General features: G+C 49.4%; 1 protein-coding gene and 1 pseudogene across 1 annotated transcript; one reads left to right on the top strand and one right to left on the bottom strand.

Moving 5' to 3' along the window:
• The first annotated feature begins 46,311 nt into the window (after positions 1 to 46,311).
• LOC142363059 (uncharacterized) lies at positions 46,312 to 47,208 on the top strand (annotated as a pseudogene).
• A 9,104-nt stretch (positions 47,209 to 56,312) lies between these two features.
• On the bottom strand, positions 56,313 to 57,251 carry LOC142363024 (olfactory receptor 14J1-like). Its single transcript, XM_075434820.1, has one exon. The coding sequence runs from the start codon at positions 57,246 to 57,248 to the stop codon at positions 56,313 to 56,315; it is 936 nt and encodes a 311-aa protein (XP_075290935.1). The 5' UTR covers positions 57,249 to 57,251.
• Between the last annotated feature and the right edge of the window lie 14,314 nt (positions 57,252 to 71,565).

Here is a 71,565-nt window from a genome sequence, read left to right as displayed (position 1 = left end):
TGGCGCCAAGCTCTTTTCAGTGGTGCCCAGTGACAGGACAAGGGGCAATGGGCACAAACTGAAGCATAGGAAGTTCTGTCTGAACATGAGGAAGAACTTCTTCCCTCTGAGGGTGACGGAGCACTGGAACAGGCTGCCCAGGGAGGTTGTGGAGTCTCCTTCTCTGGAGATATTCCAGCCCCGCCTGGACGCGGTGCTGTGCAGCCTGCTCTAGGTGACCCTGCTTCGGCAAGAGGGTTGGACTGGGTGACCCACAGAGGTCCCTTCCAACCCCAAGCATTCTGTGATTCTGTGATTCTCTGATTCTGTCTTCCAAGAGCTCTCCAAGGAAAATATTAATTGAATCACGGAATAACACAGGCTGGAAAAGACCCCTGAGCACCACGGTACTGGGTCTGGCTGGTACTGGGTCACTTTTGCCAGAGCAGCCCACATGCTGCTGTGCTTCGGACTCATGGCTGGAACGGTGTTGATCACGCACCAGTGTTTTGGCTATTACTGAGCAGTGCTCAGACCACATGAAGGCTGTCTCTCCAACCACCCCAAAGCTGGCTGGCTCTGGGTGGTCCAGTGGTTGGGAGGTGACATAGACGTGACAGCTTACCTGAATTGAACAATGGGATATTCCGTACGTTATGACATCATGCTCAGCATTGATACTGAGGTAAAGGAGGGATGCAAAGAGATGATATTTCTTAGTCAGACATTTGTCTTCCTAAGGAACCACTACATGTCCTTAATCCTTGCTTCCCAGGATGTGGGTTGGTGTGACAGGACTTCCTAGTGTCTGCCCAGCAGCCACTGGAACAACATCAGCCCCCACAACTCTGGGAAACTCAATAGAATTTATGTATTTTGCATTATTGCTCTATTTTTGGTGTTATTAGTAAAGTTATTTTAATTTTCAGTTTGTAAGTCCCTCTCCCTTTTCCTCCTTTTTCCCTTCCCCTAGTAGGAGGTGGGGGGGGGGGGGGTGCTAATATCACGCATCTGCCACTCATTTATTGCTGCCCTGCTCTAAACAGTGACAAACAGACAGAAGAAACTGCCCCAGAAACATCATCCCAGACCCCATTACCCCATACGAGCCCCAGCCCTAAGTCAGGTAGGGCTCTGCCCTTGTCACTGCAATGGCTCCAGGGACTCAAGAGACACGTGGGAATACATCTATGTTTTAGTTACAGCTGAGCAGTGTTTGTGCAGCATCAAGGACTTTTTGGCTCCTAATGCTGCCCTATGAGCAAGTAGGCTGGGGGTGCCCCAGAAGTTAGGCGGGAACAAATCTTGGACAGCTGAGTGCAGATGACCAAAGGGACATTTCCATTTCTAAGAAAGGACTCCAGCGATTCAGCTGATGTTAATGTGCTTGTAGATTTTTCTAAAATATAGGAAGTAGTGCTGGGCACTACTGAAAAGAGCTTGGCCCCATCCTCCTGACACCCACCCTGTAGAAATTATAGGCATTTATTAGGTCCCCTCTCAGCCTTCCCTTCTCCAGACTGAACAAGCCCAGCTCCCTCAGCCTCTCCTCACAGGCCAAGTGCTCCAGTCCCTTGCTGTCCTGCGGCCCTTTGCTAAACCCACGACAGCTTGCCAATATCATTCCTAAATTGGGCATCTGAATTTTGGATCCCTTCTCTTTACTCTTAACTTTTCTTGCCGCCACCAAATCCAGGTGGTCACCCCATGGCAGTTCCTTTGTGACTGCTGCCAGTGCCCCGGCCTGTGCCCAGCCCAGCCACACTGTCCCACAGATCATCCCATGGACCCACTCTTCCGGCTCAGCACTGGAAAGGGTGTATGTGGTGTGAGGAACAGTTTCTCGTAGGTGATCCCCAAGACATTCCTTTGTGCCCTGTCCCCCTTCAGTTTCTTGTACCTGAGACAGCCTCCCATAAGTCCTGATAACTACGCAGTCTTATCCACACCCCATGTGGTGTTTCACAGATGTCCTCGCTCTGGGTTTTGCCAGGGTTTGGACAAGGAGAGAAGTGGAGCAGGGCTTCCCTTTCCACCTGTGCAGTCACTGAGCCCAGCAGGAAGAGGGAAGTGGCCATGCAACAAAGTTCACACATAAACCTGTGGTGAGAGGTCAGTGCTGGAAGAGACCAAAAAGCGAGGCCACCAGTGAAAGTTCACTGGAGTCCCATTCCCTAATACATCACCCCATGTCTTCCTCCCCCCATTCCATGGAGAACCGCAGCACAGCAAACTGTACTCACAGGGTCAATTTCTTCAGCCTGCTCCTGACCTCAGCCATGCAAGGAAAGCCCAACCTCTAGCCAATGCCACTGAGGAAATCCACTTTTATTAGAGAGATTTTACAGTGGAGGCCAGCTGTAACCTTGTGACAGACACATGTGTAAAGACCTCAGGGTTAGACAGGCTCAATTTATGACTCTGGAGAAGTGGAGTTCATGCAGACATTCCTGGAGAAACAGAATTATCACAGATAAAATGACCAGAGCACAGGAGGTTCCCCATAAGCAGTAGAAATCACTTGTGAAAAGAAATGGGCACATTATAGCTGCTGAAAGACTAATAACAGAATGAGCTTCTTCAACGCATCTTTGAGCTCCTGGTTCCTCATGCTGTAAATAAGGGGGTTCACTGCTGGAGGAACCACCGAGTAGAGAAATGACAAAACCAGATCCAGGTATGGGGAGGAGATGGAGAGGGGCTTCATATAAGAAATCATGCCAGTGCTGATAAAAACAGACAAAACAATCAGATGAGGGAGGCATGTGGAAAAGGCTTTGTGCTGTCCCTGCTCAGAGGGGATCCTCAGCACAGCCCTGAAGATCTGCACATAGGACACGACAATGAAACCAAAACACCCAAAAGCCAAAGAAACACTAACCCCAAGAAGCCCAACTTCCCTGAGGTAGGACTGTGAGCAGGAGAGCTTGAGGATCCGGGGTATTTCACAGAAGAAGTGGTCCAGGGCACTGCCTTGGCAGAGAGGAATTGAAAATGTATTGACAGTGTGCAGGAGAGAATTGAGCAAAGCACTACCCCAAGCAGCTGCTGCCATGTGGACACAAGCTCTGCTGCCCATCATCAGTTCATAGTGCAGAGGTTTGCAGATGGCCATGTAACGGTCATAGGCCATGACGATGAGAAGACAGTACTCCCCCACAATCAAGAAGAGAAAGAAAAAGAGCTGGACAGCACACCCTGCATAGGAGATGGCCCTAGTGTTCCAGAGGGAATTGGCCATGGCTTTGGGGAGAGTGGTGGAGACGGAGCCCAGGTCAAGAAAAGAGAGGTTCAGGAGGAAAAAGTACACGGGGGTGTGGAGGCGGTGGTCACAGGCTATGGCAGTGATGATGAGGCCGTTGCCCAGGAGGGCAGCCAGGTAGATGGCCAGGAAGAGGCAGAAGTGCAAGAGCTGCAGCTCCCGTGTGTCTGCAAACGCCAGGAGGAGGAAGTGGGTGATGGAGCTGCTGTTGGTCATTTGCTTCATCTGGGCATGGGATTCTGTTCTTAGAGGAAGAACCAATGAAGATTTAGGGCAGACTTCTCAGAGCAAAATCAAAGCCTTTCTCCAAGACCCTCACCCTGTTACACACATTCATCATTCGTTTTCCAGGAGCCCTTCCTTCAGCTCTGTGGCTGCAGCTCTGGTTGGTTGTTCCTGAGTGTACCGGGAGCAGCAGGACCTCTTCCTTCCGGCTGCTAAAAAGCCAGCTCTGCTCTGCGGACAGTGGGTGCATGGGCATGGTGGGGCAAGGTCCAGACCCGTTGTACAACTTTGTCAGACGAACCTCCTCCTGTCACAGTAGGAATTTTCAGCATCAAAACCGCAGAGGTCAGACTCAGAAATTTTGGGTTTTCACAGCTTCCCTGATTTCCCCTTGTGGTTGTTGTCATTAGATGATGGAAACTCTCCATGTTTCTGTTGACTGCAGGGTGAACAGGGCAAGTCCTGTGAGGCAAGAGGAATGACTGTGGTTTAATGCAGAGATATGGCAGCTGGTCTGTCCATCCTTCTATTTCTGAAATGCCCTGGGCTTACACCCTGATGGACTGATGGACTGATGAAGAGATGGAGATACTACTGACAACAGAGACCACTAAAGGTCTCACACATTCTGTGGGTCTCAGCACGCCACTTCTAGCCAAGAATACACATGGCTTATTTCACCACCCAAGAGCATGTCCTCGGTTGTAGTTTCTCTGCACTTCTCCATGCAGCTCTAAGATAAAACAGATGTGCTATGGGTCACGTTTGCTTCCTGGAGGGCAGCTGACAGCTTAGAAGGACACCCCAAGGAGCTAACCAATTGTCCTAATGATGTCATCTCATTGAGTGAAAATTCACTCAGTCCCCAGCCCCACAGGCTGCATTGCCCACAGCCCCAAAGGTTAGAGGGAAGGTGGGACACTTGTTGCCATGGTCACATCTACATGAACGGACAAACAAGATCACAGTTTGAGTCTGCAGCTCAGACTCCCATCCCCAGAGAGTGACAGCAACAAAAAGATAAATTCAAAGGAGAAAAGAGGAGAAACAAGGAAGAATATAGTGAGGATTTGGCTGAGAGAGGCAAGGGGAGAGGCAGAGAAGAGAGGAAGGGGGCTGCTCAGGGAAGGCATCTGCACTGCAGGGCGTGGCCAGGAGGTGCCCATATCTCCTCTGCAACAGGGTTTCCATGAGCACTTCCCTCCCTTCCTGCCCATCTCGACTGCCTGGAGCTGTCCCTGCCAGGAGCTCTTGCTCTGGACCCACATCTCCTCCCTGCCAGTGTTCACAGACCCCAGCCCCTGTGTGCCCAGCTCTGCCCTGCAGCCTCTCCGTGAGTGCAGGGACTAAAGGGCAGCTCACACAAACCCTGATGAAACTGGCCAGGGGATGCTGGTGCTGCCTGTAGTCCCCAGAGCTGGAAAGGGAAAATGCAGACTCAGGAAAGCTTCTCCTCTCTACAGTCATCCCTCCTTCAACTTTCCAAATGAAAAGTTCCGTTGGAAATCTCCCACTGCCCATGCAGCACACAAAGAGGAGAAACCTCAGCAGACAGTCAGCTTCCCTTTCATAAAGCTCCATCTTGAATAATTCCCTTGGAACTGCCATGGGGGTGATAGGGAGCTGTGAGCAGCCCTGACCCATGCAGCAGAAGCACCCTGTCCTGCCAAGGGTGGTTCCTTCCACCTACAGCTTCTCCCTCTAGCGTCATGGTGAGCTCCTTGGCCAGGCAGAGTGCTGACCCTGGCAGGCAGCAGAGTCCCTGCCCCAGCACACAGCCCCTGGGGTGCATAGACCCTGCTCTGAAGGACAGCTTGGGGCAGCCCGGGCTGCACATCCACCTTCCCAACCCTTCAGCCATCCCTGGGAGAAGGCAGCTGTCATGGCCTGTCCCTCTGAGGGTGCAGCAGGCAGTCCCTGCTTTGCAGCACGTCCTCACCTTCTACAAAAGAGAAACTGTGATACTGCTCATGGTCCATCCTTTAGGCTGTGCGGTGTGCCAGTTTTAGTAGATCTTTTCACAAAATTCAAAGACATTGTCCTTCATGCAGAGACTTACCGTGTCAATGGCTGAAAAGATTTCTCCCCCAGTGAGCTCTTAGCATCCTCCAACCCCAGACTGCCGTTAACCTCTCTCTGCCTCTCTCCTCTCCCCTCGCTGCCTGCAGACAGTGCCCTCAGCCCTGCTGTGCTTTGCAGAGGAGCTGCTCCTGGGCACAGCTGCCTCTCTGCAGTGCTGCCCACTTGCCAAGATGTCCATTTGTCCCAGAAGCTCAGCCTCAGCTCAGCAGCAGAGGACAAGCTCAATGTGTCTCTGGTTCTTCTCCCTCTGGGCTCCCTTAAGGTGTCTTTTTGTCTCCAGGGGAACCTGCTGTGAAACAGGATGAAGTCATCACTGATGATTCCTCCGCTGGGGAGAAACTTCTCTTTTCTTTAGTGTCATTTCTCTTCTCAGACAAAGAGTGAGAAAGAAAAAACCACTTTGCTTGTCCCATCATTAGACAGGAAAACCAGTAAGTGGCAGGGAGGCATCTCCTTTATCCCTAATGAAGGAAGGGATTCAGCCTAATCATTCGAGGCATCTCATCCTGGGTTTGAAGTCTTGGGGCTAGAAGAGGACTCAGCTCCCTCTCATGTACAGCACAAACCCACAAGAGGTGGGATTCCTCTTGCCTCAGTTCAGATGAACATTAAATAGGCTCTTGCATGGGAGCTCCTTGTCTCAGCTCCCTTGCTAATTATTGGAGGTGGAGGGCAGCAGGAAGATGTGCAGACACAGACACCTGGTGACAGGTTTGGTTCCAGAGGTGACCAAGATGTGTGCTGGTAACTGAACACTCCACTGGAGCGGTTCATAGAGACAGGACAGTGTCTGAGGGCATCTTCCTGGAGGCTGGTGGGAAATGTCTTTGGCCACCTTAAATGACAGAAGGTGCTCACATTCTAAGACAACTTAACCTGTAAATTCTCCTTATGTCCAGGACTACCCATAGATGTAATCAGCTCATGAAAAGGAGTCCTGTGGCACAGGGAGAGCTAAGTCTCTCTCTTTCTGTTCTCTATCAGCTGTATTGTCTACATGGCCTTAAGAGTAAGATTTGCATTGGTCTCATGTGCATCCCTTCATTGCCTAACCTCATTCAGGGCAGCTGAATCTTCATTTAATTTACAAATTGAGGCTTGTAGTGCTATGTGAAATGCCAGAGCTCTCAGGATAACAGTATGCACTTCACAGGGACATCACAAGTTCTGTAGAGGAACCGCAACCCCACTCAGACTCGTTGTGTGACAGGCACCACCCAGGGCATCTCACACAGATTTGGTGCCTTACAGCCAATCACTGAATCCCACCACTGCAGGGACGCAAGAGCTCTCCCTTCTCTACCCACTGGATACAGGGCAGTGCATGAACACCAAGCACATCACAGCAGGGTCTCCTCTTGAGGGCATTCCCTCTCAAACTCTGCTGGTTCTTCTATCCCCCATGATTTAACTATTTGCTTGATCTCACAGTCACGGGTCAGGCCCACAATGTACTTGGATCACAGGATGTCCACACCCAAGGACATTTTCAACATCATCTCTTCCTTCCTGAGATCAGCTTAACCTCCACCACAGGTCCTCAGGGCTGCAGAGACACAGCAGACAAAATACCACTCTCCTGGTCTTGAACAAAGTAGGTTTTGCTCTGTTTGTGGGCACCTCATTTCTTCTTTATGTTGCCATGTGCCACTCCCTCCAGCAGGTCTCTCCTCTGAAGCAAAGCCTTTGCACACACAAGGTCTTGGGCATTTGGTAGAAGGCTTCTTTTTGCAAGTATCCTCTCTGCCCAGATGAGCCACAGTTGAGGTGCTGCAACAAGATATGCACCAATGGCCTCAGCCTGGGGCACAGAGAGGAGGAGCTGAAGGCCTGCAGGACATCTCTTCATTCCACTTTGAGGTAAGAACAGTTAAACTCCCTTTGCTGACTTTCATTACCTTAGTATTCACTGGAACGGGACCACAGCAGCATGCAATTACTCCTGGAGGTATCTGGCAGGCTTTTGGCCACAGCTTGGGACATAGGTCTTTATTGCACAGCTTCCAGATTGGTCAACAGTGGTGATGCTCCTCTGAATCTGTTCCTCACAAAGAAGGAAGTGCTGATCAGGGATGTGAAAACCAGACTCAGCCTTGGCTGTTGTGACCACAAAACAGCCAATAGTGGGGTCTTACCTCCCAAAGGGAGTAAGAACGAGGAATAGAAGACTGCCAAACCCAGACCTCAAAGAAGCAGAATTTGGGTCCTGTTTTGTTGACTTTAAATAGGGGGTGATGTGTGAGCAGCACAGGAGGGCAGCAGATCTCCATAAATCTGGTCTTCAAGGACGGAGTCTTTCATGTACAAGAATGTCCATACCAACATTCAGGTAAAGAGAGCAGTCTGGAGAGCAGCTTGGGGAAACAGAAAACTCATGGGGATGCACAGAGGAAGTGGATGCAGCAACTTGAAACAAAGCGGGTGATGTCCCATCACCGCAGGGGAAGAGGGAAGGGTTTGTGAGACACACGAGAGCGCAGGGAGAGAGTGGGGGGTGCGTAGCCATCTGTGGGTTAAAGGCAGGAAGAAGACCCAAAATAGCATAGAGGGAGGGAGTCTCATGCTGAAGAGAAATAGGTTGAGCGCGTCCTTGGCTAGAAGTGAGGTGCTGAGGACCTTGAGACAGGGTGAGACATTTAGCTGTCTGCACTGGATCCCTCTGTACTCAGTAGCGTTTGGATGTTTTTCAGGGTAAGTGTGATCACCCTCGATCTCATGCAGAACTAAACGAGCGCAGCTAAGAACAAGACAGAGGGACAGACCAGCTGCCCTCTTGCTGCACTAGGCCACAAGAAATTCTTACACCTTGCAAGACTCTCTCTCTTCTCTCAGAGTGCAGCAGAAATGCTGAGGGATTCTGAAGTCCCAGGAAAATCTTCAAGTAAGATGGATGGAGATTTAAAAACCCCAAACCTTTCCAACAGCCTTCTGCTTTCCCCATTGTTTAGTGCTGGGAGTGAAGGTGCTGACAAGCCCTGCTGAGTTAGGAGCAGTTTCCTCTGACCAAGTCGAACACCAAGACTGACCAGTACCCTCATTTTTCCCATGAACCCACTGCTGCAGAGCAGGGTTGACTCTTCAGCAGCCAGTGGGTAGAGGCTCTGCTGATCACCTCAAGCTCGGCCAGCAAAGGCCAGAGCTGCAGCAACAGAGCTGAAGGAAGATCTCCTGGCAAAGGAAAGGATGAGGGAGGAGTATATGAGGGTTTAGGTCTAGGAGAAATGCTTTGCTTTTGCTTTGAGATGTCTCCCCTAATTCTTCATTGCCTCTTCCTCTAAGGATAGGACTGTGGAGGATGAAGCTTGAAAGGACTGGGGACATGTGAGCAATCCAGCATTTCTCTATAAGGCCATGAAACCTTAGCATAAGGCCGCAGAGCCTTAGCGTAAGGCCGCAAGGGCATCTAGAGGACAAACTGCAGTTGAAAACAAGGAAGTAAAACGCAGAGAAAAACAACTCCCAGATGCTGAACAGGATCTTGCCGCCTGCAAGAAGGCCACGAGCACAGCGCGTGAACAAGTAATGCACACCAATCATAGTCGTGTTACTATGTGATTTAATCTGATTATTGCCAATGGGAGATCGCCGCTTATGTAATGGGGAATTTAAATGTGAGCTATCTGGGGCTAATAAACGGCTTGTACCTGATCACATTGATCTTCGTGTCGAGTCCGGTTCATCCTCCGTGACATCTGGCGCCCAAACAGGGACCCTTGTGTGCCCCGAAGACTTCAGACGATGGAATCCGTCTGGAGGTAGAAGGAGGCGACCAAAGCTGGAGAAGCCAGCCGAAAGCAGCTGCTGCCCTGGCGGCTTCGGTTCGAAGTGCCCATCGGACCGGGAAGAAGACACGCGTGCTGATTGAGATGGGACGGTTATCCCCGTGGGGATCTCACCAGGAACAGGTGAGCGGCTGGGGAGGAGATGGGGTCCACGCTGACAAAGGAAGAAAGTGCAGTGGTGAAGCTCCTCCATCATATGCTCTCTAAGAGAGGGGTCTCTTACGATGCAAAAGTACTGAAAGAGCTACTGATGTGGGCACGAGAGCGTAACTTAATCTCCGGGGTTGGAGCCACGTTTGAGTTACCCACCTGGGAAGCCATAGGACAAAGCCTATGGGACGAGTTCAGTAGCGAGGATAAGACCGCAGGCTGTTATTCTACGCTGTGGCGGTTAGTAAAAGAGACTTTGAGAGAGATGAAAAGCGAAAGAGCTGCCGCCACGTCTGCTTTTGTTGCCCTGACCCCTGCAACGCTGCCAGCGTCGGGAAATGCTATGATGCTTTCCAACGAAGCGCAGAATTTGTTTGAGAATAGCATACGGATGCCACCTCTATGGGCAGTCAAAGAAACAACGGTGGCAGAGACATGTGACGGGGACTTGGCTGAAAAGGCAAAATTCCGCCTGAAAAAATATACCCACAACTATCGCCGACCCGACCAGGGTCCCCAGATGGGGAATAGGAGTCGGGGGCGGGGGAGGACGGTTTGCTTAAACAGGTATTGAAGGAGATCAGCCAGCAGTTAAAAGATTTGTCGTTGCGGTCACCTTCGCCGGGGACTGGTGAAGCGCTTGGACCATCGGTGCAGGAAGAGCCGACGAAGGGGAATCCATTCCGGTCGGACTGGAATCCTGAGCTGCCACCCCCCCCGGTTCCATTGTTACCGCCAGAACCACCCTTACAGTTGCCGCCTGCTGCACCCTTACCCAGCCACTTACTTAATCCTGTGCTGCCACCTGCTGGAGAGACCCATCCTGGAGAGCGATGGAGTCTTTCGAGATGCGCTGGTGGAGGGACAAATCATCACGTTTGTTGCAGCGTACCCGGTGGTGACACAAGTGGGCGGGGGGTCGAAATGGGAGGCATTTGATTGGAAGTTATTGGAGAAAGTTAAGACTTCCGTAATGCAGAATGGGCTAAGATCACCGGTAACCCAACAAATGCTAAAGTATATTTTTACTGCTGATCAGTTACTTCCTATGGATATTTTACAAATTGCTGAGATTGTGCTAACTGCCTCACAACAACTTTTATTCCACAGGGCGTGGTCGTGACTGTGTGATCAAGAGGCTGCACGGCCTCGGGATCAAAATGATCTATTGTATGGCATCCAATCACAAATGCCTACTGGACAGGGTCCTTTTGCGGATGGAGATATGCAATTAGGTTTTATACCGCAGGTGATACAGTTGTCGCAGCATCATGCATTGCAAGCAATTTTTTCCGTGCAGGAGCCGGGTCAACCTCATGCTTTTGCACATATTAAGCAGGGACAAAATGAGCAGTTTAAGCAGTTTGTTGACCGACTTTACAAAGCTATCGAGGCACACCCGGACCTAACAGGGGATATGAAGACCGAAGTGTTTCAGTTACTAGCTTTTGACAATGCCAATGAAAGGAGTAAACAAATACTAGGCTCGTTGCCGCAATCTGCGTAAGTAGCGGACATGGTTGAGTTGATGGAATGAACCCAACAGACCAAGTACGCTGCGTGTGTTGCTGCAGCGATACAAGGGGCTATCGCACCATTGCTACACGAAAATCGGGAAAAGAGAAATTCGGAAAAGCGGTATTTTAAATGCGGGAAAATAGGGCATTCTAAGGCGCAATGTAAGATGCAGACAAGATCATCCCAAGGGTTGGGGGACTCAGGATCATGCCCCCGAAACAAGTGGTGTGTCACTTGTTGTAGAGATAATCATAACACCTCTGAATGTTCTAAGTCGGAAAACCGGGGGGGGCACGCGAGGGTCCCGCGTGCTACGACACAAATACAGGGGGCATGGACAGTGGCACCAGAGCCCTCGACTTCCTCTGGGCCGCCACTTGTGAGAGTGCCAGAGTGGATGTGGAAACAGCAGTAGATAAAACCCTGGTAACAACGGAAGTGGTGTGTATTGACACCAGTGTAAAAGGGCCTTTAGGCCACGGGCTGAGTGCCCTATTATTAGGACGATTGTCAACATCTAAACAAGGCATTTTTGTTTTACCAGGGGTCATTGACACTGATTTCACTGGAGTGGTAAAGGTAATGGTGTATACCTTGGCTCCTCCGTTGTCCATTCCCGCCGGCAGCAGGATTGCCCAGCTGGTACCGTTTCGAGCTTGTGTACCACATGCCACACCACACCACCGTGGAGATGAGGGCTTTGGGTCCTGAGGACAACCGTATGTATACCTAGCATTAGACATCATGAAAAACAAGCCAGAAATTGAAGTTCTGGTGAAATCAAAAGACCAGGAGATGATAAAATTAAAAATGATGATTGATACTGGAGCAGATGTAACTATCATATCTGCTCGGCATTGGCCTTCACATTGGCCAACGGCTGAATCATTCACGGGAGTGTACGGTGTCGGAGGGGCACAATCCACACGCATTAGTCGGGATCTCGTGGCTTTTCATTTTTCAGACGGTGCGGTAGTGTCAACACGACCTTATATTATGCAAATTCCAATCATGTTAATAGGAAGAGATGTACTCGGTCAATTGCATACTACTATCGTTACCCAGCCTTTTCGGGGCGGCCATTGAACAGCAGCCGGTTTTGAAGATAAAATGGAAAACGAATAACCCAGTTTGGGTTGATCAATGGCCACTTACTGCCGAACAGCTGCAAAAAGTCAATGAGCTGGTAGAAGAACAGTTACAAGCTGGACATATTCAGCCATCTACTAGCCCTTGGAACACACTAATATTTACTATTTCAAAAAAGAGTGGGGAATGGCATCTACTACATGATTCGAGAGCAGTTAACAATGTCATGGAAGACATGGGGGCGCTACAGCCAGGTCTGCCATCACTGGTCTTGATCCCAGAGAAATGGACAGTCCTAGTTATAGATTTGAAGGATTGTTTTTTTACTATTCCTTTGCATCCCGAAGATGCTGAAGGGTTTGCTTTCTCTGTACCATCAATAAACAAGGCAGAACCTGCCCGTAGATTTCATTGGGTAGTCCTACCTCAGGGTATGAAAAATTCACCAACCACGTGCCAAATTTTTGTAGCATGGGCTTTGCAACCAATTCGTAAAAAGGTGCCGGAGTTGTTAATATATCATTATATGGATGACATCTTAATTGCAGGAAAAGATATGAACAGGGAATTCGTGCTTCAAGAAATTGTTAGAGAGGTAGAGTTCAGAGGATTAAAAATAGCTCCAGAAAAAACACAGAAACAGGAGCCCTGGAATTATCTGGGGTGGATAATTTTACAAGGTACAATTAAAGCCCCAAAAATACAGTTAAATCCCAAAATTAAGACATTGAATGATGTGCAGAAATTGGTGGGTGACATTCAATGGGTCAGAGCATTATGTGGCATAACCAGCGATGATTTAGCACCCTTGGTTGAGCTTCTCGGCACTACATCGAGAGCCGACGATAGAAGAACCATGAGACCCCGACAAAAGCAAGCCTTAGAGGTTATTCAGAACAAAATCATTAGTTCTCATGCATCCAGAATAAGGTCAGAACAGCCTTTAACGTTGATGTTAATCAACTCTGCTCATACGCATCAACATCCGTTTGCTATATTAATGCAGTGGGTGCCTGGAGAAAATCTGTTAAGGATTCTTGAATGGATTTTTCTTTCTATCCGGCCAAAAAAGATGGTGACCACATGGATGGAACTGCTCAGTCAGTTGATAATCCGAGGGAGAAACCGATGTGTAGAAATTGCAGGATGTGAACCACAAACCATCCTGGTACCTCTGATGCAGGAATATATGGAGTGGCTGATAAGGACGTCTATAGAATTTCAGATTGTTATTAGTAATTTCCCAGGGACAGTTGACGATAATTACCCTTCTCACAAATTAATGCCATTGTTGTCAGGGATGATTTTCGAGGAATGGCCAATACAGTCCAATACACCATTGGAAGGGATAACAGTATTTACTGATGCAGGGAAAAGCTCCAAGAAGGCGGCGTGTACCTGGGAGAGACCTCCAGGTATACGGCACCATCAGGTAATCGAAGGAGACTTGCAGGATTCGTTACAAACGTTAGAGCTCAAAGCGGTTGTTTGGGCTCTTGCACAGTGGAATATGAACCAGTCAACATTGTTTCTGATTCTTTGTATGTAGTAGGAGTAGTGACGCGTTTAGAGCGTGCTATGCTCAAAGAAGTATCCAATAGACATTCGTATAGAATGTTACAGCAGTTGTTATTTATGCTAAATAATAGAACAGTGCCGTATTTTATAACCCATATTTGTAGCCATTTGATGACAGGGGGCCTTGAAGAAGGAAACCGCTGTGCAGATCAGCTTGTTATGCCGACATGGACGGGTCCACCCACAGATAGCTTTGCTCAGGTGCGCAACACCCATGAATTTTTCCATCAGTCCGCGAAGGTATTAATGAGACAGTTTCACTTTCCCTTGCATGATGCTCAAGGAATTGTGAAGTCTTGTCCAGACTGCCAAAATATAAGTCCAGGTCTCGGAGTGGGTGTCAACCCCAAAGGACTACGATCCTTACAGCTATGGCAAATGGATGTCACTCATGTACCAGAGTTTGGGCGTCAAAAGTACGTACTTGTAGTGATTGACACATTTTCCATTGCCATTTGGGCAACTGCACAGTCAGGAGAGACCACACAGCATGTAACAAAGCATCTGTATGCTAGTTTTGCGGTGCTAGGGATTCCCACAGAGATAAAAGCAGACAATGGTCCAGCATACACCTCAACAAAATTTGCTCAGTTTTGTGTACTCTGGGGCATCCACCATACCACAGGTATCCCACATATGTCCCACAGGACAAGCCATGATAGAAAGAGCACACCACACATTGAAACTATTATTGCATAAACAAAAAAGGGGGGAAACTGGGAGTGTGCCACAGGAACGACTGAACAAAGTATTGTACGTCTTGAATTTTTTACGTTTGACAGGGGACAGAAAGGAACCTCCAGCATTAATACATCACAGAGCGTTGATGGAAGGGGAACATAAGCAGGAAAAGGTGTTGGTCCAGTTTAAGAATTTGCAAACAGGACAATGGGAAGGACCAGCCGAAGTGAAATTAACTGGTAGAGGTTGTATGTGCTTGCTTACAGAAAACGGAGTAAGGTGGGTTCCTGCTCGGTGGGTCCGTCCGTGGAAAGGTCCCGATAGAGATAACAGCGGTGCAGATGTCCAGGATTCAGAAAAGGAAGATTAATGGACGCTGGTGTGGAAGCACATACTGGAACAATTAAGTGTAACTATTGCGAGGCGTGTAATGCATGGATTTTATGTAATTTGTTATGTCTGTGGGAAACAGTGGTGGTGTAGAGTAGCACGTGTACAACACTGGTGTGATCAGTGAAAGAGACGAGGATGCCAGCAGCCATGGCGCTAGGGATAATGATATGCCTTTGCCTATTTGTTGAGAATGCAGGAGCCATTCATCGCATTGATGTGAGACAGAATATGTGGGTAACCTGGGCCAATCAAACAGGTCAGATGGATTTTTGTCTTTCTTTAGCTACTCCAGGAGATCCTTTTCGCACATGCCTGATTGGCTATCCTATCATGAATGGGGACTTTGTGAATGAGAGTATAAATGATTTGAACGAGTTGTATAACAAATCCAGGCAAAGTGGGTCAGAGAAAGGTGAGTGTGCGTGAAGTAGTGATGTGCCAGTGATGCAGAGTGCCTTTTTACAGCAGTGGATTGTGACACATTTAAATCACTCTAGTTCACTTCCTCTGCAAGAGCTAGAGCTGCTAGGTTCCATGGCACCCGCTCAATGGGCAAATGTGTCTAACCAGCCAAATTGCAGCGATTTGCATCAGCAGTCGCAGTGGTTGCCGTGGAATGGCACAGGAGTGATTGAGTTCGGAAATCCGTGGCATCTTTGGTTGCATAGCCAAGGTGAAAGGCAGTATACTACAGGTTATCAAAATGTAAGTGGGAATTCAAGGCATTGGTATTTTTCGCTAAACAACATGGGAAGGTTTTTGGTTAACACCTCAGGGGGATTCCTGTTGCCATCAGGATATTTCCTCATCTGTGGAGATCGTGCGTGGGGAGGGATTCACGGGTGAATCACCACGGGTGAACGGTAGGAGGTCCGTGCTACATAGGAAAGCTAACATTGTTCACCCCACGTATCAGAGGTTTCTTGAGTCTCAATAAAACTCGTAGTAAGCGAAGTCTTAGACATTTTAATCCAGGGTGTGATAATAATGTACAGCTAGGATCTGTAGCTGGAACAGTAGCGTTATCCTTTTTCCTCCCTGGAGGTGCTGCCGCCAGGAATTGGAATATTCTTAAAAAATTAGCTTGTTGGAGCTTGAAGCAGTCTAATACCACTTCAGAGATATTAACGCAGTTATTAATGGATGTAGATAGCGTTCGCCATGCAGTCTTACAAAATTGAGCGGCTATTGATTTCTTATTTCTTGCGCAATGTCATGGGTGCCAAGAGTTTGAGGGGATGTGTTGCATGAATCTGTCTGATCATTCTCAAAGTATTCACCAATAGCTAGATGTCTTGCCGGAAAGAACAGAGCATATTACGTACAATACATCACTGTTTGACAGTAGGCTGTCTTCTTGGGGTCTGTCAGGGTGGATAAAGGAATTAGTTAAACAAGGTATTGTTATTTTGGTAACAATTATTGTGTGTTTAGGAATTGTAGGTTGTGCTTTAAGCTGCATAAAGAAATTGATGCTTAAGGTCTTCAACCAGGCCTGGATTGCTCAAAACAAAGAAGGGGGATTTGTGGAGGATGAAGCGTTAAAGAACTGGCGACATGTGAGCAATCCAGCATTTCTCTATAAGGCCATGAAACCTTAGCATAAGGCCGCAAGGGCATCTAGAGGACAAACGGTGGTATAAATAAGGAAATAAAATGCAGAGAAAAACAACTCCTGGATTCTGAACAGGAACCTGCCACCTGCAAGAAGGCCACGAGCATAGCGCATGAATAAGTAACGTACACCAATCATAATCAGGTTGCTATGTGACTTAATTTGATTATTGCCAATGGGAGATCGCCGCGTATTTAATGGGGAATATAAATGTGAGCTATCTGGGACTAATAAACGGCTTGTACCTGATCATATTGATCTTCGTGTCGAGTCCGGTTCATCTTCCGCGACAGAGTTCCTGAACTGCAGACACTGAAAGATGAAACAAACCTCCAATGAAGTGAAAAGCAGAAGCAAACCCCAAGTTTCTGAGGATGTTTGAGACTCCACGAAGGGCCATCACTCACAAAGCTGGGACATCACTTGGGCAGAGTAGAGGGGGAGGAGAACCTCCCTTGACCTGCTGGCCACAACTCTTCTTAAGGCACCCAAGGACACCATCAGCCTTCCTGGCAACCCGGGCACACTGCTGGCTCATGGTCAACTTGTCATCCACCAGGACATCCAGGTCCCTCTCCACAGAGCTGCTCTCCAGCAGGTCAGCCCTGAGCCTGTACTGGTGTATTGGGTTGTTCCGGCCCAGGTGCAGGACCCTGCACCTACCCTTGTTGAAGTTCATCAGGTTTCTCTACGCCCAACTCTCCAGCCTGTCCAGGTCTCACTGAATGGCAGCACAGCCTGCTGGTGTACCCACCGCTCCTCCAAGTTTTATGTCATCAGCAAACTTGCTGAGGGTACGCTTTGTTCATCCATAGAGGTCATTGATGAATAAGCTGAACAAACCTGCCCTGAGTACTGACCCCTGGGAACCACCACTAGTTGCCAGCCTCCAACAAGACTCAGTGCCGCTGACGAAAACCCTGAGTTCTGCCATTCAACCAGTTCTCAATCCACCTCACCAACCACTCATCCAGCCCACAATTCCTGAGCTTCCCTAGGAGGGTGTTATGGGAGACGGTGTCGAAAACCTTGCTGAAGTCGAGGTAGGCAACATCTACGGCTCCCCCCCTCATCTACCCAGCCAGTCATGCCAGCGTAGAAAGCTATCAGATTGGTCAGGCATGATTTCCCCTTGGTGAATCCATGCTGACTACTCCTGATAACCTTCTTTTCCTCCACTTGCTTGAAGATGACCTCTAGAATGAGCTGCTCCATCATCTTTCCAGGATGGAGGTGAGGCTGACCAGCCTGTAGTTCCCTGGGTCCTCCTTCTTGCCTTTTGGAAGATTGGAGTGACATTGGCCTTTCTCCAGTCCTCGGGCATCTCTCCTCTCCTCCAGCACCTCTCAAAGATGGTGGGGAGTGACTCAGCAATGACATCCGCCAGCTCCCTCAGCACTTGTGGGTGCATTCCATTGGGGCCCATGGATTTTTGAGTGTCCAGATCACTTAAGCAATTCCTCACGCAGTCCTCCTTGACCAAGGGAAAGTCATCCTCTCTATAGGCTTCTTCTCTTACCTCCAGGGCCTGGGATTCTTGAGGGCCTGCCTTGGCACTGAAGACTGAAGCAAAGAAGGCATTCAGTCACCCTGCCTTCTCCGCATCCTCCGTCACCAGGGCACCCGCCTCTTTCAGCAACGGCTCCACATTGCCCCTAGTCTTCCGTTTGCTGCTGACGTACTTCAAGAAGCCCCTCTTATTGTCTTTGACATCCCTTGTCAGATTCAATTCCAGATGAACCTTAGCCTTCCTCATTGCATCCCTGCATACTCTGACAACATTCCTGTACTCCTCCCAAGTGGCCTGTCTCTCTTTCCACATTCCATAAACCTTTCTCTCGCACCTGAGCTCTGCTAGAAGCTCCTTGCTCATCCATGCGGGTCTCCTGCCTCCTTTGCTAGAACTCTTTCTCGAAGGGATGCACCGATTCTGAGCATGGAGGAAGCATGTCACACGGCCAGAGAAAGTCTGCCAAGACAGGGTTAGGGCTTGTGTGTAGAGGCTGACAGAACTGGGCTTTCTATTGTGGTAAAGTGGAGGCTGAGGGAAAAATACTAGGAGTTTGAGAGAGATTGAAAATTTCTGCCCAAGATGATGGCACTTTTTGATGGGTAGTGGGAAACGGTGTGAGAATGGACAGCCATTAGAAAGTGCAGCTTTGGAGGTCCCAGGAGGACCTGAGGATAAAGAGATGTCATTCTGAGGGCAGTGCTGTGGTGCAAAAGGTCACTTAGAGGCAGTTTGGATCAGCCCATGATTTTCAAGTTTCAAGGACCTTCTGGCAAGGATGGAGAGACACCAGTACAGGTAGGGACACAGTGAGGTGAGAACAAGCTAGGGAAGCGCATTGTATGTCTGCAGCCTTCAGGGAAACAGGTACAGGCATGGGACAGTGCAGAACAGCCTGTAGTGGAGATGGCCAATGGCACTGGCAGGGCTGAAAGGCCATGAGAGAGCCGGGGTCTTTGTCTCCTTGACTCTGGCAGGTTTCTCTGCAGCCGAGGCCTAGAAGGAGAGAAATGGTCCTCATGGCAATGGGACCTCATTGCCTCCTTGCATCCACCCTGGGGACAGCAGGAGGTGTCATAGCATTGTCCTTCACTTGTCATCACACTCCCCCCAACTCCAAGAAAAGCCTGGAGCCACGAGTGAGGGACAGGATCTCCCTTCCTTTGAGCTCGGTGTCAGGGCTTGGCCATCTTCCTTCATTGAAAAGCCAAAGGGTTATCTCAGTGTAAGGGTTGCCTGAAATTTGCCTTTGCCTCTGTGGAATCATGGCCTTCAATTATCTGCTCTAACATGTCCAAGAAGAGCCTGTGTCAGTAATGGCCCTCAGTGGAACACACTGAGGCTTCAAGATACCTTGGGTTTTTCGTCTCATTTTGAATTCTGGAAAAGTTTGTGCAAAAATCCTCTTCGAATTTCAGATTCATGGACTCAGCACAGAATGCACCTTGGGAGACCTTACAATGCAGAAAGCCCTCATGTGTCTTTCTCTTCCTACACTATTTTCAAGACTTCATGCCTTGTACAGCTAATTTAAGCTGCCTTTGAGGTAAGTAAAGAAAAAGAGTACGATGAGTACTTAATAAAAAACTAGGTTTGCTTCTTAAGGGTATTTTTGCTGTTTTTTCAGTCTATTGAGAAAGGGTACCAGCACTCTCCAATGGACATATCCCTACCCATTACACTCAGGTTTCCTCCTGTGCTTGTTCTTTGGTCACTCAGATGCCTCTCCACTATCTGGTTTCTGCTTCAAGGTTCAGGCAGAGAGACAGTTGCCTCATCTTTCTTAAGGCTAATGAACAGTCAAGACCTTCATTGCCTTTGTATCTCTCCTTTCTTATGTCTCTGTCTAAAACTGTTCTTTCATGGAAATCCCTTGTGAAACATGGACCACATTAGATGCTGCTTGGACTTAGCATAGAGCTGAGGAGAGAGTTTTAAAGTTGATTAAATTGTATCCTGTTTCACTTTTGTTTGTTGGAAAGGAAGAGAAACCTTTCTGTGCCTGTGTGCAGCCCAGTTCTTGAAGGAAAGCGGGTGGCAGCTGGTGCAAAGGAGCTGTACCATGCAGCTGCAGAGCTCAGTGGAGAAGTCTGATGTGAGGAGAAGTGATGCAAGTCCCAGGAGACTTATGAGGGAACTGGTGGGCTTGGGGAGGTGAGGAGTAAGGTTGTCCACATAGACCCCAAGGCACTACTTTTCCTTTCTTGCCACTTCACTCGATTAGATATTGGTTTAGATGGTCACTTACAGCACAGGAGGATTCATGCCCCACAAATATCCTCTATGTCCAGGGCTCAGCATCATAGGATCACAAGGGAACCGAGGTTGAAGGGCCCTCAGGAAGTCTGCAGTGCAACCTGTCAGAAGCACAGTCAGACCAACTTATTCAAGGCTTGATTCAGCCTGGGTTTGAAAAGCGCCAAGGAGGTTGACTGCCCGACCTCTCTGGGTGACCTGTTCCAGCACTGGGCTGAGATCGTGGGGAAAAAAGTTCTCCTTCTGTCCTGGCTGTACCTCTCCTCTTTCACCTTCCACCCAATGTCTTTTGGACAAGCCCAGTTCCCTCAGCCTACCCTCCTCAAAGGCAAAGTTCTCCAGTCCCTAGCTCTCCTAAGGGCCCTCCACCTTACAAAAACTGCCCCTGAATTGGAGATCTGAAATCTGGATGGAGCATTGCAGAGTATCCCTTCCCTGGATCTCCTGGCCACGCTCCTGGTTGTGCAACCCAGGATCTGGGTGGCCTCCCTTGCTGCCAGGCCACATGACTGCCTCCTGTCCAGCTCCCTGACCACCACAAAATTTCCCAGAGGGCTGCCCCCAGCCACGCAGCCCCCAGCCTATTGCATTGCTGAGGTGAATCCCCTGCAGGGGCAGAAACTGGCATTTATCCTGCTGGCATTTCCTGAGCTCCATGCCAATAGGTTCTCTCGTCCTTCAGCTCCTTCCGTGAGCATAGAGGCCTGGGAGACCTTTTCAGGAAAGACTCAGGCAAAGAAGGCATTGAGTCCATCAGCCCCATTGTTGTCTTCTGTTACTAACTTCCCGTCCCCATCCAGCAGGAGCCCTGCATTTCCCTTATTCAACCTTGGTTTCTAACACGGCAATTTAAGCTCTTCTGTTTGCTCTTTACCTGTCTTGCAGCCAATAACTCCAGGTGACCACTCCATGGGAGCTTCTTTGTGATCCCTGTCACTGCCCTGGCCTGTTCCAGCCCGGCCCTCTGTACAACACACAGTTCCCCAGTCCCACTGTTCAGGCACAGTATGGGAAAAGGTGCATTCAGTAAGCGGAACAGTTTCTCTTGCATGATCCCCAAGACAACCCTCTGTGCTTTGGGCCCTTGCTGTTCCTCCTACAGGAGACAGCCTCCACTTAGTCCTGCAACCTACCCAGCTCTATCGGCATCCCATGTGGTGTTTCAAACACATCCCTGTTTGGGGTCTACCAGCGACTGGACAAAGAGAGAGGTTGAGCATGGATGGCCATTCCCTTCCTGCAGGCATGAAGCACAGTAGCAGGAGGAGGGAAATGGCCACGCAGCAAAACTCACCCAAAAACCTGTGGTGGTGAGTGGCCAGTGCTGGAATTGGCCGAATAGGGAGGCCACCAGTGAAAGCTCACTCCGGTCCCATTCTTTACCATATTGTCCCATGCCCTCCTCATCCCATGGAGAACCCAAGTAAGGCTTCATGGGGTCAATTTCTTCAGCCTGTTCCTGACCTCAGCTTCAGAATAGCCCAGCTTCTGGACACCAGCAATGAGGATGTGCCCTTTTATCAAAGAGATGTGACAGGGAAGGCCAGCTGTACCGTGGTGCCAGACACATGGGCAAAGACCTTTGAGTCAAACAGACGGTGTTCATGCCTCTGGAAAAGCTGAGTGCATGCTGACATTCCTGAAATAAACAGAATTACCAAAGATTGAATAACAATCCACAGGTGTTTGTTATGAATAGGAATTTGTTACACCGCTTTGATTTAGCAGCAATTTAGGATTCATTCATGTTTTTGAGGTAGATCACAAGATTACATTGTAGAATTATTAACAACACTTAATCATCAGCCAAATTAACAGAGTGATTCAATGAAAGCACAGCTGTAATAGTGATTTAGGGTTGTACACACAGATGAAAGTTAAATCACGCGTACGAGCAGACAAATAATTCTGAACCATATTGCACACAGACAGGGAAATGGTTCTGAACCAAATCACGTACACAGTTCCACACGCAGAGTGAGAGGTTAACCTGTGGTTAAAACTGCCCTTCTTGTGACTTTCATGGATATACTCCAACTTACGTGCTGGCATTCATCACAGGACAGTCAGTGAAGTGTGCCAAATCAGGCCTTTGAGTCCTTGTGAAATCATCGACGGACAATCATTCAATCCTCGTTAAATCTACCCTGAGAGATGTCCCAGCTCATGGGGAGATACTGGGTCACACAGCCTGCTGTGGACCCAAAGAGCTCAAACAGTCTCACCTTTGGATATTGGTTTATGGGATCTTGAGATGATTTTCTTCGGTCAATACTCGCCATTCTGGCCAGAATTCGTGCTGAGTCATTCTGGCAGAGAGATGAGGCAGCGGATGGCCAAAGTGTGACCAGGGAGTGTCTGGCCACCCCATCTCCAGGCTACTGCTCTAGTGACCAAGATAACAACACAGTGGCAGTTGTTTCCAGAGCACTCAGAACTTCTCCTGGTGTGTCATTCAAATAGCAGATGATCTAGGTGTGACCAAAGAGTGCCTGATACTCTCATCACAGCACTTGTATGCAATATAACTACACAATGGATCTTAATCTCCTGTGTCCTAGTGATCTGGGTGGTGGCAGGACCACAGAGACTCCCAGATACAAAGAAAACCAGTTATAAATAGACATGGGCAGCTTATTGTTGCTGAAAGACTACTGACTGAATAAGTTTCTTCAGTGCATCTTTGAGCTCTTGATTCCTCATGCTATAGATGAGAGGGTTCAATATTGATGGAACCTCCGTGTACAGAACAGCCAACAACATGTCCAAGGATGGGGAAGAGAAGGATGAGGGCTTCAGATAGCAAATCATGACAGTGCTGAGAAACAGGGAGACCACGGCCAGGTGAGGGAGGCATGTGGAAAAGGCTTTGTGCTGTCCCTGCTCAGAGGGGATCCTCAGCACAGCCCTGAAGATCTGCACATAGGACAGCACAATGAAAACAAAACACCCAAAAGCTAAAGAAACACTAACCCCAAGAAGACCAACTTCCCTGAGGTAGGAATGTGAGCAGGAGAGCTTGAGGATCTGGGGGATTTCACAGAAGAAGTGGTCCACAGCATTGCCCTTGCAGAGGGGTATGGAAAATGTATTGGCACTGTGCAGGAGAGCATTGATAAAAGCACTGCTCCAGGCAGCTGCTGTCATGTGGACACAAACTCTGCTGCCCAGGAGGGTCCCGTAGTGCAGGGGTCTGCAGATGGCAACGTAGCGGTCATAGGCCATGACAGTCAGAAGACAACACTCTGCTACTACCAAGAAGGAAAACAGAAAGAGTTGGGCAGCACATCCTGCATAGGAGATGTCCCTGTTGTCCCAGAGGGAATTGGCCATGGATTTGGGGACAGTGGTGGAGATATAGGTAAGGTCGAGGACAGAGAGGTTGAGAAGGAAGAAGTACATGGGGGTGTGGAGGCGGTGGTCGCAGGCTATGGCAGTGATGATGAGGCCGTTGCTGAGGAGGGCAGCCAGGTAGATGGCCAGGAAGAGCCAGAAGGTCAAGAGCTGCAGCTCCCACGTGTCTGCAAATGCCAGGAGGAGGAAGCAGATGATGGATCTGCCGTTGGACAGATTTTTCCTGTGGGCATGGGATCCTGTCCTTAGAGGAAGAATCAATAAAGTGTTAGGGGAGAATTGTCATTGGAAATGCAAAGCCTTACTCCTAGAACTTTAACACTGCTGAACTTCTGAGCATTTTCCATTCATTGTCAATGAGAACTTTCTTCAGCTTCCTTGCTCAAGGTCTGGTTGGTGCTGGCTGAAGGTACTGTAAGGAGCAGAACCTTTGTCCTCTGCCTCTCGAGGAGTCTGCCCTGCTATGCAGCAAGGAGCTCATGGGAGCAGTGGTGTCCGGGGTCGGTCATGGTGTCCGACTTGGTCAGATGAAACCGTTCCTCACAGAAAATCACCTTGTCAGCCTCTGCACTCTCAGTGCTAAGGAACGGCAATAACAGAGAAAAGTTGGAGAGGATTAGGGTTAATAAAGCTCCCCCAGCTTACCTGGGGAGTTTTCTTGGAGTTCAGACACCTTCAGCATTTCTGCTGCACTCAGGGAGAAGAGAGGGACGCTGGTGAGGCATATGGCTTCTTCCACCCACAGATTCTCCCCACAGCACCATCAGGAGCTCCCCGGACAGGCTGAGCACTGACCCCGGCACACAGACTCCTGCGGTAAAGGGACCTGCTCTGAAGGATAGCCCTGGGCACCCCTGGCTGCACACCTGGCTTAAAGTCCTACCAGTAATTCCCAGAGAAAGCAGTCAGCATGCCCTGCTCCTCTGATGGTACGGCAGGGAAAAAACTTCTCTGGAACCAGACTTCCTCCTCTAGGCTTGAGAAGCTGTGACAATCCTCTTTTGGAGATCCTTCCAGCAGCTGCCGATTTACTGCCCTGCCTACAGGGACTGACCATTTCATGGGTCGTGAGCATTTCTCCTGTAGTGAGCTTTCGGCATCCTCCCACTCCATGCTGCCTTTAACCTCTCTCTGCCTTGCTCCTCTCCCCTCGCTGTCTGCAGGCAGTGCCCTCAGCCCTGCTGGGCTTTGCAGAGGAGCTGCTCCTGGGCACAGCTGTCCCTGCAGCGCTGCCTGGTTGCTCTCAGCTCCCTCCCTCCGAGGAGCCCAGCCCAGATCAGCAGCACAGGACCAGCACAAGACAGCAATATCCTTACCCACTCTGGGCTCCCTCGAGGTGTCCTTTGCTCTCCGGGACAACTTGCTGTGAAACAGGCTGAAGCAATCTCTGATGTTGCCTCCCTTAGCTGGGGAGAGACACTCAGTTTCAACAGCGTCAATTCTCCTCTCAGAGAAAGAGTTAGAAACAAAAATCACCTTTCCTTGCCCCATCACAAGACAGGACAACCAGAAAGCTACAGGGAGAAATCTCCTTTGCCCCTGCTGAGGGAAGGGATTGAGCCTAGTCATTCGAGGCATCTCATTCTGAGTTTGAAGTCCTGAGGACTCAGGCCTCTCTCATGCACACCATAGAACACACTGGAGGTGGGATTCCTCTTGCCTCAGTTCAGACGGGCACCAAAGAATTCTTCTGCATGGAAGCTGCTTGTCTCAGCTCCCTTGCTAATTATACGAGGTGGAGGGCAGGAAGATGTTCAGACACAGACACCTGGTGACAGGTTTGGTTCCAGAGGTGACCAAGATGCTTGCTGGTCACTGCAAGCTCTAACGGAGCAGTTCATAGAGACAGGGCAGTGTCTGAGGGCACCTTCCTGGAGGCTGGTGGGAAATGCTTTTGACAGACTGAAATGACAGAAAATGCCCACATTTAAGACAACTGATCCTGTAACTATTCCTTATGTTCAGGGCTGCTGGTGGATGTAATCATCCTGACCAAATTGAGTCGTGTGGCACAGGAAGAGCTACGTCTCTCGCTTTCTGTTCTCCATCAGCTGTATTGTCCACATGGCCTTAACACTATGACGGCATTTGTCTCCTGCGCATCCCTTCATTGCCTAACCTCATTCAGGGCAGATGAATCTTCATTTGTTTTACATTTACAGACATCTATGACTATAGGAAGGTGCCAGGGATCTCCAGGACAACTGTGTGCACCTGACATGGACAGCACAGGTCCTGTACAGGAACCCCATCCCCACTCAGACTCGTTGTGTGACAGGCACCACCCAGGGCATCTCACACAGCTTCGGTGCCTTTGGGCAGTGACGGAATCCCATCACTGCAGGGACGCCAAGCTGTCCCTTCTCTACCCAGTGGACACAGGGCAGAGCGTAAATACCAAACATATCACAGCAGGGTCTCCTCTTGAGGGCATTCCCTCTTAAACTGTGCTGGTTCTTCTCCCCCCCATTATTTAACTATTTGCTTGATCATACAGTCATGGATCAGGTCAATGATTTTCACAGTGTGCCTGGATCACAAGATGTCCACACCCAAGGACATTTTCAACATCACCTCTTCCTTCCTCAGATCAGCTTCCACTCCACCTCAGGCCTTCAGGGCTGCAGAGACAGAGCAGACAGCAAAACCCTCTCCTGGCCTTGACGAAAGTTGTCTTGCTGTCTTGGTGGGAACCTCATTTCTCCTTTACATTGCCACCTGCCACCCTCTCCAGCATGTCTCTGCTCTGAAGCAAAGCCTTTGCACACACAAGGCCTTGGGCACTTGGTAGCAGGTTTCTTTTTGCCAGTCTGCTCTCAGCCCAGACTGGCCACAGCTGAGGTGCTGCAGCCCAGCCATGCACCAATGGCCTCAGCCTGGGGCACAGAGAGGAGGAGCTGGAGTCCCCCAGGGCATCACTTTTTGCCACTTGGAGGGAAGAACAGCTGAGGCAATTTGGGACAGCTGACATGATTAGGGTGCTGTGATGGGTGGGTACAGGATGAGGAGACAGGCCAGAATGATCAGGAGGGAGCTGTCTTGAGTGTGAAGGAGCTGCTCAGATGTGTGGAGCTCCTCTATGGCATGAACAAGCTGTGTGAGCCCTTACGGGTCCGGGTCAGAGAAGAGACTGGTAAGGGTGACATGTGGTGGGAGATAGAGAATGAATTATTGTCCCTTTGCTGACTTTAATCACCTTGGCATTCCCTGGAAGGGGACCACAACAGCGTGCAATCAGTCCAGGAGGTTTCTGGAGGCTCTTGCTCAAGACCCAGCTTGGGACACAGGTCTTCATAGGTCAACTTACAGACTGCTCAACAATGGTGCTGTTGATATGCATCTGCTGCGCACAAAGAAGGGAGAGTTAATCATGGATGTTAAAACCAGTGTCAGTCTTGACTGTCGTGACCATGAAATAGGGGGGTCTGACCTCCCAAGGGGATCAACAATAAAAGAGTGTAAATGTTAGACCTCAGATTGTTCTCCCAAAAGTGTGGTCATTTACCCAGTGCACAGTACGCCAATACACACACAGAGCAGAGCTGTTGTCTTTCTTGCAGATTTGCGCAGATGTGGGTGCTAGGTGATAATTCCACAAAGCTAGCGTGCTGCTTAGCAGAGTCACGAGTTATGCACCATCAGTGCATAACTCGTGCTGCGTGACCATGCAGGGGGAAGACTGACACCAGGGGGGTTGAGGTGCAGAGCCAGGGCTTATGGCAGGGCTCAAAGCCATGCAGGTACAGGAGAGAGGAGACTGGTCTGTGCCCCTGGTGGCACAGACAGACTAGGAAGGTGGCCCAGGGGCCTTTGTCACCACTCAGCCACTGGCCATTTCTCACTGGCCATTTCAATCACTGGCCGCTCAGCACAGGTTTCTAGGTAAGTTTTGCTGTAGAGATGTCTCCACCCTCCTGCTGGGCCTCTCTTTTGGCATACATCCTGGCAGACCCTGGAGCAAGGCGTTGAAGCTCTACATAGAACACAGCCTCTCCAGGAGCTTGGAGCAGCTGCCTAACAGCAAGGCCACGGGACAACACACACCGAGGACTGCTGTGGGCTTCGTTTCAGGGGACTTGTTCCCCACTCTGGATGCACACTGTCCTGTGCGGTGCCTGCTCAGTGGGTCTGTGGAACCATATGTAGAGATCAGTCCTTGCTAGAGAAAAAGTGGGAGCTACTGAACCTGCTGCTTTTGCCCTAATATTTCAGGGATTCATCCAGACATAACTTTCCACTGTGCTTTGATCCTTCCCGCATCAGGGCAGGAATCTCAGGTGTGTTCGACAGATTGCCTTGGAGTCTATCACAGGCCTATGTTATCCAAACACAGACTTTCTACTTGCTGAGCACACAAGACTAAACAATGACTAGTATGCTATATGTGTTTTTCACACCCCAGATGCAAGTCATTTGAGTGTGTTTACAATCTTCCTTGCCAATCTTCTATTATCATCCCACATGCAGCATGTGACCATCCAACAGCACACACCATCTCTCCTGCCCTGAAAGATTGTTATTGACAGATGGAGACCAAAGTCCTGGGCTAAGTGAACTCAACTACCACTTTAGAGGCATGCCCCATCTGGTAAGGAACGCTATCTCTGTGTGTAAATCAGAAGACAGGAAAAGTGGTGGTAATTAATTGGAAAGTGTGGGATCTGAGTGTGATGTAGATTTTATACTATTTGTATTTTATACAAAAAGGGGTGGATACTGTCCTGGCTTCAGCTGTGTCTCACTCACAGCTTCTTCTCCTTGACCATCCTTGTACGCTCCCACGCAAACAGCCCATCTCTATTTACCCCTTCCTCCCTGGCCTTAGTTTGGCTTCCTTTCCATCTTCATTTGGTGTTTCCAATCTTGTCAACATGGCAATTCCTCCCTTGGTCAACAATTCCATTGAAGAGCTATCTCCTTCTTTTATCAGTAGTGTCCCGCAATTCCTCATTCTGCTGTCTTCTCAGAGGCACCACAAATCTGGTACACACACATTAAAAGTTTTTAAATTAGAGTTTCACTCCGAGGGCGATTTTGAGAATCTTTCAGATTTGGCAGTAGAAGCCTGATGAAGTTGTACAAGAAGGTGCAAATCATTTGAAAGGGGAGAATAACTCAAAATACTGTGGGCAGGTGGGGACCTGAACAGCTAAGGAGTGATCCTGAGGAGAAGGGTCTGGGCATTCCAAGGGATGCCATATGAGCGAAGTGGTGTGTGCTCGGAGTGAATAAGGCCAACAGCGTACAGGGCTGCATTAGGAGGAGCGTCGCCAACAAGAGCGGGGACTTCTCACCACTCTTGACTCAATACTGGTGTAGCCATATCTGGACCAGTATGTCATGTGAGGCTCCCTATTCTCGAATAATGGGGAGGAACAACAAAGGTTCTAGAGGAGATCTGCCAGGATGGGTTTTACAGCCTCTGTGGAGAGGCTGAGAGACCTGGGCTTCTTTAGTCTTGTGGAGGCTGAGGGCACTAAAGTAGTAGCCTGCATTTGCCTGAAGGGTTGTTTCAGAGATAATGGATCTTTTCCTGGTAGTGAGAAGGCAAGGAAACCTTCACCAAATGCTGCTTGGAAGGTTCAGACTAGAGGTGAAGACTACAAAGTTTCCCTCTAAGGGTATCCTTGTTGTGGAGGGAGACTGAATCAGACCATGTATTCGAAATTCAGAGAAAAGCCAGTGAGTGTAGAGAGATATCAGTGAAGGCGTGGAAATGCTGGTGTGAGTGCTGTGTAGAAAGTAAAGATGTGTGACTACAGGCTGAATGGAAAGAAGTGCGGGCATGGGACAGTGTAGGACAGCCTGCAGTAAATATGGCTAAGGACTCTGGCAGGGCTAACAGTTTCAACAGGACCAAGGGCTTTGTCCCCTTGGCTACGATATGGCAGTTGCCTCTAACACTGATCACTACCAGAAGAAATTTTCTTTAAAGGCTCTGGACTGTGTTCCATCATCGCCTCTTCTTAGGGAGGCTAAGAAGTGTCGCAGAATTTTCCTGCAATTGTCATTGCTCACCCACACATTCAATTGTCCCCAAGAAGAGCCCTGAGCCATAGGTGAGGGACAGCATCTGCCTTCCCAGGGCCTGGGGCTCAGGCCTTGGCCTTTCTGCTTCATAAAGCAGACCAATTTTTTTCTCAGCATTGCAGCCACCTGCACAGTGCCTCTGCCTACCTGCAATCGTGGCCTCCAATTCTCTGCTCTAAGGAGTCCCTGGGGAGGCTTTGTCAGTAATGGCCCCCAGTGGGGCCAATCAATGCTTCCAGGTACATTCAGTCTTGCTTCTGTCTTCCTGATCATTTTTTTTGACCTCCTCTCAGTATCTGAGGTTCATGGATTCAACACCAAATACCCCATGGGAGTCATTAAAATACAGAAAGTGCTAAGCTAACAAGCTCCTGTAAATTTCTTAAATTCTTCAAGACTTGTACAACTAATTGGATTTTTTTTTCATGTGTAGGTAAGGAGAAAGATGTCATACTGTGCCTAAAAATAATATTGTTTATATTTTAAGGGATATTTTTAACTGCTCTTCAGTCTACAGAATTAGTGGTAGAAAAATTTTCCAAGTGACACTAATCCATGGTGTCTCCTCAGGAGGGCTGGACAGGTAGGAGAAGCAGTCCCTTGAAGTCTGACACTGTGTGGACAAATGTGCTCCTCACCTCCCCAATCCTATTGTTTCTCTTATTGGCCACCTGGGTCTTGGGTCACTGCTCTTTGCATCAGACTTCTCCACTGATCTCTGTAGCTGGATGTTACAGCTCCATTGCACCATCTCCCACCTCCTCTCCATAGAGAGCTGGCTGCACACAGGCACAGCAGGAGCTTTGCTATTTGCAAGAAAAGAAAAAATTAAAGCAAAATCAAGTTCAACAAACAAAACACACAGTGCAAACGTGCGGTAATTACAAGCTACTTTTAATGAGGTTTCCTTCCTGTAAGGCATAATCTTATGAGAAATATTGTAGCTAGGTAGAGGAAAAAAAATAGTTACAAATATAATTAAAGTGTTGGCTAAGGAGACAATTAGACTGTTGAAAGGCAGGCAAAGTTTTAACTCCCTGATGTCAAAACAGCAGCTCAGTAGGTGCCAGGAATCTGAATGAACGAAGAGTAAAGGGAGGAGAAAACAGGACAATAATGGAAAGGGCCTTTGTCTAGGCAGCCTCCATCTTCCAAAAATTACTTTAGAAATAGTCAAGACAGATGAAATTATACGAAATTTAGAGAAATTCAATACACTTTTTAGCAGGTAAAATAGCTGTAATGAAGATATAGGGAGAGATCGACATTTCTTTGGAATATCCCTTTCAAAGCTTCCTGGCATTGGTCGAGGGCTCTTGTGAGTAAGTACAAGGTAATGTTGCGCCTGTTGTTGAAAGAGCTCAGAAAGTCAACCCAGGGAACCCCAGGCTGTACAAGGTCACTTTGGCATTTCTGTGCACCTAAAAAACAAGAACGTGTCTGAAAGCAGTCAGCACGGATTGATGATGGGTCATTCATGCCTCTGAAACCTGATTACCGTCATGATGAAGTATCGGCATTTGTGCATGAGTAAAGAACAGTAGAACAGTAGATGCCATTTTTGACCCTTCTGACATGGTCTCCCTCAATGTCCTTTTTCCCAGGTTAGGCTATTACAGTCTGGATGGGTTTACAAAGAAAGGGTTAAAAAACAGTTGGACCATCAGGCTGAGAGAGCAGTGGTGAAGGAGTCATACCCTACCTGGAAGTCAGTGGGACATACTGGGGCATTGTGGGGCAGCAGAGGGAATTATCCTTGACTCCTCACGCATTTCTTCCCAAGCTCAACTTCACTCTTAACTGCTAACACCAAAGTGTCATAGGGAGGATGTGGAATGGGAGGTGCAGTCCGTTCATAACTCTCTGTTTCTGAAATTCTCCATTGTGGGTCCTTCCCACCGGCTGAAGTTCTCCACAAACTGCTCCATAGTGGATCCTTTCCACAGGGTACACTCCTTCAGGAATGACTGCTCCAGCGTGGGTCCCCTGCCAGAAAACCTGGTCCTTCATGGGCTTTTTCCTGCCAGAAAACCTGCTCCTGCATGGGCTTTTCTCCATGGGCAGCAGTTCCTGCCAGGAGCCTGCTCCATTGTGGTCCTCCATGGGCTGCAGGTCTTACTATCCTAAGATATAAAGGCCAGCCCAGCATGGCTTCTCTTCTGGACCAGACAAGCAGATGTCCTGAAGGACGGCCATTTCCTACACCTGCTGGAGTCAAGAAAAGTCAGTGCTCGTACCACGTCAGTGTCTTGGCTATTGCTCTTCCATGTCTGTCCAGTGTCAAGGCCTGCTCGGTTTCTCATTCTGCTCCCTCCCAGTGAGTAAGTGGGCAGCTGGAAAGAAGTTGAGAGGGGACACAGCAAGGACCACTGATCAAAACTGACCATAAGGATATTCCATACTGTATGGCCTCACGCTGAGGAATAAAAACTTGGGACAGAGGAAGAAGGATGTGGAGGTTTTTAGTGTTCAAGGAATCTGCTGCTCGGAGAGTGACAGAGCATCAGTCTGCTTGTGGGAGGTGGTGAAGGATGGTCTTTTTCTCACTTGGCGAGGTCTTTTTAGGCTCTTTTCTTCTCCTATTAAAGTATTATTATCTTGACCTGAAACTTTTCACACTTTATTTCTTCCTCTTCTCTGGCCTGTCGCACTGGGGAAGGGAAGGAAAGAGTGAGCAACTGAGTGGCTGCTAGGCTATTGGCCAGAGTCAACCCACCACAGCAGGGAAGTTCTTGATAGCTGGGAGTGAGTTCAGTGCACGGCCGCCAAGGTGCTCAGGGGCTGAAGCACTTTTCTGGGAGGAGAAACTGAGGGTGAGGGCCTTTTTTAGCCTGGAGAATGGAAGGTCTCAAGAATTTCAGAGCGACCTGTCTGTCACCATGGGGAAGATTTCAGGAAGATGGAGCCAGTCTTGTCATGGTGGTGCTTGGCAGGAGGATAACAGACAATAGTAACTTGTGGAACTAAGGCAGGTTCAGGATAAAGATAAGGATAATATTTATCTCCATGAGGGCATCCAAGCATTGCAGCAGGTCTTCCAGAGGTGTTGTGCCATCTCTGTCTATGGAAGCTATCCAGCTACCAGTGAATCAAGCCTTGAGCAACATGATCTGACTCCACAGCTGGTTCTGATGTGAGCATGAAGACAGAGCATGGAGCTCCTCAACTCCCATGAAGGAGATGGGAAACCTAAATGATGTTGGGGTTCCTTCCCCTATTGGTCTTCTCTTAAGAACAGTAGGGAAAGTTCTCAAGCTCCCCACGACCAAGTCAGAAGTTAGTATATCCAGACCAGCTGCAGCTTTCTTGTCCTGCTCCAGGCAGTGTTGCTCAGATGAAAGGCTGCTTGACAGGTAACCTCAAAACAGTCCTGATGATTTCCTTTGCTTCCCCTTTCATTCCCTTTTCACTCTTCCCACCTCTCCAGTCCTACTCTTTAACCATCACTTAGCCTTCTATTGTAAAAGAAAAGAAAAAATTCAAGTCTCCTTTACAATTTCCCAACTGAGCTGATTGCATTTGCTGAGTTTGGACCCTTCTTTCTCCAATGATTACCATGGTGCTTTCTACCTTGATTAGAACTCCGTGAACACTGGCACTCTTTTCTTATCTGCAGCTGCTTAATTACGGTCATATTAGAAACACCGTGACTCAGCATGACCGTCAGTACACGTACTTTCAAAGCTGGACTGTTGTAAATTCTGTCCATGGGGACCCTGAGACACCTACGGATATGGCCACATGACTCCCTGGAGAGATGATAGAGCCAAGCTCTCTTCTGCAGCGGCCAATGATATGACAGAAGCAACAGCCACAAAGTGCCTCTTGGGAGATTTAGCTTGAGCCTTAGGAAAAAAAGAATAGACTAAGAGGAGCATTGCTGTGATCTCTACCTTTCGAGCTCTTCATGTTTCAGCTCTGCAATGTCACAGCCCGACTGGAGGCTGCACTAGAGGCCCCCAACAGTCTCTTCCCCAAACACTTCCATGACTGTGCCTTTCTACATGCTCTAAAAGAAGGGATTAAGCTGGAGGTGAGGGCCTCTATGTCACAGGAATACTCAGACTGGAACGGAGTTAAGGACATCTCAAATCCAGTGCTCAGCTGAAAGCAGGGCCAGCTCTGAGTTCAGAGCAGCTTGCGCAGCAACTATCAGCATCCACAGGGGGAGTTTATACATGAACCAGGCATCTAAAAGCCCATTACAGAAATGGAGATGATGCATTTGAGCAGCTCCCTGAACACAGCTATTGGTATGGCAGGCCTCCTGGGATTCTGGAAACATTCACCTTCTACAAGCTTCCTGGGATCTCCTCACCATGGCATGCTTTAGGCTGATACCAGAAATGAAAACAAGGCTCTTCCTTGGGTGCCTGCAACTTAATTGCAAAAGGAGAACAAGGCGGAAGGGGCTTTTGTGGAAGATTTAAGGCATCAAAGAAAGGAGCTGAAGATGAGAGTTTGGAACTAGCACAGCCTTTAGGTCACTTCACGTGTGACGGTTGTGCCCTCAACTTTCAATCATTGGCACCCAGAAAGCTCACCTGTTCCTCTCCTCCCAAAAGCAGACCAAGCAGTGGGAAGAAAGGAAGCAGAAAGGCCTGAGGCCTCTGTGAATCATCTGGAATCTGGCACTTGGAGGTCCACAGTGTCATTTCCCTGTATATCTGATCAAGAATGAAGCTGGGAAGTGAGTCTGCAAGGCCAAGTCAAGGAAGTCCATGGACAGGCAAAGCTGTGTCTATGGCTGTGTTTGGAGGCCAGTACACATGTTGAGGCTGGTCAGGGCCATGAAGGCCTACAGATGTTCTCAGGGCCCTGACACTGCACGCATGGGATCCCACTTGCCAGTGCGCTCAGTAGGCCTACATCTCATTCCTTGATGTCCAGGGTCTGTGCTCTTCTGCTCTCTTCCACCTAGCTGGGGATCCGAGAGACCACAATTTCATGGTCGCTATGGCCAAGGCTGATGCTGGTCTTCACAGCCCTGACCAGCTCATCCTCTTTTGGCAGTATCATGTGCAGGTGAGCATCAGACTTTGTGGCCCATTTTGGAGCTGTGCTAAGAACTTTTCCACAAAGATCACAAGAAACCTCCTGGATTGTTTGCATCCTGCTGTCTCACTTGGCCAGTGAATACTGAGGAGACTGAGTCCCCCATCAGAGCTAGTAGCTGAGATTCACAGATTTCCTCAGGTTATTTAAATATGACATTGCTAACTCCTCACCCTGGATCCGACTGGGATGCAGTTAGTTCTCTTCACAGCAGACCATGTGGTGATCAGCTTTGGATTTGTAACTAAAGCAGCACTGGTAACACTCCAGCGCTTCAGACACTGCTGAGCAGTCGCTGTAAAGCATGAAAGCTTCCTCTTCCTCACACTCTGCCCGCCCAGCAAGTAGGCTGGAGGTACACAAGAAGTTGGCAGGGGCACAGCTGGGACAGCTGACCCTAAATGACCAAAGGGATATTCCATTCCACATGATGTCTTGCTTAGCCAAAAAAAACCTCATGGAAAGACGGAGGAAGGGGGAACATTTATGATCATGGTGTTTGTCGTCCCGAGTCCCTGACACACATGATGAAGCCCTGCTTTCCTGGCAATGGCTAAACCACTGCCTACCCATGGCAGTGAGGGAATGAATTACTCATTTTGCTTTGCTGGCTCGCTCAGCTTTTGCTTCTCCTTTTCAAATTTTTTTAATTTTGTGCTTCTGATTTTCTTCCCTGCCCTGCTGGGGATGTAGTGGGAGAGTGGGCAAGTGAATTTGTGAGTGCTCTGTTTCTGGGTTTGGTCAAAGCACACAGAACTCCTACCACAGTCTCCTTCTTTCTAGCCTCTCCTTCGACTCACACAGCAGCTCCCACTTAACCTGTTGCCTGTCCCATGGAGGAGCTGCATGTATCTGAACTGCCCTGAAATCACCCAGCGCATCCCTGATTCCTCATTTCCCCTGACGGTCTCTCCTAAGGATGTTGTATCTCCATCCACCACAAGAGCCATGGGAGCTGTCCTGCCCCACCTCAGCTCTTGTTCCACTGGTCACAGCTCTGTGATGGCTCTTCCTGCACCCCAGGCCATGGGCTTTGATGCACATCTGGGCTGCAGCTCTTTAGCTGTGGCACCAGCGCCAAGGGTAGAATTTACACATGGAAACCTTACCCAGAGATGTGACCCCTTGTGTGAAAGGCTTTGCTCCAGAGCAGAGCATGCTGGAGTGGATGGCAGGTGGCAACACAATGAAGAATGAGGTTCCCACAACGAGAGCAAAAGCTGCAGACCTCAAGGCCAGAGAGAAACAGGTCTGGGCTGGGCAGCCCTGGCAGGAGCGGGCTTTGCTGTCCCAGGTGACTCTGCAGCACTGTGGGACTTGTGAGAGAGATGGAGCTGATCTCCATGGATCAGCTGCCACTGAGGGAGTCCCTGGGGGAGGACAGCATGTGACCCAGCCACACTGTCCACATCATGCTGGAGACTGAATGGCGAGATAGCACCTCGGAGAAGGACCTTTGGGTCCCGGAGAACAGCAACCTGAGCAGGCATTATCAATGCACCCTCCTGGAAGAGGTCAACATCCTCCTGGGCTGCATTAGGAAAAACATTGCCAGCAGATAGAGTGGGGTGACCCTTCCCCTCTAGTCAGCACTGGTGAGGACATCTCTGGAGTGATGTGTCCAGTGCTAGGCTTCTTAGTTCAATAAAGTTGTTGACCTAAAAAAAGCAAGTCCAGCAAAAAGCCATAAGGTGCGTCAAGGGACAGCAGCGTCTTTCATAGAGGGAAAGGCTGAGAGAACTGGGACTGCTGAGTCTGGAGCAAAAAATTGCTCTGAGGGACCTTACTAGTGTGTATAAACACCTGATGGGAAGGAATGAAGACAAGGGAGACAAACTCTTCTCAGTAGTTCCCTCTGAGACGACAAGGGGTGATGGACACAGAAAAAACACATGACATTCCATCTGAAGTCCAGAAAAAACTTTATCACTGTGAGGGTGATCAAACACTGGAACAGGTTACTCAGAGAGGTTGCGGAGCCTCCATCCATGGAGGTACACCAAACCCACCTAGACAAGGTGCTGAGAAACCTGCTTTAGCTTACCTTGCCTGAGCTGGGGAGTTGAACTCCAGAAGTCCCTTCCAAACGCAACGTGTCTGCAATTTTGTGAGTTTAAATGAGAAAAGTAAGATTGGAAGAAATGCACAACACATAGCCGTGACCTGAAATCCAGTGGGATCCTGTGCAGAGGACCCGTGCTTCAGAATGGAAAAAATGTGAGGAAGAAAAAGTGGCAGAGATGCTCTGCACTGTCAGTAACCCCCCATTCACCATCCTGCCTGCACCTCTCACAGTCACCGTGGGTTGAAGCATTGGGAACGGTGGAGTAAATTGAGCTGGCGAAAAAAGACTGGGGATGGGACATTGTTTGTAGTGTTGTTGGGGTTAAAACATGACACATAATTTCTCACCATCCAAGTCTATTTTAACTGGCAATAAATGAAATTGCCTTTCCCCAGGTTAACTCTTCTTTGCCAGTGACAGTAAATGGTGACTGACTTCTCTGTCTCTATCTTGATCCATGAGCTATTCCATGTTATTTTCTCCCTTTTATCCACAGATGGGAAGTGCTGGAGTGTGGGGGATGGTCAGGGAATAATGTGCTGGGACAGCTTCCATGGGGTGCCCAGGGAACACGGTACAGATCAGGCCTCTCTCTTCTGCACATTTCATGCTTTTCTTCCTTCACTGTGTCATCAGGCTCTGCACCACGCACACCCTCCTAGGTGTCCTCACTCTGCACACTGGAACAGCTGAGCTCTACATGGGTGTTTTCCTCTCCCAGACACTTTCCTGCCCAGCCCAAGCCAGCCCTTCCCCAGCTTTCTCCACCTCCCCTGCATTCTCACCATCCCAGTGTAGGAGAATAGTCCCCACAGAATTGCCCTCCATTGGCTGCTTTAGAACTCTGAACACTCATCCCACAGCCCCAGACCCTATGAAGGGCACAGGAGCTCCTGGGGAGCAGAGAGAGGTCTCAGCCTTCCCCATCAGCCCCAGGGCTGAGGGCCAGCCACAGCATGAGGAGACAGAGACCAGTGTCTCCCACGGTCCCCTCCTCTTGTCTCTAAGAGATGCTTATTGAAAACTATTGCATGTCCCTCTGAGCCAGCCCCTCTCCCCAGCACAAGACTCCTGGCCAAGGGGCTCCTCAGGCTGCTCCTGCTGCCGCAGCCATGCTGGCCTTGTCTGGTCTCTCTTTCTCCCTCCCCATGCTCCCCACCAGACCATGAAGTGGCAATGCTACTCTGCAGGGCAGGTGTGTTGTGGCACCTGAAAGCCACGAGGAGACTGTCCAGGGAGTTCCCTACTTGTCATTCACCATTTCCATTGGAACTGGGTACCCACCGTTGGAGACACAGGACAGGCCATTTTCACAAACATCGCCCCATGCCCACCTCCCCTCATCCCATGGAGAACCCTTGCACAGTAGCACGGCCTTGGGAAGAAAATTATGTAGCATCTCCCTGATCTCAGCTTTCAGAAAAGAGCCCAACCTCCAGACACTGGCATTGACAAAATCCCCTTTTATTAGAGAGGTTTCAACAGGGAGGCCACCTGTACCTACATGCCACACCAATGTGTAAAGACCCTTGGGTCATCAGACTTCATTCATGCCTCAGGAGAAGTGGGGAGAATGCAGACATTCCTGGAGAAATAGAATTGTCACAGATAAAATGCCCAAAGAACAGGAGGTCTCCTAGATACATTGGAAATCACTTGTGAAGAGACATGGGGAGCTTATTGCTTCTGAAAGAATCCTGATTGAATGAGCTTCTTCAGGGCATCTTTGAGCTCCTGGTTCCTCATGCTGTAGATGAGGGGGTTCACTGCCGGAGGAACCACTGAGTAGAGAAATGACACTACCAGGTTCAGGGATGGCGAGGAGATGGAAGGAGGCTTCAGGTAGGCAAACACTGCAGTGCTGTTAAACAGAGAGACCACGGCCAGGTGAGGGAGGCACGTGGAAAAGGCTTTGTGCCGTCCCTGCTCAGAGGGGATCCTCAGCACGGCCCTGAAGATCTGCACACAGGACAGCACAATGAAAACAAAACACCCAAAAGCTAAAGAAACACTAACCCCAAGAAGCCCAACTTCCCTGAGGTAGGAGTGTGAGCAGGAGAGCTTGAGGATCTGTGGGATTTCACAGAAGAACTGGTCCACAACATTGCCCTTGCAGAGCGGTATGGAAAATGTATTGACAGTGTGCAGGAGAGAATTGAGCAAAGCACTGCCCCAGGCAGCTGCTGCCATGTGGACACAAGCTCTGCTGCCCAGGAGGGTCCCGTAGTGCAGGGGTCTGCAGATGGCAACGTAGCGGTCATAGGCCATGACGGTCAGAAGACAACACTCTGCTGTGAGCAAGAAGGAAAACAGAAAAAGCTGGGCAGCACATCCCAAGTAGGAAATGGCCCTGGAGTCCCAGATGGAATTGGCCATGGATTTGGGCACAGTGGTAGAGATGGAGGCCAGGTCAAGAACAGAGAGTTTGAGGAGGAAGTAGTACATGGGGGTGTGGAGGTGTTGGTCGCAGGCTATGACAGTGATGATGAGGCCATTGCTGAGGAGGGCAGCCAGGTAGATGGCCAGGAAGAGCCAGAAGTGCAAGAACTGCATCTCCGACGTGTCTGCGAATGCCAGGAGCGTGAGATCAGTGACAGTGCTGCCATTGGACATTTTGTCCCTCTGGAAATAGAAACACAGTCCAAGGAGTAAAAGGCAGTGACAGTTCAGGTGATTCTTCTGTGAGTCATTACTATTAGACCCTCCCCCTGCTACACACACACCTTTTTTTCTCTTTCTGTGAGAATTTACTTCAGCTCTGTGACTGAATCTCTGGTTGCTGCTCCCTGACTGTGCTGTGAGGAGAAGGACCTCTTCCCACGGGCTGTTAAGGAGTCAGCCTTGCTCTACAGATGGGGGTTCACGGGCGTGGTGGAGGAAGGGACCTGTATGGGTGTTTGTCAGATGAAACTGCTCCTTACTCAAAAGGGCTGGCCAGCACCTGCACTCCCTGCCCTAAGGAACTGAGATAGTAGAAGGAAGTTTGAAAGGTTTGTGATTTTTTAACAGCTCCCCTCATCTCACCTTGGGAATGTTCTCAGATGTCAGAAACCCTCAGCATTTCAGCTGCACTCAGGGAGAACAGGGCTGCCCAGCTGCCCTGGGCTTGCACTGTTCTGAGATGGAGAGTGATCGCACTCCCACGTTATCTTGAAAAGCCACCAGACAGCTGAGAGCAGAGGGATCCACAGCAGACCATCTAACATGTCACCCTTTCCTGACATCTCAGCACATCACTTCTAATCAAGGACACCTGCAGCTCAGTTCACCAACCCAAGAACATTTCCTCGGTCAGGCATAGCATCTCTGCACCTCTCCTTTGGGGCTTTCAGATAACGCGGTTGTGTTACGAGAAAGATTTGCATTCTTGAGGACAGCTCAGATCTTGAAACGACACATGAAGAACATAGCCATGTGTCCTAATGGTGGATTCAGATTATGGGAAAAATTACTTGTTCTCTGGGCTCACAGACTTCACTGCCCACAGCCCCACAGCTTAGACACAGCTGACACACCTCATTCGCCTGCACGGGAGGACCCACAAGATCAGAGCTTGACTCTGCAGCTGAAACTCCCATCCCCAGAGAGCCTGACTGAGAGAGCAAGGGAACAGCTTCAGTAACACAGACAAGTAGAGCAAGAAGGAGAAACACAGTGAGGCTCTAGATGAAAGAGGCAGAGGCAACTGGGCACTCAAGACACTGCTACCTTCACCTAGCTGTGCACTTTCCAGACACCAACATTGCCAGGTCATTGCTCTCTGCCCCTGTGCTCCTCAGAGGGAACCAGGCATGTGGCTTGAGATTGTCATAGTCATCCCTCCTTTGACTTCACATATCCCCTGGTAAATATCCTGGGCTGATCTGGATCTGTGAGCAGCCCTGACCCATGCGGTGATTTCTCAACCACAGAAGGACCCTGCCCTGCCTTCCTGGGGGTTTCTCCTTCCACCCATAGTTTCTCCTCACAACTCTGCAAGGAGCTACCTGGGCAGGCTGAGTGCTGGCCCTAGCAGGCAGCAGAGTCCCTGCCCCAGCACACAACCCCTGGGGTGCATAGACCCTGCTTGGAAGAACAGCTTGGGGCAGCCCGGGCTGCACATCCACCTTCCCAACCCTGCAGTCTTCCCTGGGAGAAGGCAGCTGTCATGGCCTGTCCCTCTGAGGGTGCAGCAGGCAGTCCCTGCTTTGCAGCACATCCTCACCTTCTACAACAGAGAAACTGTGATATTCCTCATGGTGGATCCCATAGGCAGGGAGTTGTGCCAGCTTGAGGAGATCTTTCCACAAAGTGCAGACACATTGTCCTTCATGCAGAGACTTACTGTGTGAAAGGCTGAAAAGATTTCTCTCCCCCTCTGAGCTCTCGGCATCCTCTCACCCCATGCTGTCTTTAACCTCTCTCTGCCTCACTCCTCTCTCCTCACTGCCTGCAGGCAGTGCCCTCAGCCCTGTTGTGCTTTGCACAGGAGCTGCTCCTGGACAGAGCTGTCTCTCCGCAGCTCTGCCTGCTGCCGTGAGCTCCCTCCACCCCAGGAGCCCAGCCCAGCTCAGCAGCAGAGGACTAGCCCAAGGCACCACTTTCTTAACCCTCTCTACATTCCCTTGAGGTGTCCTTTGGTCTCCAGGACAACTTGCTGTGAAACAGACCTAAGCAATCACTGATGTTGTCTCCCTCAGCCGGGGACAGACACTTAGTTTCAACAGTGGCATTTCTACTCTCAGAGAAAGAGTCAGAAACAAAAATCTTCTTTCCTTGTCTCATCATTACACAGGACAACCAGAAAGTGACAGGGAGGGATCTCCTTTACCCCTGCTGAAGGAAGGGATTCAGCATAGTCATTCAAGCTATCTCATCCTTGGTTTGAAGTTCTAGAAGAGGTCTCAGATCTGTCTCCTGCTCACCAGAAAACCCACAGGAGGTGGGATTGCTTTTGTCTCAGTTCACATGTGCACCTGTTCGGCTCCTACTTGGCAGCTCCTTTTCTTGGTAATTCTTGGAGGTGGAGGGCAGAAGGAAGATGTTCAGACACAGACACCTGGTGACAGGTTTGGTTTCAGAGGTGATCAAGATGCATTCTGGTAACTGCAAGCTCTAGTGGAGCAGTTCATAGAGACAGGGCAGCATCTGAGGACACCTTCCTGCAGGCTGGTGGGAAATGCCTTTGGCCAACATAAAAGACAGAAGGTGTCCACATTTAAGACAACTGAACCTGTAACTATTCCTTATGTTCAAGTCTTCCTCAGGATGTAATCAGATGATGACATGTAGTCCTATGGCATAGGGAGAGATAAGTGTCTCTGTTCTCCATGAGCTGTATTTTCTACATGGCCTTAAAAGTATGATGGGATTTGTCTCATGTGCATCCCTCCATTGCCTAACCTCATTCAGGACAGATGAATCTTCATTTCATTTGCAAACACAGGCCTGTAGTGTTATGTGAAATGCCAGAGCTCTCCAGGACAGCTGCATGCACCTGACATGGACAGCACAGGTCCTATACAGGAACCCCATCCCACTCAGACTGTTTGTGTGACAGGCACCACCCAGGGCATCTCACACAGATTTGGTGCCTGATGGCCAGTGACTGAACACCACTGCTGCAGTGATTTAGGGCCTGTCCCTTCTCTACCCAGTGGATGCAGATTTGAGCGTGAATACCAAGCACATCACAGCAGGGTCTCCACTTGAGAACATTCCCTCTCAAACTCTGCTGGATCTTCTCTCACCCATCGTTTAACCATCCGCTCGATGGTACAATCATGGATCTGGGTGATGATGATGTCCTGGTGAACAGGTGAGGTCCCAGATGACTGGAGGATTACCGGTGTAACTCCCATCTACAAGAAGGGCCAGAAGGAGGATCCCGGGAACTACAGCCCTTTCAGCCTGACCTCCATGCTGGGCAAGATAATGGAGTGATTCATCCCGAGTGTACTCTCTGGGCATGTGAGTGACAACCAGGGCATCAGGCCCAGCCAACATGGGTTCGTGAAAGGCAGGTTCTGCTTGACGAACCTGATCTCCTTCTATGACTGGGTGAACCTCCTAGTGGACGAGGGAAAGGCGGTGTCTGTCATCTACCTGGACTTTAGTAAGATCTTTGACACTGTTCCACACAGCATCCTCCTGGAGAAACTAGCTGCCCATGGTTTGGATGGGTGTACTCTTTGCTGGATAAAGAACTGGTTGAATGGCGGAGCACAGAGAGTGGTGGTGAATGGTGCTACATCCAGCTGTCGGCCAGTCACAAGTGGCGTCCCCCAGGCCTCAGTTTTGGGTCCGGTCTTGTTTAACATCTTTATCAATGGTCTGCATGAGGGGGAGTGCTCTCTCAGTAAATTTGCAGATGACACTGAACTGGGTGGGAATGTTGATCTGCCTGAAGGTAGGAAGGCTCTGCAAAGGGATGTGGACAGACTGGGTCAATGGGTGGAGACCAGCTGTATGAGTTTCAACAAGTCCAAATGCCGGGTCCTTCACTTGGGTCACAACAACCCCATGCAATGCTACAGTCTTGGGGAGGAGAGTCTGCAAAGCTGCCCATCAGAAAGGGTCCTGGGAGTGCTGGTTGAAAGCTGCATGAATATGAGCCAGCAGTGTGTCCAGGTGGCCAAGGCAGCCAACGGCATCCTGGCTTGGATCAGGAATGCTATGGCCAGCAGCACTAGGGAGGTGATCGTGCCCCTGTACTCGGCACTGGTGAGGCCGCACCTCAAGTACTGTGTTCAGTTTTGGGCCCATCACTACAAAAAAGACCTTGAGTTGTTGGAACGTGTCCAGAGAAGGGCAATGAGGCTGGTGAGGTGTCTAGAGAATAAGTCTTACGAGGAGCAGCTGAGGGAACTGGGGCTGTTTAGTCTGGAGAAGAGGAGGCTGAGGGGGGACCTTATTGCTCTCTGCAGCTACCTGAAAGGAGAGTGTAGTGAGGTGGGAGTCGGTCTCTTCTCCCAAGTACGTAGCAACAGGACGAGAGGCAATGGCCTGAAGTTGCATCAGGGGAGGTTTAGATTAGATATTAGGAAAAGTTTCTTCACTGAAAGAGTGGTCAGGCACTGGAACAGGCTGCCCAGGGAGGTGGTTGAGTCACCATATCCCTGGAGGTATACAGAAAACCTGTAGATATTGATCTTCAGGGCATGGTTTAGTAGGCATGGTGGTGTTAGGTTGATGGTTGGACTTGATCTTAGAGGTCTTTTCCAACCCATGATTCTATGATTTTCATGGTGTGCCTGGAGTAATCCCACACCCAAGGACATTTTCAACATCATCTCTGCCTTCTGAGATCAGCTTCACCTCCCCCACAGGCCCTCAGGGCTGCAGAGAAACAGCAGAAAGCAAACCCCTCGCTTGGCCTTGCGGAAAGCAAAGGTTGCTCTCTTGGTGGGCACATCATTTCTCCTTTACATTGCCACCTGCCATCCCCTCCAGCATGTCTGTGCTCTGAAGCAAAGCCTTTCCACACACAAGGCCTTGGGCATTTGGTAGCAGGTTTCTCTTTGCAAGTCTGCTCCTCAGCCCAGATGGGCCACAACTGAGGGGCTGCAGCCCAGACATGCACCAATGGCCTCAGCCTGGGTTACACGGAGAGGAGGAGCTGCAGCCCTGCAGGCCATCTCTTTTTTGCACTTGGAGGGAAGAACAGCTGAAGCATGTTGGGACAGCTGACATGAGTGGGGTGCTGTGATGGGTGGATACAAGTTGGGAAGTAGAGATAGGCTGGAAAGCTCAGGAGAGAGGTATCCTCAGTGTGATGGAGCTGCTCAGATGTGTTAAGATCCTCTATAGGATGAATAAGCTGAGTGAGTCTTTCTGGGTAAGGGTCAGAAGAGAGACTGATAAGGGTGACATTGTGGTGGGAGACAAAGGACCAGTTAAAGTCCCTTTGCTGACTTTCATTAACTTGGCACTCCCTGGAAGGGGACCACAGAAACACACAGAATCACAGAATGTTAAGGGTTGGAAGAGACCTCTGTGGGTCATCTAGTTCAGCCCCCCTGCCGAAGCACCCAACAACAACATGCAAGTAGTCCTGGAAGTTTCTGGAGGTTCTTGGTCAAGACACAGCTTGGGACACCAATATTTGTAGCTCACCTGTCAGACTGATCAGCAACGGTGATGCTCATATTCATCTGTTGCTCACAAAGAAGGTAAAGCTGGTTCATAGATGTAAAAAACATTGTCAACATTGGCTGTCATAACCATGAAATAGTGGAGTCTGATCTCCCAAGGAGAAAGAGAGCAGAAGAATGCAGATGCTATGCCTCAAAGTAGCAAAGTCTGGCCCAGTCTTGCGACTGCAAGGGCAGCAGAGCTCAGTACAGCCGGTCGTCAAGGATGGTGTCTTTCAAGCAGGAGACTGCATGTCAATAGTCAGGAAAACAAGCACAAGTACGAGGAGAAGAGCTTGGGGAAACAGGAAACTCAAGGAGAAGCTCCATGGAGAAAAAGAAGCGTAGAAGAGGTGGATGCAAGGATGGAAACAAAGAAGGAATTGAGAATTGCTACTGGTTTTAGAAAGGCCAGAGCTCCCCCAGATGTCACACTTGCAAGGGAGTTCAAGGCCACAACAATGAGCTGTTACTCTTTTAGCACAGTTAAAGAAGAAACAAAGACTCTCTGTGGCCACTGCAGAATTCAGGAAGAGCAGAGGTAGGTATGTCTGAGGTAGTCTGTGTGCTCTTTGCCTCAGTCTTCACCAGCAAGGTCTCACAGTTCTGTGTGCCTAAGAGAAAGAACCCTAGGCGAAACCCAGCAGCAGACGGAGATCAAGTCAGGGATTTACTTAGATAAGGTCAACCCTTAATAGTGCATTGGGCCAGATGGGAAGAATCCAAGGATGTTGAGAGACCAGGCCAATGTCATAGCAGGGCCAGTCTGATACATTTTGAAATTTCATCATAACTGGAGAAAGCAGAAAGCAACTCCTGCAGACATCTTCTACAGAGACCCAAGGACTGAGCAGAGGAATTACAGGCTGCAATGACAGAGGCCAGGAGCTGCATGGCTGGGCAGCATCTCTGTGGAAATGGGTCTGGTGATCCTTGACTTTTATTAGGCAAAACGTGAGCCAGCAGCAAAGGCAGCCAACAGCATCCTGGGTGGTATGAGCAGGAGCCCAGCCAAAAGCAGTCATTACCACCCTCTGCTCAGCACCTTTCACACCATACCCTGCACAATGACAGTGAGACAACAGCAAAGAGGAACCTGTTCACTGGAGGGCCCCTATGGTAGTAATGCTCCAATAATCCTTCAAGTGTTTGCGTGATTTCCCTAAGAGTATCAGTATCTACAACAAAAGCAACCACCAAAGCATTAATCTGCCTAAATATAAACATCTGCAGGGGAGCAATCTGCATCTGTGGTAGCCCCTCTAGGCAATGTCAATGGAATCAGTATTTGCAGTAGAAGGCATGATATCCAATCCAAAAGCACATGTCTGAAGGGGTTCAGATGAAAGGTGGTCTTTGTGCCCCATGCTGTGCAAGCAGTTGTGGGATGACAAACAGCTGCTAGAGGAAGAAAGGCGTCAAAATGTAATATTGAAGGAAGAGTTAAGGAATCAGCTTCTGAGGGAGGCAGACTCCTTGCCAGAAACAGAAGTAGTGCTGGTAGAGAAAGGGATACAATCAATCTATCCCCAGGGGGACTTGAAGGGAGCAAAAGAGACTGTAGGAACCCCCTCCGATGTATCCGTTGGTTAAAATGGAATAGGGATATGAATACAACAGTGACAATCGCCCCCAGGTTATGACTAAAGAAATCCCTTTCATAGAAACTTAATTCCCAAGCTACGAAAAGATTTTGCGAGCACTGTGAGAGAATCAGAGACTGAATATGTCTGGAGGGTGTCCCTGTCGGGGGGGGATGGGATCTTGTTGTCAGAAAGGGAAGTGGAAGGGTACTGGGGCCCAGGCGCGTTTTTAACCACCAGCGATTGCCAAGCCCCATGGTCGCTGACTCAGAGGGCCGCGTACTGGGTGGGGGGGTTGGACCCACTGGAGAGGGGGGATCCCCTGCCATAACGAGCACGACAGATCAGTTACGGGAAAGTGTGCAGAAAGCGGCTTGCCTTCAGATGATGTATGACCGGGAGTTCAAGCCTAATCTGAGCTCCCCAATGCTGCTGCCGGCAGACCCCGAAAGAATGACTCCCCTGATATGGGGGCTTCCCGCTTCCCTGAAACCCATAGGGATCCAGCTGCAGGGAAGAATTCAAAACACCCCCAGCGAGGAGAGAGCCATGGCTGCCCTGGAGGGGGGGAGTGACCCCGACCGTCGGCAGCCAGGGAGGGAAGTGTGGACATGGGGTCAGATAGCCCAAGAGCTGATTAGCTATGGGAGGAAATACGGACCTGTTCACCGGCCATATCCAAGGGTTGAAACCAGAGCCGTGAGAGACGCAGAACAAGGGAGTGGATCGACATTTTCCTCGAGGAGAAGCCAGGATCTGGCCAGGAAAGAAAAGCCCCTGAATCGGCAGGGGCTCCATCAGTTAGAGCTTCAGAAGGTCATTCCCCAGGACCTAATGGATGGACTCCTGAGAAGAACCTAGAACGGCTTGTGCAGAGGTGGTCAGGGTGAGAAATCACTTTAGGACCAGGTCCTAGTGCCCCACCCTAGGTGAATCTGGAGGGGGAATGAAAGAGGGAGAAGAAGATGGTGGGAAACGAAATCCTCCACCCCCCCAGGGTGAGGGGGGAGGTGGGGGGTGGATGTTTGTAAGACAGCTCACCTGCAATAACAAAGGGGATTTATTGATTATGGTGGTGGTAGAGCCAAGGAGGAGACCAGTAACCTTTTTGGCTGACACTGGAGCACAAATTACTGCGCTAAGCCAGGTCGAGGCAGAACGGTGTGGAATTTCAGTCCCACCCAAATGCCTGATAGTTTTAAACGCCTTGGGGAAAACTCAGACAGTGCCTGTGACTCCGGTGACATTATGGCTACCGGGGCAGGGAGAACCTGTGGACATCATGGTAACTGTGGGACCTTTCCAAATGAATCCTTTAGGTATGGATGCTTTGAAGAGTAAACAGTGGTGTGATGTCCGGGGAAATGCGTGCTCCTTCAGTGTCCCCCAAATTAGACAATTGGCCAAAACCCCCGGCGTGGAGGTGCAACCACTACAAGCGGCGCCTGCCCTCCCCCTTCTAAATTAACGAATGTGAAACCCTACCTGCTGCAGTTGGGAGCCGGGGAAGGCACAGCCCCTGTGCTGGCAGAGCTGCGGGAACAAGGGGTGGTAGTTCCCACGCACCCGCCTTACAACTCCCCTGCCTGGCCAGTGGGAGCACATTAGCACCATTCAGGAACACACGTACCCAATTCTGGCAACTACTGATGTTAAGGATATGTTCTTTATGGTACACTTTCAACCTGCAGATCAAACCTGTTTTGCTTTCACCTGAGAAGGACAGCAGTACACTTTCACGCGGCTTCCCCAGGGGTATAAGCACTCCCCCACATTAGCTCACCATGCCCTAGCGCGGGAATTAGAAGCGATACCCATACAAGCGGGGGTGAAGATTTATCAATATATAGATGATGTGCGTGTGGGAGGAAGTCAGATAGAGGAAGTTGGGGAGGCGCAGTGGGACATTATTACCCATTTAGAACACATATGGTTGACGATTCCACCTGAGGAGATACAATCCCCTTCTAGTGAAGTGAAATTTTTGGGAATCTGGTGGAGGGGGGGAATGATGTGTATCCCCCCCGATACTCTGTCCTCCCTTGACCTAATTAAAATACCAGGATCAAAGAAAGATCTACAACATGCATTAGGACTACTCGTGTTCTGGAGAAAACATATCCCTGATTTTTTAATTTATTGCGGAAAAGTGCCCGATGGGAGCGGACCCAGTTCCACGATGAGGCGTTACAACTGTTGGTGTCTGAGGCAAATGCCTACCAAGCCCTTGGACCTATCCATCCGACGGACCCAGTCCCAACAGAATGGGGGTTTGCCCGAACTGGGCTCTCGATTCATTTGTGGCAAAAGGGGTCAGAGAGACCTATTTGGCCCATCGGGTTCTATTCACGTAGTTTCAAAGATGCCGAGAAAAGGTATGTGACTTGGTAAAAGGGCCTATTTGTAGTTAGTCTAGCTTTGAGAGAGGCCGAACAAACCATCCGACAGCAGCCCATAATCCTTCGGGGCCCATTTAAAGTGACCAAAGCATTTGTAACAGGAACCCCACCCCCTGACGGGGTGGCCCAAAGAGCCTCCATATGGAAATGGTATGCACAATTAGAGCATTATTGCAATAATTTTTCCGTATCTGAAGGAGCTACTGAAGTGCTAAATATACAGGATGAGGTAGACCTAGGTAAGGATGCGCCTCAGCTTTCTTCTCTGATACAAATAGCTCCCCTATTTTCCAAACAGTTACAGAACGTGTGGTTTACAGATGCTTCGTCGAAGCAAGAAGGAAAGATTTGGAAGTATCGAGCTGTGGCACTTCAGGTCGGGACTAAGGAACAAATCAGCACTGAAGGGGAGGGCAGCGCGCAGGTGGGAGAGCTAACCACAGTGTGGAGTGTATTGCAGCATGAGGCCCAAGCTGCTTCCCCTGTACATATTCATACTGACTCCTACGCGGCACTTAAAGGCTGCACAGAGTGGCTACCATTCTGGGAACAAAATGAATGAGAGGTTAATACGATACCGACATGGCAGTTGTCCATACTGTGTCAGACCTCAAGAAACAGCTTCTGCAACCAGGCCAGACCTCCTGAGGAGAGACTCTGCATCAACATCAGTCAGAGAATGCTGCTGTCACCACTTATCAAAACTCCAAGATGATAAACTACACCTCTTTAAAATGAAAAGACGTTTTTCTTAGAAGCTTTTTGAAATCTTTCTCCATAAATATATCAGGAAATCTCTCTAATAAACTGTATCAGACTAGAAGAAAATTACAAGAAGAGGCATAGTTTGTTAGGGCTTTCTTCACTGTAATGAGCCCCATGGAGTGTTTGAGCTGAGTCCTTGAAGCTTGGGTACTGAGAGGAGATTTCACAAACCTTTCCACAATTGAAAATGAGGAGGAAAAACATCCTGAGGACCCTGAAGCATTGCTGAGTCCCACTGAGGACCATTACCAGCAAAGCTTCCCCAGAGACTCGTTAGAGCAGAGAACTGGAGGCCATGATGGCAGGCAGCAAAGGGAAGGTGCAGGCAGCTCAGATGCTGAGAACACCCTGGGTGTGTCTGGTGAGGCAGAAAGGCCAAGGGCTGAGCCCCAGCCCCTGGCAAGGCAGATCCTGTCCCTCAGGCCTTGCTCAGGGCTCTTGCTGGGGCAGTGGGAGGTGGGGTGGGTGATGCTGAGGGAAGGCCAACGGGGTGACAGTTCCCAGCCTTCCTGGGGCTGTGCAAGGAGGCAATGAGCCCCCCCAGTGCCTTAGGACAACAGGTCTCCTCAGAGGCCTTGGTGGCAGAGACACCTGTCATAGCCAAGGGGACAAAGCCTTGGGTTCTCTTGGCAAGTGCCAACCTTGCCAGGGCCCTTTGCCATCTCCACCAGAGCTGGTCCTATGCTGTCCCACAGCTGCTTGTGTTTCCCTGCAGGTTGCAGACACCCATCTCGCTTCCTCACCTTGCTCTCACCCTGCCATTTCCATCCAGCCACAGGTGTCTGTCCACCCTCTCGCTCTGTTCCTTGAATCACAAAGAAATGGACTGATCTCATCCTCCTTCTGGGTGACTTCTTGTACCACAGCACTACCACTTGAGTCACATTCCTTCCTCCTCATGTCTAGATTTCACCTGCCAATCTGCACTGTGTGGTAGCTGTTTGTCTCTCCTGATGTTTCCTTCCTCCAAGGAAAGCTCCATCATCTCAGAAACCACCCTTCTAGGAAGCATCCCAACCCACCAGGCCTTCTTTTGGCCTTTTTCCTGACCACCGAGGAGTAGCCTCCCTATCATCTCCCAGCGCTGCCAGCCTTTCAGCTTCTCGGATAGACATGCCCAAGCTGAGTGCCTGCTGCTGTCCCATCATGAGCTCAGGCAGAAGAGACACGACACCCAAACTATCAGCCCCCTTCCTGCAGTGAGCCTGGGTCCTTCGGCAGAGGGGATCTCCCAGTCCATGTGCCAGCCAGGTGCCTGCTGTTGGCCTGTCACAGACACCGGCAGAGGGGACCTTAAAAGCACATATCCCCACCATGAGCCAAGGGCTGACCTATCAGCAACTTCAGAGAGAAGTGACCTCACAGTCCCTTTCTCAGCCATGTGCCTGCTGTTGGCCAATGACCTCCAGAGGCACAAGTGATCTCACAGACCCGTTCACAGTCATTGGCTTGCTACTGGATTATGAGCTCCCGAGACAATATTGACCACATGCTACTGTACCCAACCATCACCCTCCTTGGGGCCCAGTACTTGAGCAGATAAAATTAAGCGTGTTTCATCAATTTTATGTAATAAATTTCCTGTCAACCTTTGGAGTGGAGATATGATCCACAGAGGAACTGCTGTATTTATACTTCTTCATTTTCTATCACTGCTTCTGCCTCTCATCTTTTTCTTCTTCATCTGTCTGTTCTGTCTTCAAAGAGCTCTGAAACTAAAATCATTGAAGCATAGAATAATGCAAGCTAGAAGAGACCCCTGAACACCATTGTACAGGGTCTGGCTGGGATGGAGCTCACTTTCCCCAGAGCAGCCCACATGCTGCTGTGGTTTGGATTTGTGGCTGGAACGATGTTGATCACGCGTCAGTGTCTTGGCTATTACTGAGCAGTGCTCACATCGCATGAACGCTGTCTGTCCAAACCCTCCCATGGTTGCTGGCTCAGGGTGGGCCAGTGGCTGGGATGGGACTCAGATGGGATAGCTTACCTGAATTAAACAATGGGATATTCCATGTGACATCATGCTGAGCATGCAAACTGATGGAAAGGAGTTATGGGAGGAGATGACATTTTTTATTCAGTGATTTGTCTTCCAAAGCTGCTTCTACATGTCCTGAATCCTTGCTTTCAAGAGGTGGCTGGACATTGTCTGCTGATGAGAAGAAGAGAGAAAAACTCCTTTGGTTTTGCTTTCCTTTTGTGTGTGGCCTTTGCTTTTGCTTTTTTCTGTAATCCTGCTCCTCACCCCACATTAAACTGCCTTTAAACTGCCCCAAATTTTTTTCACCTTCACAGTGAGATAGTGGCTTGGTGAGCACCTGATAGTTTGCCAAATTTAACTCACCATGGGTATTTCGGGTAACTCTCTGTCTGTCCTCGTTTTGGTTAAAACAGAACCAATTCTCTTTCACTGAATCTTCTTTCAGCCAAGTTCTTCTGCGTAACTGCCTTCTTCTGAAGTTGGTTGCATATTTTTCAGACAGAGTCCACTCCAGAGCTGATAACACCTAATGTTTATAGTTTTACTGAGCTAACAGTAGGAAAGGAATGCAGAAAATGTCCATGTTTATAATTATTTCTATAGCCGCCAAGTTCATTGATAAACCTCTTATGTTCCACGATTGAGAGGTCATAAAGGGTGGTACTTGCAGGGAGAGGAGGACAGAACAGGTGACCCAATATTGACCAACGTGATACTCCATACTATACAAGTCATACTCGGTTTGAAGGTGGGGGTTCGTGAGGGTCTTTTGGTCTTTGTCCATGGCCACCTACTGAAGAGGAGCCTGCTTGTTGTCCTGTCTATTATCCTGATCCAGATTCCGATCCACGCAGTCCTGAATCCATATCCCATCTACTGCTGAGTCCAGACCGCGACTTGGTAGTGTCTGCCTGGCAGCTGTTCTCATAACGTCAGCCCCCAATGCACACAACTCAGGGAAAGTCAATATTATTTTGTTTATTTCTGCATTTTTCCCATTATTATTGGCATTATTATTAAAGCTATTTTATTTTCCAATTTGTAAGGCCCTCTTGCTGTTCCTCCATTATCCTTTCCCCTGGTGAGGAGGGCAGGGGTAACAGCGAGCATCTGCCGCTCTATTTATTGCCGCCCTGCTCTAAAAAGTGAACAAACAGACAGAAGAAACTGCCCCACAAATATCGTTCTAGATCCCATCACCTCGTAACATCCCCAGCCCACAGCCAGGCAGGGTTCTCTCCCTCGTCACTGCGATGGCTCCAGGGACTCAAGAGACACATGGTAACACATCGATGTTTTAGTTACATCTGAGCAGTCCTTGCACAGCATCAAGGCTTTGTGCCTTCTAATGCTACCCTATGATCAAGTAGCCTGGGGGTGCCCCAGAAGCTGATAGGGGACATGGCTGTGAAAACTGACCCCAAGTGACCAGAGGGGTATTCCATATCATATGATGTCATGAGTGAGCAAGCAGCTGTGTGGGACTTTGCTCTCTACCAGACAACACCCGTCCATCAAGGCAGACTCAGACATAACTGGCTGAGGAGCAACCTCAAGGAGGAGGCTTTGGGCATTACAAGGGATACTGTAGGAGCCAGTGGTGCTAATCAGAAATATGGCCATGAGCATATTGGGCTGCACTGGGAGGACTGTGGCCACCCAGACAAAGGCAGTTCTTGTCTGTCTTGACTCAGCACCGGTGTGGCCACATCTGGAGCAGTGTGTCCCAGTGTGGGGCTCCCCATTTTGGAGGAATGTGGAGGAACTGTCGTGTGGCCAGAGAAATTCTTCCGCGATAGGGTTAGGGGTCGTGTGTGGAGAGGCTGAGAGACCTGGGCTTCTTTAGCCTGGTGAAGAGCAGGCTGAGAGAAGAATAGTAGGTGCTCAGGGGACCTTGAAAATTTCTCTCCGAGATGATGGCACTTTTTTTTGGGTAGTGGGAAACAGGTTGAGAAAGGGCAACCATCAGAAAGTTCAGCTTTGGAAGTCCACAGTGGATCTGAGCATAAAGATATGTCATTCTGAGTGCAGTGCTGTGGTACAAAAAGTCACTTGGAGGGAGCCTGGATCTGCCCATGGCTTAGTTTTTCAAGGAACCTCTGGTGAGGATGGAGAGACACCAGTACATGTAAGGGACATACTGGGGTGAGAGCAAGCTAAGGAAGCACATTGGGTGTCTGCAGCCTGCAGGGAAACAGGTACAGGCATGGGACAGTGTAGAACTGCCTGTGGTGGACATGGCCAAGGGCGCTGGAAAGGCTGAAAAGCCATGACAGAACCGAGGTCTTTGTCTCCTTGAGTAAGGCAGATTTCTCTGCAGCCAAGGCCTAAGAAGAGGCAAATGATCCTCAAGGCAATGGAGGCTCATTTCCTCCTTGCATGAACCCTGAGGAGGCCAGGAGGTGTCATACCATCGTCCTCCTTCACTTGCCATCACACTCCCCACAACCCCAGGAAATACTCTGAGCTACCAGTGAGGGACTGGATCTCCCTTTCCTGGAGATGGGGGTCAGGGCTTGGCCATCCTCCTTCATCAAAAAATCTCACAGTTTTCTCAGCATCAGATTTGCTCACACTTTACCTTTGCCTGCTTGGAATCATGGCATCTGATTATCTTCTCTCAGGAGTCTGTGTCGGTAGTGGCCCTCAGTGGGACCCATTAATGCTTGAAGGTACTTTGGGACTAACTTCACATTTTGACTTCCGGACAGGTTTGTGCAACCTTCTCTCAGTATCTCAGGTTCATGGACTCAGCACCAAATGCACCCTGGGGCTCATTACAATGCAGAAAGCCTTCATGTGCCTTTCTCTTCTCCTTGATTTTTCAGCTCTTATTGCCTTATATTGCTAATTGGAGCTGTTTCAAAGAGGTAGATGAAGGGGAAGAGTTGAGTGAGTAGTTAATAAAAAAAGAGGTTAACTTCTTAAGAGTATTTTTTATAGTTTTTCAGTCTATAGAAGAAGGGATAGCAGCACTCTACAACAGATATTGATCCATGCTGTCTCCTAAGGAGATAAGACAAGGCAGGAAAAGCAGTCCCTTGGGGTCTCTATGGACAACCTTGCTCCTCACCTTCCCAAGCCCACCAGTTCCCTCATCAGCCTTCTGGCACTTGCATCACTTCTCCTCATGTCAGACTTCTCCACTGAGCTCTGCAGCTGCCTGGTACAGCTCCTTTGCACCAGCTCCCACCTGCTTTCCTTAGAGAACCGAGCTGCACACAGGCACAGAAAGGGTTCTCTTCCTTACCAACAAACGAAAGTGAAACATTATGCAATTTAATAAACTTAACAACTCTCTCCTCAGCTGCATGCAAAGTCCAGGCAGCATCTCATGTGGTGAACCTTTCACAAGGCATTTCCATAAAAAAACTGATTTAGACAAACTGATAAGAAAGAAGATATATAAAATCAGTGAGGCGTTGACTAAAGAGTTATCCTTCTCAGTGATGGGGCAGGTTCCTAACTGCTTGAAGCTCAAAGCAGAGGCCTTGTAGTGGAGAGGTATCTGAATGACCAAATACCAAGTGAAGGAGGAAACCTGAGTGTAATGAGAAGGGCATAATTCCACATAGTGTGCATTGCCATTGAATCATGAGAGGCAGAAGCTCCTAACATGATGAGGGAGGTGAAATACTAGACCGTGTTTTGGTAATACAAGAGCACAGAAAGGTCAATATTTATTCTCCTGCGCCTAGCACACTTGCTGGAAATTCCCGTTCTGTCATGGTGGGAAAACACCGTCATTTCTGAAAAATACTCCAATGATTCAGCTGATCAAAATGTGCTTGTAGAGTATTTTAAAATATAAATGTAATAATATTGTGCATCAGTTATCTGACCATAAATAGGCAGTGCCCTTTCTAGGGGCCCCAAAGAACCTGGGGTGCGGGGCTGGGATTGGCACCCATCCCAGAGGACATGGGGAGACCAGAGGACCACAGGAATCTGCAGTTCATCCTGTGAGAAACAAAGTTTGACCAAGTGGTTCAACGTTTGATTCAGCCCAAATTTCAAAAGCCCCAAGGACAGAGATTGCCCAGCCTCTCTGGGTGACCTGTTCCAGCACTTGGCTGAACTCCTAGGGAAAAATGTTGTCCTTCTCTCCCAGCAAAACCTCTCCCCTTTTCCCTTCCTCCCATTGTCTTTTGTTCTCCCACCACGCACCATGGTGAAGAGATGACATCTGTATTCGCTAGGACATCCTCATAGGAACTGATAGGCTGGAATAAGGTTCCAGTTTGCCTCCCATGATCCCCCAGAAACCTCTTTGTGCCCTGTGCCACTTCTGTTCCTCCTGCTTGAGACAGCAAGGATGAGCAGGGATGGTCATTCCCCCCCTTGCAGGCACTGAGTGCAGGAGCAGGAGGGAAGTGGCTGTGCAGCAAAATTCACATATAAATCTCTGGTGAGTGACCAGTGCTGTAAATGGCCAAATAGGGAGCCCACCAGTGAAAGCTCATTCAGCTCCCTCTTTCTAATACATCACCACATGCCCTCCTCCCCTCAGACCATGGAGAATTCTAACACAGCAGAACGAACTAACAGGGTTAAAATCTTCCAACTGTCCCTGACCCCAGCTTTGAAAGAAGAGCCCCACCTCCAGACGCCAGCACTGAGAAAGTCGCCTTTTATTACAGAGATCTGATACATGAGGCCACATGCACCATCAAGCCACACACATGTGCAAAGACCTCTGGGTCAGACAGACTGGGTTCATGTCTCTGAGTAAGTTGAGTGGATGCAGACATTCCTAGAGAAACAGATTTATCGCAGGCAAAATGTCCAAAGCACAGGAGGTTTCCCAAGATACACTGGAAATCTCTTGCGAAGAGACATGGACAACTCATTGCTGCTGAAATACTACTGACTGAATAAGCTTCTTCAGGGCATCTTTGAGCTCCTGGTTCCTCATGCTGTAGATGAGGGGGTTCACTGCTGGAGGAACCACTGAGTACAGGACAGCTATCACCACATCCAAGGAAGGGGAGGAGATGGTAGGGGGCTTCAGATAAGAAATCATGATAGTGCTGACAAACAGGGAGACCACAGCCAGGTGAGGGAGGCATGTGGAAAAGGCTTTGTGCCGTCCCTGCTCAGAGGGGATCCTCAGCACGGCCCTGAAAATCTGCACATAGGACAGCACAATGAAAACAAAACACCCAAAAGCTATAGAAACACTAGCCCCAAGAAGCCCAACTTCCCTGAGGTAGGACTGTGAGCAGGAGAGCTTGAGGATCTGGGGGATTTCACAGAAGAAGTGTTCCACAGCATTGCCCTTGCAGAGAGGAATTGAAAATGTATTGACAGTGTGCAAGAGAGCATAGAGAAAAGCACTGCCCCAGGCAGCGGCTGCCATGTGGACACAAGCTCTGCTGCCCATCATCGGTTCATAGTGAAGAGGTTTGCAAATGGCCATGTAGCGGTCATAGGCCATGACGATGAGAAGACAGTACTCCCCCACAATCAAGAAGACAAAGAAAAAGAGCTGGACAACACACCCTGCATAGGAAATGGCCCTGATGTCCCAGAAGGAATTGGCCATGGACTTAGGAACAGTGGTGGAGATGGAGCCCAGGTCGAGGACGGAGAGGTTCAGGAGGAAGAAGTACATGGGTGTGTGGAGGCGGTGGTCACAAGCTATGGCGATGATGATGAGGCTGTTGCTGAGGAGGGCAGTCAGGTAGATGCCAAGGAAGAGCCAGAAGTGCAAGAGCTGCAGCTCCCGTGTGTCTGCAAATGCCAGGAGGAGGAAATGGGTGATGGAGCTGCTGTTGGTCATTTACTTTCTCTACACACGGGGTCCTGTTCCTAGAGGAAGAATCAATGAAGAGTTAGGGGAGACTTCTCAGAGGAAAATCAAAGCTTTGCTCTGCAGCGGTGGGTTCATGGGCATGGTGGCACAAGGGTTCATGGCCATTGTGGGCCAAGGTCCAGACCTGGTGTGAGACTTTGCCAGAGGAATCTGCTCTTATTGCAGAAGGGATTTTCAGCATCTGCACTGCCAGTGCTAACGAATGGGGATGGCAGAAGGCAGTCTCAGAGGTTTTGGGTTCTTGCAGCTTCCATCTTGTCACCTTGGGGGTGTGTTTGGATGTCAGAAACCCTCAGAATTTCTGCTGCACTCAGGGAGAAAAGAGGGAGTCTTGTGAGGTGAAACAATTGCTTGTGGCTTAGTGCAGAAGGAGGGCAGCTGGTCTGTCCCTCTGCCTTGTTCTGAGCTGCCCTGGGCTTGTTCTTCGTAAGGTGGATGATGAGCACAGTCCTATGTTATCCTGAAAAACAATCAGATGCTACTGAGAACAGAGGGATCCAGTGCAGACTGCTAAATGTCTCACCCTTTCTCAAGGTCACAGCGCCTCACTTCTAACCAAGGACACGCATGGCTCATTTCATCAACCCAACAGGGTTTTCTCCCTTGTAGCATCTCTGTGCTTCTCCATGGGGCTTGCACATAACAAAAGGGTGTGACAGGACAGGTTTGCATTGTGGAGGGCAGCTCACAGCTTTGAAGGATACCTCAAGGAGATAGCCAAGTGTTCAAAGGATAGCATATGGTGAAGGGAAAAGCAGTTGATCCTCCAGCCCCACAGACTGCATTGCCCACAGCCCCACAGGGGAGACGAAAGTTGGGGCACTTGTTCCCATGGACACAGCTGCAGAAATGGAGCCACAAAATCAGCCTGTGATGCTGCAGGTGAATGTCCAGCTCGCTAACGAAGCTGACAGCAAGAATGAAATAACAACAACAAGAACACAGAGAAGTGGAGAAGCAAGCAAATATCCAGAGAGGGTCTGGATGAGAGATGCCAGGGCAGAGGCAGCTGGGCCCTCAGCACAGCGTCACCCTTACCAGACACCAACATTGCCGGGCAGTTGAGTTCTGAGCCCCTGTGATCTGCAGCAGAGAAATGGAGATGTGGCTGGAGAGCTGCCCCCTGGCTCTGCTGGAGCTCTGCTGCAGAGGAGGTGGTTCATGGTTTGGAGACCTCAGCCCTGAGGGCAGAGGCTTTGGTGGGTGGGAGACGAGGCAAGGGCTCTTGCTCAGAGGAAGGGGTCTGCATTGGAGGGGATCACATGGAGGTTTCTGAATTCTTCCTCCCACAACAGTTCTGGTTTTCATTTCTACTCCTTCCCTGATTACATCTCTGCTGCCTGGAAATTTTCCTACTGGGAGATGTTTGCCTGTCCCATGTCTTTCCCTGTCAGCAGTCACAGACCCCATCCCAACCCCTGTGCACTCACCCTGGCCATACAGAAACCTGCCTGTTTGCAGGGCACTGACTGGGGGCCCTTTCTTGTTTGCAGGTGGAAAATGAAAGGTCAGGCTAAGCCTGGTAGGTCCAGGAAAGGTGATGCTGGTCCTGTCGACAGGCAGAGGAATGGCTGAGGGTGCTTTAGGAGGCTCCTATCAGAGTTACTGATCACTGGCTCAGGAATCTCAGTGACTTCTTCAAGGCTGAACGCTCCTTTTCCATTTATCCCTTTTACACCGCCCTCCCTCTTCCAAATAGGAAACTGATAACACAAATTCAGGAAGTTTTTGTTATCTTTATGGTTATCCTGTGCATGACCTTCTTCTTGAATCAGTCCTTTGGAAATATTGTGGGGATGAACTGGAGCTGTGAGCATCCCTGACCCGTGCAGCAGTCTCCTGGTAGGAGTAAAACCCTGCCCTTCCGGGCTTCTCTTCTTCCACCCACAGATTCTCCCCACAGCACCATCGGGAACTCCCCAAGCAGGCTGAGCACTGACCCCAGCATACAGACTCCTGCGGTAAAGGGACCTGCTCTGGAGGACAGTCCTGGGCACCCCTGGCTGCACACCTGGCTTAATATCCTACCAGTAACCCCCAGAGAAGGCAGTCAACTTGCCCTACTCCTCTGATGGCAGGGCAGGGAAAAACTTCTCTAGAACGTGTCTTCCTCCTCTAGGCTTGAGAAGCTGTGACAATCCTCCACAAAGATCCTGTAGGCTGTAGGATGTGCCAGCTTTTGGAGATCCCTCCAGCAGCTGCAGATTCACTGCCCTGCTTCCAGGGACTTACCATTTCATGGGTTGTGAAAATTTCTCCCTCAGTGAGCTCTCAGCATCTTCCCACCCCACACTGCCTTTAACCTATGTCCACCTCGCACCTCTCCCCTCGCTGCCTGCAGGCGGTGCCCTCAGCCCTGCTGTGCTTTGCAGAGGAGCTGCTCCTGGGCACAGCTGTTTCTCTGCAAGTGCTGCCCACTTGCCAGGAGTTCCCTCCATCCCAGGAGCCCAGCCCAGATCAGCAGCACAGGACCAGCTCAAGGCAGCTCTTTCTCTGCCCACTCTGGGCTCCCTTGTTTTGTCTCTGGGTCTCCAGAGATACTGCTGTGAAACAGGCTGAAGTCATCACTGATGTTCCCTCCCTCTGCTGGGGAGAACAACTTCTTTCTAGCAATGTCACTTCTCCTTATCAGATTTAAGACAACTGAACCTGAAATTATTTCTGTGTCCAGCACTGTTGATGGATGTAATCAGCCTGAGTCCTGTGGCACAGGGAGAAGCCTGTCCCATCTTTATCCAGTAGATTTAGGCAGTGCTTCTGCCACATCCTTTAGTTATGTCTTTGACGATACATTCAAAGAACAGATCAATAATTATCCCAGGCTTTTCCATAGCCAAGCACATTTTCAGAAACACCTTGTCCTTCCTGGTGATCAGCTTCACCTGCACCATAGGCCCCCCAAGGCTGCAGGGACACCAGAGACAGCAAAAGCCTCTCCTGGTAGGGATATAGAGTCCAGCCCTGCATCTCTCTGCGCCTGAGGGTTCATCAGGTTTTTCTCTCATTAGGGAGTCCTCATTTCCTCTTTACGTCGCCATCTGACCTCCACACCAGCATGCTCTAAAGCAAAGCTTTGCTTGCATGGAACCTTGGGCACTTGGGAACACCTTTCATTGTTTCATGTCTGAGCCTGCTCCTGGTGCCATGGCTGAAGTCCAGCACATCTCTGCTCTGACATAAAGAACCTATAACCAGGGTGAGGAAGGGTCCTAAGTCTTATTTAGCCAGCCTGAGGAAGTCTTGCGATCAAAGGCCTCACATCTTACTGGGGACTTTAATGACCCGGTGTATTGGGTTTCCATGGCAAGGCTTTGGTAGTGGTGAGGGGAGCTGCAGAGGTGGTTTAGGTGAGAAGAGAGCAACAGCTGCTTGTTGGACATAGCAGGTTTCAGTTGCCTCCAAAATGCACCAGCCACTGCCGAAACCTGAGCCAGTAAGCAAATGTAGTGGCCCTTCTCTGATAGCCTACTGGAGAAAGGACAAAAGAGAGTGGGCAGCAGCTGCAAAAGAGAAGACTGAGAGAAACAACCCTGCAGACACCAAGGTGAGCAAAGAAGGAGGGGGAGTGAGAGAGAGGTTTGCTAGGGAGCTGGCAGCCAAGAGTCAGCTGACTCCCATGACATTCACAGGACAGCAGAGTGCAAATGCTCCTTTATGTGTCTGGAGGCTCTTTGCATCAGCTTTTTAGCACGGATGGACCAACAAACGGGATGTTCACCGGGATCTGAAAACCTGTGTCATGCTGGTCAGCCTTGGCTCCAGTAGCAAAGCCATAATGGAGTCTCAGCTCCCAAAGCGAGTGCAGAAGGAGAGCAGCAGAGTGCATATGCCAGGTCTCAGAGTGGCAGACTTTGGCCAAGACCGGGAACTTCCAATGGGCAGTGTCACTGAAGGGCAGCAGAATTCAGTGCAACTGCTTTCAAGGACAACATTCTCTAAACCCATAAAGGGTACAAGCTGACACTCCAGCAACCAAGGGCACCTCTCAGGACACCAGCTACGCTAAACAGGCAACATGTCAGGAAGCTCCATGGAAAAAGGAAGCAGAGAGGGTGTGGACAGAGGATCTCACTTCCAAGGAGGAATGTAGACATAAGGAGGGTTTTAGCAAAGTTAACATTTGCAAGGGAGTCCAAGGGCATCAAAGTGATGAAGAGCAGGTGTAGATCTGTCTGAGGAACTCCTTGTCCTCTTTGAATGTCTTCACCCACAAGTTCTCCCAACCCTTGGTGCCCTGAAGCCAGATTCTGGAGGAGAACAACCAGCAGTGGATGTGGATCACTCCAGGGGCTATTGAGCAAGGTTTTTTTGGATTGCTGGGTACCAAAATCAAATCAGGTTGGATCGCCCCTGCACTTGTCCTGTTCATTGTGAGATTCAGCCTAGACTTCTTCACCTGGCTTCTTCTGTAATATTATTACTGTACAGCTATGACAGCATAAAGCTACAGTACCATACCCTTATGTCATACTGCAACAGAAATCATACGTGAGTTGCAAGGAAAAAAAAATCACAAACTGCAATTCTTCTAGGAAAAATGCCACTCCAGTTTCCAGTGGGCAGCCCTCCAGACAAGGTAGACAGTTAGATCGTGCTTCCAGTTCGCTTGAAGGGACTTCTAAGTCATTTTTACAGGAGGTGTGCAGAAACTTCTCTTGCCAGGATTAGAGGGGCCCTGCCTCCAGCCAGGTGGAGGAAAGCGACAACCGCATTTATTGGATGGTGTGGATTCGGTGGCCTGGCACATCAGATCCACAAGAGTAGAAAGCTCTAGTGGACACTGGTGCACAGTGTATTTTAATGCCATCAGATTTCCAAGGGTCAGAGTCCATTTGCATTTCTGGAGTGACAGGGGGGTCCCAAGAGCTGAGTGCATTGGAGGCTGAAGTGAGCCTCACTGGGCAGGACTGGCAGAAGCACCCCATTGTAACTGGCCCCGGGGCTCCGTGCATCCTTGGGATAGACTATCTCAGGAGAGGGTATTTCAAGGACCCAAGGGGGTATCGGTGGGCTTTTGGCATAGCTGCTGTGGAGAGGGAAGAACTTCAACAGCTGTCCATTTTGTCTGGTGTCTCGGAGGATCCTTCTGTTGTGGGGTTGCTGAGGGTTGAAGAACAACAGGTGCCAATCACTACAACAACAGTGCACCGTCGAAAATACCACACCAACCAAGACTCCCTTAAACCCATTCATCAGTTGATCTATAAACTGGAGAGTAAAGGAGGGATCAGCAAAACTCACTCACCCTTTAATAGTCCCATAAGGCCAGTGAGAAAATCTCCTGGAGAGTGGAGGCTGACAATAGACTACCGTGGCCTGAATGAAGTCACACCACCACTGAGTGCTGCCGTGCCAGACATGCTAGAACTTCAGTATCAGCTGGAGTCAAAGGCAGCCAAGTGGTACGCTACAATTGACATTGCTAATGCATTCTTCTCCATCCCTTTGGCAGCAGAGTGCAGGCCACAGTTTGCTTTCCCTTGGAGGGGTGTTCAGGACACCTGGAATCAGCTGCCCTGACATTGACTAATCCAGACTGTGTTGGAAAGGAGTGAAGCTCCAGAACATCTGCTGTACGTCAATGACATCAGCATATGGGGCAATACAGCAGAAGAATTTTTTGAGAAAGGAGAGAAAATAATACAAATCCTTCTGAAAGCCAGTTGTGCCATAAATGGAAGCAAAGTCAAGGGACCTGCTCAAGACATCCTATTTTTGGGATTAAAGTTGCAAGAAGGGCATCTTCAGATAAGAAAGGACGTGATCAACAAGAGCTAGGCCACAAACCCCAGATGAGCACAGTGTTTTGGTTTCGGCTGCCGCCGGCAACAAAAGCGCCACGCGGCCGCCCCTCCCCCCGCTGCAGTGCGGAGGAGAATGAAAAGAAAGAGGCAGAAACTGGTGGGTCGGGATAAGGGCAGTTTAACAGAACAGCAAACAGAGGGAAACAGGAACAACAACGGTACAGATAAGGAGAAAACACAACAACGAACTGCACGACCCAGACAGATGCTCTCCCGCACAGCACCGGCGCCACGTCCCCCCAAGCCACGAGTGAGTTCCCGCCGCGCTGCCCCCCCCACCGGAACCCAGCGTGACGTCACAGGGTATGGAATACCGGGCTCTGTTTGGCCAGGTGGGGTCAGCCCCCACCCCCCGGCTGTGCCCCTTCCTGGAGTCCGGTGAAAATTAACCCTGTCCTGGCCAAACCCAGGACACACAGGGAGAAAGCTTTAGAGAGCCCTAACCTCTCCAGAGACACACTACAATAGGAAAAGGCACCCAGTCTCCATAGGGTTTGCGTATCTTTCCCATTGGGGTGGCTAGAGTTTGCATGCAGCTCTGGATCCTTGTCATCACTGCTCCCTCCCAAAATCTGTCCTTGAATTTCACATCTTTGGTCTCGACATCTGTGTGCTGTGATTGAGAGGAACTGGGGCAGAGCACGATGGAACAGTCATACTATCTTGGAGGGTTCAATCCCTCTTCTTGAGTGTCCCTATCACTTTGACAGTGAAGGAGGCTTTTTCTCCACCTTGCAACAGTCTCAGCCCCACTTGAAGAGAAACTCTTAGTGAGTTTATGTCCACTCCAAAATGGGGCGGAGGGATTGGGAGGCAGGGCAGGGAGAGGCTAGTCTTGTGGAAGGATGGGCGATTTGACATTTTCCACATAGGATATTTCCATAAATGGGGGAATGGCTGAAGAAGTCTGGATTGAATTCTGCCTTGAATATAGATGATCTCTTCTGCCACTGTTCATGCAGGAGAGGATACAAGGTTAGCGGCTCAGCTGCATTGGAGTCAGCTGATGTGGCTGAGCCCAGGCATGACAAGACCACTGACCAGCCCCCACTATGAAATCCCTCCCATGACCAAGTCCAGGGCCTGCAGTCCTTCAGGGATGTCCCTGACTTGCTCTGGGTCTCCCACAGGCCACAGCTCCTCACAGGTTCAGCCGCTGGCTGCTCTGTCTTTCCAGAGCACATCTCCATCTACTTGTGTCCACAGCAACTTCTCCACACCCTTTTTGGAAACATCTCTTCCATAGACCCACAGAGCCAATGCAGTGGTCTCCATCCAATTTCCCTTTCAACCTTCCCTTGACTAGGATGCCTGCAGCATGCAGTCTGCATATGGCTTGTAATGATGAGATTAAGACACTCAGACCAGGTCTTGGTGATTTTGCTCATGAAGATTCCTTTTGATTTTAAAGGAAAAGACAATCAGCAACCAAGTTGTTGTTGGGGTTTAAAATGGGAAAACATAGGGAAAGGATATAAAAGGGTCTGGTTGAATTTTTGACAGGTTTCTCTTGAGTACGCTGCCCTGGACTGACTTCTCCCTTCATAGTGGACATGTGTGAATGGTAGTGAACTTCAAGCTGGTGAGCAGGACACAGGGTGTGTGTAGCAGCAACTGCAGCAGGGCTGCTAATATCAGCATCTGGGTGCTAGCAATGGGGATACCACGGGACTCTGGGTCCAGGTCCTTGACTGAATGAATATCTGCAGAGGAGCTGGGTCTACCCTTGAGAGGTTTCCCAGCTGGATAAGGCTCTCTAGTTTCCCTCCTGCCTGCCAGGAGCACATCCACACTGTGAGAGCTGAGGAGCTCGTGGACACAGTGCAGGGCAAGTTGGAAAAAGGTGGATTGAGAACTGGCTGAATGGCAGAACTCAGAGGGTTGTCATCAGCGGCGCTGAGTCTAGTTGGAGGCCGGTAACTACTGGTGTCCCTCAGCGGTCAGTACCGGGCCCAGTTTTATTTAACTTCTTTATCAACTACCTGGATGAAGAGTTAGAATGTACCCTCAGCAAGTTTGCTGACGACACCAAACTGGGAGGTGTGGTAGATACACCAGAAGGCTGTGCTGCCATTCAGCGAGACCTAGATAGGCTGGAAAGTTGGGCAGAGAGGAACCTGATGAGGTTCAACAAGGGCAAATGCAGGGTCCTGCACCTGGAGAGGAACAACCCCATGCGCCAGTACAGGGTTGGGGTTGACCTGCTGGAGAGCAGCTCTGCGGAGAGGGACGTGGGTGTCCTGGTGGATGACAGGTTAACAGTGAGCCAGCAGTGTGCCCTGGCTGCCAAGAAGGCCAATGGCATTCTGGGGTGCATTAAAAGGAGTGTGGCCAGCAAGTCGAGGGAGGTTCTCCTTCCCCTCTACAGTGCCCTGGTGAGGCCTCATCTGGAGTACGCTGTCCAGTTCTGGGCTCCCCAGTTCAAGAAAGATGAGGAGCTCCTGGAGAGAGTCCAGCGGAGGACTACAAAGACGATGAGGGGACAGGAACATCTCTCGTACGAGGAGAGGCTGAGGGAGCTGGGCTTGTTCAGCCTGAAGAAGAGAAGGATGCGAGGAGACCTTAGAAATGCTTATAAATATCTGAAAGGTGAGTGTCAGGAGGATGGGGACAAACTCTTTTCAGTGGTGCCCAGGGACAGGACTAGGGGCAATGGGCACCAACTAAAGCAGAGGAAGTTCCGTCTAAACATGAGGAAGAACTTCTTCCCTCTGAGGGTGATGGAGCACTGGAACAGGCTGCCCAGGGAGGCTGTGGAGTCTCCTTCTCTGGAGATATTCAAGACCCACCTGGACGCGGTCCTGTGCAGCCTGCTGTAGGTGACCCTGTTTGGGCAGGGGGGTTGAACTAGATGTCCCACAGAGGTCCCTTCCATCCCCTACCATTCTGTGATTCTGTGATTCTGTGGTCCAATGTACTATTAAGAACCGACCTTATCTAAGGGACTCCTGACTTCATCTCCATCCACTGCTGGGTTTCGCCTGGGGTTCTGCTTCTTAGGCACCTGGAACTGGGAGACCTTGCTGCTGAAGACAGAGGCAAAGAGGACACAGACAATCTCAGAAATACCTACCTCTGCTCTTCCTGAATTCAACAGTGTCCACACACCATCTTTGTTTCTTCTTTAAGTGTTCTAAAGGAGTACCAGCCCGTTGCTGTGGCCTTGAACTCCCTTGCAAGTGTCAACTCTAGCGGAGCTCTGGCTTTTCTAAACCCAAACACATTTCTGAATTCCTCCTTTGTTTCCACCCTTGCATCCAACTCTTGTATCCTTCCTTTTTTCCATAGAGGTCCCACATCAGTTTCCCGTTTCCCTGAGCTTCTCTCCTGATAGTTCTGCTTGTTTTCCTGACTGTTGACATGCACAGCCTCCTGCTTGAAAGACACCATCTTCAAAGGCCAGATGTCTTGAGCTGTGCTGCCTTTGTGTACTGCTCGCGTGGGCTCTCTGATTAAAAGTTGCAGGACTAGGCCAAAGTCTGCTTATCTTCATATCGGGCAGCAATATTCTGAGCATAGTGATGCTCACGTTGCTATGAAACAGGGCAGAAATGCTTCCTTCCTTCTGACATTGTTTAATTTTAGGCTTGACTACTTTGTATAATCAATGCATGCCTTACTAACAATTGTGTCCTTGAAGAGGAGCTAACAGACTGATAAAAGGGGAACATCCAGCCCAGAAGGCACTGAAAGCTGGACGGTTACCAAAGAAGCATGAAGTTAACAAAGACTGAGGAAAACTAGGAAAAAGGTAAAGGCGGCAGGGGGAGATTGCAACCACCGACTCAATTCAGAACCAAAAAGTCTGCACCTCCTCGGCTCGCGAGTATGCATAGTTAAGTAAGGAAGGAGTATACTTCTATGACAAGCGTGTAACGTGATGAACCAGTCAGAATGCAATGAGTAATTGCTTTGTTTTGGTAAGAGTACATAGAACTTGTGACTCTGCTAAACATTGTGCTAGCTTTGTGGAATTATCACCTAGCACCCACATCTGTGCAAATCTGCAAGAAAGACAACACCTCTGCTCTGTGTGTGTATTGGTGTACTGTGCACTGGGTAAATGACCACACTTTTGGGAGAACAATTTGAGGTCTAACATCTACACTCTTTTATTGTCATTCCCCTTGGGAGGTCAGTCCCTGTTGCTGAAAATCCGTGAATAAAACCTCGTAACACCAATGTAGTGCTAAAAGGCAGGCATTCTTTATGGCGACGTCGGATGCACGGGGGATAATTCCACCAAACGTGCATACGTCGTACCTTTTCCATGCAGTTTATATAGAACAAAATATACATATTCATCTGATTACATAAGCTCTTCCTTTCATAGTCAAATCAGTCTATTTCCATACACTCTTCCCAGTTGCGCTTGCGCAGTGCCTCCTAGTGGTAGTTGTCGGGGGTCTCAAGATGAAGTCTCATCCTCTTCATCACAGTGTCCGCGGGTTGACCCCTGTTTCTGCGCAAGCTCAGTCGTCTTCTGGCTCTTGTCTCTGCGGAACGGGTCTTCTTGACTGTTAAAAATTTTATCCTCACAGGAGTGGGTTACACTAGGTTTTGCTTTATTCACAACTCAGAGTTGGACCATCACCTCAGTGAGTGGCAAAGCTGAGCATGCTAGACCAGTTCATATACATTTATTAAACCGATTACATCAAGGCTAGAATCTTCATAAGTTTCCTAAGCAACCGTTCCGTTCCTTTGAGTACATCGTTTATTAAGTTCTTTCTATTCTTCTGTCTTTGTAGAATTCTCCGTCACTGGTTTCAGGCCTTGCTTGGTTTCAGGGTTGTCTCGGCTTCTTTAATTAATTCTATTAGATACAATCCATACAATTAATTTCTATCCCGATTGCAACATACCGATTGTGTGGTTTCTTAACACAGCTGTGTCTACACAGCTGAGTGTACGTTCTAGTTCTATGATTTTATTCTATTCTATAATCAATCTTTATAATCAATTTCTAACATTGACCACTTCTAGGCACCCGCTAGTTTTAATTAAAACTAACTTCTTTGGTGGGAGATGTATGACTTCTTGCTGCAGTTAATTTACACAATAGATAGGTACCACAAATGCACCTGCAACTATTAGGTAACGCTATTTCTGTTAAAAATCCCCCTCCACCATTATTGTTTAACATTAATGATTACCTAGGGACTAAATCCTCTGTTCCCAGACCTAATGTCCAGATGGGCAGGGCTGTACCAGGAACACAGCAGCATTGTTCATGTTTATGGTCAAATGATTTCATCACCTTGGTTACACTTCCTTTTGTCCATGGAGCTTCCCCATGGGTTTCCTGTTTCTCCAAGCTTCTCTCCTGACAGTTCAGCTTATTGTCCTGACAATTGACATGCACAGTCTCCTGCTTGAGAGACACTGTCTTTGAAGAGCAGCTGTACTGAGCTCTGCTGCCCTTCTGTGCTTCTCACATGAGGTCCCCCACTAAAAGTTGCAAGACTAGTCCAAAGTCTGCTTACCTTTATATGGGACAGAAATGTTCTGAACATGGCGATGCTTAGGTTGTAATGATATAGTGTCACTGAAAATCCGGGAATAAAACCTCGTAACACCAATGTAGTGTTAGCAGCCAGGCATTCTTTATTGCAGCGCTGGATGCACGGGGGATAATTCCACCGAACATGCATACCTCATACCCTTTCCATGCAGTTTATATAAATCAAAAATATACATATTTATTATATTTATGCATATTCAATATTATTCGCTTTGGCAATTGGTGTAAACTTCTCTCGATTCATGTTTAAAGGTATAGTTCACGTAAAATCAAGATCGCAGACTTGAAGAGGGGTGGTCGCACCATGGAGGCAGGTAGCCTTCGGGATGGGAGTGTGTTTTGATATTAAAACGAGCAAAGTTCATGAGAGGATAGCACTTCGGCAAGGTTACGAAAACCTGTTGGCTCAGGGGGCCAAATGATCTGCCTATCAGTTCTAGAGGATCATTTCTTCCCTCTTTATCATCACAGAGCAGGGCCATGGAGTCTTCACTCCCCTTCATCCTCTATGGTACATTGCAGGGAGTTGCTGTGTGAGTGGATTCCTCGCGTGCCTGCTGCAGCTGTGTTCCACTCTGTCATTTCCCTTGACAAACACGCAATTACCTACTATAGTTAGCATTAATGGTTACCTAGAGAATAGACCCTCTGTCCTAAAGTCCAGGTGGGTTGGGTTGTACCAGGAACATAGCAGCACTGTTCATGTTTATGGTCAACTGATTCCATCACCTTGGTTACACCACTGTGCCAGAGTGCTCTGGCAACTTCCATAGCTCTACAAGCCTGTGTTTGTAAATTAAATGAAGTTTCAGCTGTCTTGAATGAGGTTAGGCAATGAAGGGATGCACATAAGACCAATGCCATCATACTTTTAAGGCCATGCAGACAATACAGCTGATAAAGAGGAGAAAGAGAAAGACTTAGCTCTCTCTGTGGAACACGACTCCATTTAAAGGGGTGATTGCATCCATAGGCAGCCCTGGCTATAAGGAATATTTAAAGATTCAGTTGTCTTAAATGCGGTCACTTTCTGTCATTTAAGCTGTTCAAAGACATTTCCCACCAGCCTCCAGGAAGAAGCCCTCAGACACTGCCCTGTCTCTATGAACTACTCCAGTGGAGCGTGCAGTTACCAGCACACATCTTGGTCACCTCTGGAACCAAACCTGTCACCAGGTGTCTGTGTCTGAACGTCTTCCTCCTGCCCTCCACCTCAAATAATTAACAAGGGAGCTGAGACAAGGAGCTCCCATGCAGAAGCCTGTTAAATGTCCATCTGAACTGAGGCAAGAAGAACCCCACCTCCTGTAGGTTTGTGAGTGGGAGGTGAGTCCTCTTCTAGCCCCAGGACTTCAAACCCTTCCTACATTAGCGTAAAGGAGATCCCTCCCTGTCATTTTCTGTTTGTCCTGTCTAATAACGGCACAAAGAAAGTCATTTTTTCTTTCTAACTGTGCCACTGAGAAGAGAAATGACACTGTAGAAAAGAAGAGTTTCTCCCCAGCGGAGGAATCATCAGTGATGACTTCATCCTGTTTCACAGCAGGTTCCCCTGGAGACAAAAAGACACCTCAAGTGAGCCCAGAGGGCAAAGAACCAGAGACACACTGAGCTTGTCCTCTGCTACTGAGCTGAGGCTGAGCTTCTGGGATGAACTGACGTCATGGCAAGTGGGCAGCACTGCAGACAGTGATCTCTGCCCAGCAGCAGCTCCTCTGCAAAGCACAGCAGGCAGCAAGGGGAGACGAGCAAGGTAGAGAGAGGTTGAAGGCAGTGTGGAGTGGGAGGATGCTGAGAGATCACTAGGCGAGAGATGTTTTCAGCCGTTGACACGGTAGGTCTCTGCATGAAGGGCAATGTGCCTGCATTTTGTGGAAAGATCTCCTCAAGCTGGCACACCCCACAGCCTATGGGGGGGGTGAGGAATATCACAGTTTGTCTGTTGTAGAAGGTGAGGACGTGCTGCAAAGCAGGGACTGCCTGCTGCACCCTCAGAGGGACAGGCCATGACAGCTGCCTTCTCCCAGGGACGGCTGAAGGGTTGGGAAGGTGGATGTGCAGCCCAGGCTGTCCCAAGCTGCCATTCCGTGCGGGGTCTGTGCGCCAGCATGGTACTGGTTGCTGGGGCAGGGACTCTGCTGCCTGCCAGGGCCAGGACTCACCCTGCCCAAGCAGCTCACCACAATGCTATAGGGAGAAGCTGTGGGTGGAAGGAGAAACCCCCAGGAAGGCAGGGCAGGGTCTTTCTGCTGCATGGGTCAGGGCTGCTCACAGCTCCAGATCACCCCCACTGCATTTCCAAGGGAACTTCTCAAGATGGAGTTCCCTGAAGGGGAAGGTGGCTGTCTGCTGAAGTTTCTCCTCTTGGTTTGCTGGGTGGGCAGTGGGACATTTCCCAGGGCACTTTTAAACTGGAGTGTAGAAGGAGGGGATGACTGTAGAGAGGAGAAGCTTTCCTGAGTCTGCATTTTCCCTTTCCAGCTCTGGGGACTACAGGCAGCACCAGCATCCCCTGGCCAGTTTCATCAGGGCTTGTGTGAGCTGCCCTTTAGTCCCTGCACACACACAGAGGCTGCAGGGCAGAACTGGGCACACAGGGGCTGGGCTGGGGTCTGTGAGCACTGGCAGGGAAGAGATGTGGGTCCAGAGCAAGAGCTCCTGGCAGGGACGGCTCCAGGCAGTCGAGATGGGCAGGAAGGGAGGGAACTGCTCATGGAAACCCTGTTGCAGAGGAGATACGAGCACCTCCTGGCCATGCCCTGCAGTGCAGAGGCCTTCCCTGAGCAACCCCCTTCCTCTCTCCTCTGCCTCTCCCCTTTCCTCTCTCAGCCAAATCCTCACTCTATTCTTCCTTAGTTTCTCCTCTTGTCTCCTTTAAATTTATCTTTTTGTTGCTGTCACTCTCTGGGGATGGGTGTCTGAGCTGCAGACTCAAACTGTGATCTTGTTTGTCCGT

This window comes from Opisthocomus hoazin, chromosome 13, assembly GCF_030867145.1.
Source record: "Opisthocomus hoazin isolate bOpiHoa1 chromosome 13, bOpiHoa1.hap1, whole genome shotgun sequence".
Classification (NCBI taxonomy): domain Eukaryota; kingdom Metazoa; phylum Chordata; class Aves; order Opisthocomiformes; family Opisthocomidae; genus Opisthocomus; species Opisthocomus hoazin.
The sequence above is the reverse complement of the archived record's forward strand: the minus strand, read 5'-3'. Positions and strand labels throughout refer to the sequence as shown.

Coding starts and splice junctions, on each gene's coding strand:
- LOC142363024 (XM_075434820.1), bottom strand. CDS start 57,248: ATGACCAACAGCAGCTCCATCACCCATTTCCTCCTCCTGGCATTTGCA.